We start from the raw sequence: 72,089 nt of genomic DNA on the forward strand, positions 1-72,089 counted from the left end.
TCTCCACTTCCATATTCTTGACTAGGAGGCACCTCTCGCTTAGGCTGGAATAATTTTCCAGTTCCAAGACGCCCCTTTGGGTAGATGTTCCTGCTCTAGAAATTGCCATTCATTTGCTCATTCATCTACAAGCGGTCGAGTAAAGATTTAGGACCTGATTTAGGGTTTGAAGGATTGTTTTACTCCATCGCAAATATGACGGCTATTTCATCCCCCTTATTAAGAGTGCATTCTGTCCTATGCAAATTGCAATGAGACGGACAGGATATCCATTACGTTGTGGCGGAGCAGCCATCCGCTAAACTATAAATCTGGCCCTTACTCCTTGCGCATATTCCGGGACCTAGGGGCGACTGAAGCAACTGTGGCCTAGTTTCGATTTTCACATGGCTTACCCCATTCCATTCAACATGTTGTCATGCGTAACCTTGACCTACGAGCAGGCGTCCGGACGGGGTAGGCTATTCACGCACTGTCCCTCACACCCAACCTGTTACCCACACACCCACATGCATACATCAGCAGCTCTCTGAAAGATCTCCGTCAAAGAGACCCTTCGAGGGACCCGTAGGGTATTGCACCGCCGGCCCGACGAGGAGCAACTGCCCGATGATGAAGCATGACATCCCTTGGGATGTGTGAGGGCTACAAGAGACAATTTGTGTCTCTCCCCACCCCATGACCTGGCATCTCTCTTTCTTCCTCTCCCTGTTCCTCTCTTTCTTTTGTCCCCCTAAGTGTGAGGACTATGTGTTGACAAACTGCATACACAAACCCTGAAACAGTGCCCCCTATTTGATTTACATATAACCATGAACACAACCATATTGATGAAGCGAGCCGTCCGCCCAGCAAAGATAAAGGATGAGACAGTGGAAGCCATTGTTACAACCCAGTGACTTTTATAATCTCTGATATAGATTTACTAACAGTGATCACTGGAGCTAGTATGGTGCAGAGTTGTTTAAAATGGTGCAAACAGCAGCAACCATCAACTTTTATGCACGAAAGTATTTTGTGTCAGAAGAGGACAACAGAAGACTCCACAATTGCTTTGCATTACAGTCTACCAACCCCTCAGTTATCTATGCAGAGGGAATGTAGCAGAGTGGGAACAGCACAAAGCACTCATAGGTTTTCATAAAAAGCAGAATCTGCTGAGGTAGCAAAAATTGACTTTGCATGAAATCCCATTGCCGACTGAAACCAGACGCAAACAAGGTACAAGCAAAATATTTAATGATATTCCTCTACGTTACATATGTAATTTCGCATTTAAAAGGCTTTTTGAACCGACGACGACAAAAGTCAGAGCACAACTTTTTTATAAATTTGCAGCTGTGCAGATGTTATTGTTCACACTACGCGTTACAGATGTTCATACAGCAGAACTGCACGCAGTACAGGAGGTTTGGTACAGCATTTTGAAAAGTGAAGGGAATCTTCTTCAGGAGAGCTGAATCCTCTTTATCCTCATTCTGACTGCCTTGTGACTCTACACATGCTTCTCTACTGTGAGATCCTTCTACATAGGGTGCCTAGCTAAGGGAAGTGAAGGAATTCATCAATGGAGCTTGCTTCCACCTCCTTACCCGCCTGAGCCTTCGAGCAGATGCTGGTAGGTCGCAATCTCCTGCTCCAGCCGGCTCTTGATGTCCAGGAGTTGGTTGTACTCGTCACTCTGGTGCTCCGTCTCTTCCCTGAGCTCGACCAGCTGCTCCTCTACGATGCTGATCTTGGCTTGCAGCTCTCCTAGCTGAGAACAATAGTTTCCCTCTGTCTCGGCCAAGTCCATCTCCAGGGAACTTTTCTGGTCGATCAACAAAATGGGCACAGTTAGAAAGTAGAGAACAAACCTATTGACGAACCACGTCTACAAATATTGCTTTTTTTTGGTTCCTGCATCACATTGCTGGTGATTTCATGGTCAAAGGATCTCATTCTTACTCTTCCTTTTGCATAAGCTGTTCATAGTGTAGTGAAATGTCTATCAGTTGTTCAGCTATGCCTGTTCAGTGGATCTGAGTTGGGTTCTTGTGTTTCTTGACCCTTTATGGACATTTAATGTGCAGTTTTGGTGGCTGTCGAATGGTAGTGCTCCAACACTCACCCGACCCTAGAGAAAGGGGAGTGGAAACTAACCTAGGCATAGGTAAAGAGTAATGGGAATGGAAACTAACCTAGGCATAGGTAAAGAGTAATGGGAATGGAAACTAACCTAGGCATAGGTAAAGATACAAGGAGAAGCTGGAATACTGGGAAGGATAGAGACCACAATGATCCAAAAGTGCTAACGAGTGGAGGACAAGGGTTTGAATTCATATGGGCCGGCTGTTCTTACAATCACTATGTTTATAAACACACTGAGCACAATTCACAAAGTTGGGTGTGTGTGCAAATAGCAAAATGTATGATTTAAGGGAATTCACAAAAAGTGGACTGGCACTCGAAAATCAATTCCCCCAGGTATATTAATACCCTATTGCGATGCTATATTCCACATGGGTAAAATGTATACCTAGGCTGGGAAGGAATTCAAGGACAAGGATTCCCTGGAAAATTGCAGAACACCCAGAAGCTTGAGAGTTTGTGAATATTTGCAGAATTTTCCCCAACCCAGTCCCATCCTGTAAATGACTGTATTATTATTATTATTATTAATATTTATTAAGCGCGCAGCTACTTCCAACGGAAGTGTCCCGGCGCTGGCATCCATCCAGGAAGAAGAGAGAAGGGAAAGGTAGAGCGGCATAGGTAGAGCGGCATGTACTTGTAGATGTACTTTTGTCAAAGGCAGGAGTTAGTCATTGTACTGAGTAGGAAATGAGTAGTGAACCCTCCAAGATTGATGGAAAAACATTTTCTCTTTAGAGGAAAAAAAGTGCAGTTGCATAAATCATTGATATGATTACATAACTGGCAATAGACTTATGTTATTACACAACACTTTCAGGGTTCGTAATAGTGGGGATGCCTTCTGAGGGCTACATGTTCTCTCACCATTGCCAGTTGTGCCTGCAGCTCTATCTCCAGCGATTGCAAGGACCGTCGCAGTTCTGACACCTCAGTCTTGCTTGATTGCACCTGCTCCACCCCTGTTGAGATCTGTTGTTTCAGCTCAGCACTCAGGAAGACAAATGAGGGTTATTTGATGGGGTCTTCTCTGTTTTGTTTCAACAATGAACATAGTGGAAAGAGGAGTCCATACCCTTAGGTTGAAATCCTCTTCGGCCCGCCTGCGGTTCTCCTCTGCCGTTCTTTCATATTGCTCCCTTGTCTTGGCTAGGAGGCCGAGGAGGTTTATGCCTGGAACAGCATGCATCTCCACACTGACTTCTCCTTGACTATCACTTTGGAGAGCCTTCATCTCCTACAAAGAGAAAATAAGACAAGTACCCTTAAATTTTAACATAATTTGCATACTAGAGATGTACAAAATAGAAGATCAACAATAGAAATTGGGTTATGTAAAAAAATGTTTTGCTTGTAGTACTGTAATTTAAAAATAACTTACTATTTGTCACTTGACCACTAAGTAATGTTCAGCATGCTAGCGTAATCAACACATTTTACAACAGGAGTATCTAATGTTGATCTAACATCCATCGCAAATATCGGTAGGGGGAGAGAGCAGCAAAGAGAAGAAGGTATCCCACTCAGCTTCCCAACAGAGTATCAACAGCCACCAAAAGGAGTGAGAAAACACCGTGCTACATCAAGGAGTCTGCAGGACGTGAGGGACTGTTATCCGCATGAAGAGCCAACGCCAACTGAGCGTAACTTTTCCACCTTCACCCCTCTCCCCCCCCCCGCACCTATGGGGACACAACTATGAGTCATGAATTCTCCTGTATCTCCATAGAAAGAACATAACTGCGACTCCTATGACCAGGTGACCGTGTCCCTTCTGTCCTACTAAAGGCATCCAAGAAACAAACCTTATGGTCCTTACGGATCTTGACAGGCACAAGTAGGCTGAAACATGTTGACCATATGTTTATATAGATGTGCAGAATATCTGGCTCTTTCCTACCCACATCTCTTTTTCTTTTAACCTTACCCGTGCCTTATCATTAATAAATTCATTTTTCGCTGCAACAGGAGGTAATTATAGAACACGGTATCTATGTCATGGATTCCACACTCTCTCTGGTGTTCGAGACACATCCTCCTGGTGGATGACAGACTAGATGATGATGCCACCACTTACTAGTACGCCACTGACCGAGCGCTGCTGTTGAGGGTCCCATAAAAATGTTTAAGAGACTCTATGATCCATGCCAGATTTGCAGCATATACTCATAACACAAATGAGCATATTCTGAATTTAAATAGTCATCAGCTGTCCGGTAAATCTGGCATGGGCTCAGCCCTACTGCACCACCATGCCCTATAGTATATGTAGACATTTGGAGTATATGTAGACATTTGGTGCCTTTCATAGGCCTCTAAAAGATTGTTACGGAAAATGATGGGTATTTTGGGTTTATCCCATATTCATCACCTCCAAGACCATTCTGAAACACATTGCTATCTCTTACTTCCTCGTGGTTCTTCTTGAGTGCCGCCAGCTCCTCAGTCAGGCTCTCCTCCTCTGACTCCAGGTCAGATTTGGCCAGGGTCAGCTCGTCCAGGACCCGACGCAGCCCATTGATGTCGGTCTCCACACTCTGGCGAAGCTTCAGCTCATTCTCATACCTAGGAACGTGTTAATGTTAATGAAAGCCTCAGGCCTTTTGATAAAGCATGTTCTATCCATTCTTTTGGCTCTGTCTGATCACAGTCACACTAGTGGTGAAGATACGTGGGGTGCAACAAGTCTTACTCATCCCAGCCAAACACGGGGTCAGCTACGATAGAATACAGATAGAGCGAGCCTTAGTGGACGTTATCGGAACAATCCTTGAGTGTCTTTTGGGGCAGAAAATCCCAAGGCTTTCTCAAGGAACACTTTATAAACCTTCATTCTGAGTGGTCCCTTGGTCTCTAACCGGCCAGTGGCAGGCGTTACCAACTGAATAGTGAATTACGATGGACGTTGACATTTCATGTACAGAATTACCTATGGAGTTTCCAGGGATACATTTGACAGGTGTCGCCATGAGCACATTTTCCTGGAACTTCTCTCAGCATTTGAGAATGACACAGGGAAATTATAATTTTGGGTGATATTCACTATTCCAGAGGAAATCACTCATAATACGGGGGTTATTTTGAATCCACGAATTACTGGTAAGCATGGCAACATATATGACATAAGTGGCAGTACCGTTTTTCATCGGCAGTTTTTTTCCAAGTTTCTTTTTTATCACCTTGATTTTACTTCTGGAGTTGAAAATTTGTCCTGGCGTCTGTACCAACATTTGCACGAACCAATGGTTGTTTTTACACTGGTCATTCATTTAAAATCTTTTTTTTGTACTTGTGAGGTACTGGAAACATTGGTGCCACATCGCATCAGTACCAATCCAATCTATTTAATCTGGAAATCTAGGTGCAGTGGACCCGGTGCAAACAGCACTGTGTCTGCTTCCTCCCTGCCAGAGTTATCTCCATTTCTCATTTTCTTTGAAGTGTAGTCATGTCAAACTGCTCCTTCCTTTGCTATGTTGCAGCAATTAATCCATTAAACATGCGGCACTGTAAGGAAGTATGTTCATCTCATATGACATAGATGCCTTGAGTAAGGTGTGGACATTGGAAGGAGCTCCAAAGAGTTCCTGCCCTGGTGGTGTCACCGGCTGCTAATACTGTGCTGAAGATATAGGCCCATTGCTGGGGCAAGTTCTCTGCATGAACCTGCCCTTTCTATATGTCAGACCTTTATCATTCAACAGCGAGCAGCTAAAAGTGACAATGCTCCCTTTATTAGGAACAGTGCCAGCAAAATGGATGACTTACCCGCGTCATGCGTCTATGCCTTCAATGCACAAGAGAAGCTACAAGCACAAACCCCTGTACAACCCCCTTGTAACATGGCTGCCAGTGGGTGAGTTCTCTGCCATAGGGGGACAAGGGTCTTAGGTCTGCTAGGAGGCATCAGTGTTTCTTGCACTTCCATGCTGCCTGAATTTGAATTGTACGTGTGTTGATATGAGCCATATGCGAAACATTACTACTGTGTTTTACTCACTTGAGTTTGAAGTCCTCGGCCGCCAGCCTGGCGTTATCGATCTGCAGGACAACGCTGGCTTTGGCCACTTGGGCCTGCTAGTCTCTGCAAACACAAGATGGCATAAGGGAGAGTTAAGGCCTACTTGTTCATAAAATATTACATTTAACGTGGGCTGCAAGTTGGGCCAGTTATTGTTAATGGCAATTACAACGTTCCATATTATGCTCACTAAGTGGTGCCCTTATGAGTGAGTGCTGAGCTACTGGGTGAGTCTACTGCCTAAAGTGCTGAATGTCACTCTCAAATACAAACATGAAAAACTGCATCTCGGCACTTTATTTGCTTGGCACGTCGTGGTCTTAGTGCCGGTGATAATTGCCACAAGACAGAATATCGCTTCATTTGGCTGCAGTCTCTCCCACTTGAATTCCACATTCCAGTTCACATTTGTTGCCCTCTGCAGTGAGTACTGTGTTGAATTCTGTAACCGTAGACTTCTGACTGCTTCTTCTGCTGCTCATCACCTGTAAACGATTCACTAATTTAGCATATTAAAATCAGCTCAAAAGTTGGGTAGAGATTGGAACTTCCTTGGGAAGTTGGGAAATAAAAACAACTGCCACATTAAGAATTTTGCTCGAAGATTTCCTTAAAAAATGCAAACATGATTTTTCAAGTTGCTTTTCAATCCCAGCTGTTGCGATTTGTTTACATTAATGTTGTCCTGCAAAGTAATTACAATATGTATTTAGTTTGCAATTTCATACGTGTAAACAAGTTTAATTTCCTTCGTAAGGGCTACTGCAAACTAAAGCAGTCTTACTGCTCAAGGCAAGTAAATGTTGCGAGCTGCTTAACAAGGTCTGCTGACCAAACTCGCTCTCTCTTTTCGGGGTCACTTGATCAGTTTCGGTGCCACATTCCATATTCGAGTGTACGAAGCTGCTGCACGAGCAGTTCTCCCAAAGACTATCTATGACGTAAGGAGCCTGGGGTTGGGTACAAAGGGGGTTGTGAAACCTTAGGTTATAATTTCACAGAAGCTGCAAGGACCTGCCAGAAACAGCTTCCTCTCTTGATGGTTTGTTCTTGGTCTGAATAATTGTTTAGAGTCATGGGGAGATGTTTTTAGGTTCACTGTTACTCTCTAAAACCTTAGCTCGTAAGGCAAATGGGACGTTTCTACAAGGAAAACATTTTATTTGCGGCTTTGTGTATCAGTGAGTGAGGCTGTTGAAAGAAGCTGCACTCCAGTGTGATGTGGCCTCTGGGTAAACTGGGGGCTTCAAGATCAGAGGAGAAAACACACTGAACTGGGTAAGACTTTCAACTGGTCATTCTCAGAAAAAGGTTAGACAATGGCTAGGATTCTGAATTGGAAAACGTTTATTTTGTCTGTTTTGTTGCTTTTTATCAGCCACTGCTGGGATAGAGCAGGGATGGGAAGCACACTCTAGCATCTCCGGCTGTGGTTTGTTGTTGCTTTTTATCAGCCAGTGCTGGGTTAGAGCAGGGATGGGAAGCCCACTCTAGCATCTCCGGCTGTGGTTTGTTGTTGCTTTTTATCAGCCAGTGCTGAGTTAGAGCAGGGATGGGAAGCACACTCTAGCATCTCCGGCTGTGGTTTGTTGTTGCTTTTTATCAGCCAGTGCTGGGTTAGAGCAGGGATGGGAAGCACACTCTAGCATCTCCGGCTGTGGTTTGTTGTTGCTTTTTATCAGCCAGTGCTGGGTTAGAGCAGGGATGGGAAGCACACTCTAGCATCTCCGGCTGTGGTTTGTTGTTGCTTTTTATCAGCCAGTGCTGGGTTAGAGCAGGGATGGGAAGCACACTCTAGCATCTCCGGCTGTGGTTTGCTGTTGCTTTTTATCAGCCAGTGCTTTTTCCAGTTACCCATGCCAGAAAAGAAATTGATGTTTTCTCCCTTAACTTATCTTTATTATCATACTTTTCTATCATGCTATGAGTGCCTACCTCTTTAACTGCAAGACACCTGCTCTACAACTTCTGTTCTGGCTGTATGCTGTTTGCTGCACAAGAGTGTGTATTCATTGATTGCAATGTATGCTTTGTTAGATCAATTAGTACCAATTTATTTAGTGATATGTGCTTCAGATAGTAAAAAACATAACAATGCTTAACCATCACGGACAACTTTATCTCTAAACATTTGCTTTCAAACTTTGTTATTTTCATTTTACAGGTTTTTCTAGAACCCAGATTTAAATTCCTAGATTTTTATCCTGCAATCAAGAGAAGAAGGTCAGTGAGTAAAAGGTTTACTGTACCGTTCCAGAACAGGTACTTGATGCCATACAGAGGAACTCGGGTGTATTTGGGAGCTTGCCAAGAAGATGGGGCACATCAATTGCAGTGAACATTGGTCTAATTACACGTGCTATAGAAAGTTGTTTATGTTTAAACCTCTTTTTGCATTCTCGCGAAAATGGTTATGGTAAGTTGTTCAGTTTTTTAAAATTAGATTAGGATTGAAATAGATAAAAATGAGAGAAAGAGAAGTATATAGAGAGACATATGGTCGATCTAGGATTAGGCAAACTCTTAAAGAGGAAGGGGAAGAGAAAGAAGTACCGTCACATTTTGCAGAGAACATTGAGGAATTAGTTTTGACCGGTGAGAACATTGTCTAAAATAAGGAATTAATTGAGCCAAACATGATACTTCACCTTAGCTTGAAGTTCTTCAACTTGTGTGAAATATTTGCTGTAGTCCTTTTCTCCAGGAGCTGGTCGGTGCTTTGCGTACCACTCTTTGATTTTACGCTCAAGCTCGGCGTTGGCATTCTCCAGTTCCTTGACCTTGTCTAGGTAGGCAGCCAGGCGGTCGTTGAGGTTCTGCATGGTTGTTTTCTCACCGGCAGAGAGAAGGCCCTCACTTAGTGGTTGGCTAGCATGGCTCCATTGGTCCTCATGGCTAGCCTGGCCCCACTGGTTCCACTGGCCCAATGGCCCCCATGTTCCCTGCCAACAACACCACCACCAACAAAGCTCCCTACTGCAGCACCAGCCAAGCGACTTCCGGCACCACCAACAAAGCTGCCACCCGCATAGCCCCCGAAAGAACCTCCAGTATGGCTACCCTGGCTAGCACCCTGTCTACCCCCAGTTTTCTGAGAAGACACCCTGCGAGCGTGCATGCCCCAGAACTGTGTAAGCTTGCCATGCTGTACTATCGCAGGTGCACCAGCTCAAGAAAGGCAGCAGAGGTGGTGACTGGCTGCTGGCTAAATGGTTATTCCTTATATACAAATTGGAGAGGGTGTGTCAGCTCACTGAGTGCTGTATCCCATTTCAGTATGCAGAGTTTGCCAGCTTATCTCTCGCTCATTATAAGATCAATTACAGCCATTATTATTCATACGTGTCTCTTCCCCATGTGCGCCGATGCCCTTGCTCCAGGGCTTTTTCTGTTATGTCAGTACCTGAGAAGGGTGAGGCGCAGAATACCTTTCAGGACACTGCACTCCTGCGCTGCTTTCTTCAGACATTCAACCTTCTCCACGTCCAGGCAGGTCTAAAATGTATGTAGGCAATTGAGATCACGTATCCAGGAACACCGTAGGGCGTGCATTAAACAAGATTTGACTTACTCACTGGTATCACATGATTATGAAATGGGGCAAACAGAGCCAACTTTCACTTCCATGGTATTGAATTGGTCTGTCTTAACCCAAGAGGAGGTGATAGGGAACTATAGCTGCGACAATGTGAAGCCAAATGGATCTGGAGATTTAGAGCGGTACAAAGAGGTCTGAACTCGGACAATGAATTACACTATTTTCTGCAAACCCCTATTTTGTTTGTAAAGTGAATCAACAATTGAAGGATGATGGCTAAGATTGAAACGCCAATGACATTTATCTGTCAACATGCCCTGGAACAATGATGTCAGCTGTCATAACAGTTCTTTGCCATGAAGCACATTGCAGCTACGAACATCTTGCAGAGACTTTTCTATCACCACCACTCACTCTATCTGCAACTGTCTGTCCTTTATGGCCCGTGTAGGACATCATTTTGTTTCCTTGAGTACCTCGTATTAGTTGGGGTGGACATGAAGACAAGAAAGGAGAGGACATGTTTTGTGCAGCTTTTATGATTACACTGGTACTTACAAATACCACAGCCATACTCCCATTTCCTTCACAACTACCTTCTCTCCATCATCCGTTTGAATTTTATTTCACAAGATTTTAGAAAGTCCTCTTTTAACTTGGAATGACATGTTGATTTACCCCACTGCACGTATCAATGAGAATACGGCGCATGATTAAACCAACACATAGTGCCAATATCAGCAACACTCCCCATGCCACATACAGCAATATTATTAGGAAATAAACCACACAACACCTTGTTTGTGGAGAAAATTACTGTAGGTTTATTTGCATACCAAATATGCCAACATGGTGGGTTATCTTACGGACGATCCAAGGGCAGGCAGCCCATCCGCCGCCTGCCCGCCTGATGAGCCAAATTTCACCGTGGCCGTTGCCAATCAGTGCTCACCAATTTTGGGGGAGGGGATAACCCCTCCCTCCGGTGGACAGCCAGTCCACCCCTTACTCACGCCCGCAGGGGCAGAGCGTTCCAGGCAACCCCCGGTTGCTCAGACTTACAACCCCTCGTAGGACTAACAGGGCGCCATCGCTCCTCCATGGTCCAGCATGAAGACTTGCTGGGGAATTTGGCCTTTGCACCCTTTGTGCTCCTTAAGAGGGTACCCCGGAGTACCTTCCTGCCTCTGGATCACCCTGTAACTCCGCCTGCAACACAAAATAACAAGTTAGAACACCTCTCCCACCCCACCCTTGCACTTACGCTGGGTAAGCGGTAGGGAGGTAAACGCATCAAGGGCAGCGACAAAGAGGCCGCCAGGTGGGCGGGGAGTGGCACTTATACTGCATCCCCCACCCACTCCCTACCGGAAGTGATGCTGCGTGTGGACTCCTAGGGGGTCCCACAACGCTGGACTGTCTTGTGTGCCCTCATGTGGCACTAAGGCTGCCGCCCTCTTATGAGGGTCCCCTTCGTGGACCACGGGCAGTCAACATAGTGCCAATTTCAGCAACACTCCCCATCCCACATACAGCATTAATATTAGGAAATAAACCATACGACACCTTGTTTGTGGAGAAAATTGATGCAGGTTTATTTGCATACCAAATATGCCAACATGGTGGGTTATTTTACGGCCGATCCAAGGGCAGGCAGCCCCTCCGCCACCTGCCCGCCTGATGAGCCAAATTACACCGTGGCCGTCGCCAATCGGTGCTTAACAATTTTGGGGGAGGGGATAACCCCTCCCACCGGTGGACCACCAGTCCACCCCCTTAATCACGCCCGAAGGGGCAGAGCGTTCCAGGCAACCCCCGGTTGCTCAGGCTTACAACCGCCCGTAGGACTAACAGGCGCCGTCGCTCCTCCAGGGTCCAGTGCGAGGACTTGCTGGGGAATTTGGCCTTTGCACCCTTTGTGCTCCTGAAGAGGGTACCCCTGAGTACCTTTCCACCTCTGGATCGCCCTGTAACTACACCACAGTTCTGGGTGTGGCCACCATCACGACCAGGCCCCCCACCAAGGCCAGCCTTCTTACCGACATTCTGCTGATTTCAGGGCCTCCTCCAGGTCCAGCAAGAATAAGTCCATGCCCACTCAGACAGATGAACCCCATCTTCTTCAAAACACCCTGTGGACTTGGCATGCAGCACAATACCTGATCCAAGCCCCCTCTGTTCAGTGAATTTACGCATGGCTCTGTTCACTTTCCTGCGCGAGGTTTCCACGGCCTCCCCTGACCGGGCTCCTCGCCACACTAAACAAGGGATTATCTCAGACCACCAATAACTCACATGCCCCCAATAGGTTGCTTAACCTACGCATGGAGGACCTCAATTCTTGCAACAGATCCCTCCTCCCCATGAGAGTCAGATCATTGCCCCCCAGGTGGACTACCGGGATGTTGGGAGGGGAGACACCGCCCCCGTAGTCTGTGCTGCAGCTCCATCAGCAAGCTGTTCCAGCGCATGCCTGGCACTCCCAACCAAATAAACTTGGTGGAGGAAAAAACACATCCTCCATTTCCTAAATTTGGCCCCTTGTGCCACTCACACGACGCATGGAAGGCCCTTCACCCAGACCCTTGATCCTGGCAAAAGGAAGAGCTAGGTTGCCACAGCTCTTATTGAGCACTGCACACCATCCTATACCACTACTCAAGCTTGTACACAGTTACAACAATAACACTACACTCCATTACCTCTGGTGCATCATCGGGGTGCCAGTGGTATACTCCAAATTCTCCTGTACATGATACACTTAACCTGTCTTCAGGCCACTCCCCTGGGTGGCTATGGACGGGTATACCTTTTAAACATTGGGATTCCCATCGTCCCGCCTGCATGATGCGTTCCTCCTGTCCCTTTAATGCCACCCCCGAAGAATCTGTTTTGGACCTTGCCCTTAACTTGCTGATTCTCACGGCCCGAAGGAAGCCAGGCTGAAGGTAGCTGAAAACAGGGCATCGTCCCCACCTGCATGATGCGCTCCACTTGCATGCCCACCCTGAAAGCTGCAGTCGCTGCCCCTCCTGAAAAAGTGACTGCCAAAGCGCTTGCCCTGACCCGCATTGTCTGGCATTGTAAGGCATGCCTGCATTACCTGCTCAACCTGAACCTTGGTAATGGGCGAGCTGTCAGCCTGACACAGTAAATAAACCTCTCCTGAAGGGCGAAGGGCCAGTCCTCCTAGGAGTTGCAGCACACCGCTATAAGGAATGACAACCCATGATATCCCATAGCTAGCTTCAGGAATCACGCTGCTCCTGGTACTGTACCCACTGACCGATATGGCCAATGTAGTACCCTGGCATCGCACCAGATCCCCCGTGTTCTGCTTCATAACATGGCCATATTGCATGCTGGCCCCCCACCTTCTGCCTGCGATGTCTAACTGCTGCGCTTCCAGGTGGATGTCCCCTCCTAGCGCAAGTCATGCACTTTCCCTCCTTCGCCAATGCGAGCAGGTGGATGGGGACAGGGGGGCACAAAGTACAGCTACCTGCCTTCGCTTGAATAATGAACATGCCCACTTTTCTTAATACATTGTACCCTCTTAGTGCTTTCATACCTTGTCTTCCCCCAACTGAGGGACAGCAGCACCCTTGTACCTGTCAGCTTCCTCAACCAGTCTAGCATGACTGGCTGTCCGGGCAGAGAATGTTTACAACTGAAGCTCCCTGAACAGGCCCCGGATCCAGAGTGCGACTTGCTGAGTTGGCCCAGACATTTGCCCCGCCCTTTTGGTTGCTAAACCAATGGCGACACCCGGCTGGTGACAAATCCGGTTTGAGGGACTTTTTGTATTATGGGCACAATTGCAGCCCTGCACCCTTTTTGGAGTTACAATTTACACCGCCCGCCAGGCTTATTTGCTGTAATCGGATCCCAGGTACGCCCTACATTCTGACCAACTGTGACCCTTGGTGCTTAAACCAGTAATAGCCCTAGTTTATCCCCGGAGTTGTAGCCCTATTGACCAATGTTGTGTCATAGTCCAGTACCCTTGGGGAATGGCCTTTTGTGCCTCACCAAGTCCGTCAGTCCCCGCACTTTAATCCGTTGTTCGACTTAGTAATAAAATTGGGTACATATAAAACCCTACTAGGGGCGAATGGTGGAGTGTTGCGGGCCTACTGGCAACATCTCCCATGCTCCATCAGGGGTCCCTACGCCCCCAGTTTCATACCCTCGTAATGTCCCCAAGGCTTTAACAGAATTGACACCCCAACCGGGGTTGTGATGTTCCGCTAGACCATGGGTACTCACAAACATTTTCCCAGGGGCCATAAGTTTGGTCTGGGATGTGACCGAGGGCCGCATTGATGCCAGCGTAGTGGAGGATGGGCAGGGGGTTGGCATTAAGGTGGGTGTAGGTGAAGTGAAGCATAACTGCATAATGTGAAACCTGAGATTAATCCCAGCTCCCCCACTTTATTGAAATGTGTGACGTTAGGCAATTGTTTTTATTTCACTTTCCCACCTTTTTCTCCCTTATCACAAATAAGAGGACCTCAAAATAAATGACATTGTACACAACCTTTTCCTGTGTTCAATTTAATAAACTATAATGTTGTTCATTTATAATAGGAATCCAAGTTACCGAAAGAGTGCACATATCAACTGATTTACCTCTTTAGCTCACCATTGGCATTATTGTCAGGGAGGAGGGAAGAATTAATGTTTGTAAAGTAACATTGAAACCCTCACTTTAAATAATACTTGTCAATGCACTGATATACTAAGATGAAAAGGTTCTGCAGGTTAATTAAATACTTTTTGAATTTTGAAGACTATCATATTTTTACACTTTTGCTGCATGATGTCTTTAAAATTAAAGATGTTCTTAAAGTTGAGCAGTGCAGGGCTCGCTAGTTTCTTCCTTTCTTTAACACAAATTAACATTTAAATAAATGTTTGCCCGTTTATTTAGCATCTTTTTATTGCTAGTGCTGAGACAGTAAACATCAGCCAGAGCTTTTTAACGGACATAGTTGGGCTTTGCCGGAGGAACACAGGGGGACTTTGGTGTCCTTAGTTACTCTTCTGAAATTGCAAAAGGTCAACACCACCCCTTGACCACCTAAAACACTTGCATTGAATCTACACACCTCCTTTCCCTATTAGTCCTACACCAACTGACACTAACGCATCTCCATGCTCCTAACACAAACAGTGTTTGGAACTAAACTGCTTAGCGACACAATTGCTGCTGAGTAATCAGTCTGCTATAATTGAAATTAGAGGTGTGTCCATCTATGGTTGCCGAACATCTTTGCATGAAAGGTGTAAGAATGGTTTGTTTCTGAACGTGTCGTACACTTTGTGGACATCTCTGTTGCCGGCAACGTGGAGATTGTTGCAAGATTGTCTCGAAGTTTGATCATTACCCTGCTTCGATCAGTGAAGCGGAAAAGTGTGGTTTTCCCTGACTGTGACGATTATTGGGGAATATCTGAGCCCTTGAAGTGCTGACCGCATTCCTCTTTGTAAAAAGAACAATTGATGGACAGAATGCAGAACAATGTCATACAGTCACCCCAGTACAAAGATCTGGGCCTAAATCCATCGTTTTTTGCTCACCATGCCATTCCAATTTGGAACCAGCCATATGCAAATCATTCTTGACCCTGCGCCCAATGGGAACAGTCCAGGCCGAACTGCCAGGCCAGGTCCTCCCTGGACTGGAAATAAGCATCCTAGGACTGTTTTCGGGCGTTCAGCCCTCATCAGCCAGGATAGCTTGACTCCAGTGGCATGGAGAGCACGGGACTCACGTCTGAGCATACCCGTCCCACTCGGGGGTGACAAATGCAAAAAGAACAATTGATGGACAGGATGCAGAACAATGTCCTACATTCACCACAGTACAGAGATCTGGGCCTAAATCCATCGTTTTTTTGCACACCATGCTACTCCAGTTTGGACCAAGCCATATGCAAATCAGTCTTGACCCTGCGCCCAATGGGAATAGTCCAGTCCGAACTGCCAGGCCAGGTCCTCTCTGGACTGGAAACAAACATCCTAGGACCGGTTTCGGGCTTTCAGCCTTCATCAGCCAGGATCGCTTGATTCCAGTGGCTTGGAGAGCACGGGACCCATTCCTCTTTGAGCTGATAACCTGCACGGGGCGAACCTGCTACCATGGCGGCACCGACAATAGCCCAATAGCGCGATTGACAGCCCGGCCAGAAAATTAACAGTAATTGTTATTGTCAAGCAAGGCTCTGCAGACACCCTGCGACGCAGGTTTCCTGATTCAGAAATTCAAAGGCTAGAACATGCAAATGCCATTCTTCCACCCCAGATGTGCCGCGATCTCATAACCCCTAGCCACAGGAGGCTAGTGTCTTACCCATTAGGCCTCTGGGATCACATATGAAACTCCTCTAAAATTAGCATACAATTGGCACGGAGAACCCACGCTAACACATGCAATGCACCTTTTAGAAATTATATACATTTATAATCCACTTTTCAACAAAGAAACTAATCAAGGGACATCCCTTCACAAACAAAGTCAGGTAGTCCGTTGTGTTTTAAAACTGGGGCACAGTTTGCAAGCAGGCGGCTAAACATACAACACCACTGCTGCTGTAAACCTAAGCAGTGTAACCCGAACGCCCCCCACAAATGCACCTCAAACCGTTCTGTGGCCATGTCAGTTTTCAGCCCTGTGTGGGCTCAGATTTTTCCAGGCTTTGAGGCCTGCATGGCTCAATCTCGCAACCGTATCGATACCAGCTTTACACCTAACAAAAGAGTGGGGACAGGGGCCCCCTTATGAAGAAGAGGCTGCAGACAAATCAGCCAGCGCAAGAATCAGCTTTAAATGTAAATGTATGTGTCTTGTAAAGCGCACTGCTGCCCTGAGGCATCCTGGCACTGTAGACCGCTGGGGAACCCGTCCTGGCTATCCCTGTGAGATGGTCCCTCCAGGGTATCTCCAAGGTGAAACCAGGCATCCCCGGCGAATGTGGGGGGCCGTTGTGGAGATGAGGCAAGCTAATGCCCAGAGTTGCTGAGTGTGTTCCTGGTTAGAGTAGGTACCGAGGCGAGAATTATCGAGTCCGTTTTGACCCTGGTCCACGACCCTGCCACGTCAGGAATTGAACCCTGGTCCCTGGCCGATTCTCTGCTTACGGATCTGCCGCCTCTAACCAGTGAGCCACACCTCTCCACGCTTAGGAGAAACGTATTCCCCAGTGATAGGAGCGTTGCACGAGTAAGTGTAAGACCCCTCGAGTCAACAAAGCACGGGATGCGCAGTGCCACCTAGTGGCCTTGATACCTCATGGCACCCCCTAAATGCAAGACTGCAAGGTGCTCATGTTTTCAGTCTCCAAATGCAGATGGCACCGTGGCTGCAAGAAGGCACTCCAATGAAGATCAATCAGAAGCCTCTGCTCTGACATAGTATGGCGTGGTGATATGTTGAAGTGGGTGAAGTTGGCAGGCTTTGCTCTATGGAAAGTTTGTGCCATTTTGTTCGTCAGGCTGCGGTCACACTCCCACCGGGACACTTGTTTGCTTGTACACAGCGAAGCCCTTTCCTCTGCCCTGCAGCCTGAAATAATGCCATAAACTATCCCGCGGATCGTACCGCCGTCACAGTGAGGCAAAACCTTTGCTGTGACTGGCCTAAAGAAACCTGCCTCTGAGCAGAGCTAGTGGCAGGAAAATTGTTCCACCGCATGAACACCGACGCTGCCGGCAGGTACAAGAATGCCCTGTGACATGAGGACAGCGTGTCCAAGAGACGGTGTGACCAGAGGCATGTGTAACAGCCGCCAAAGGTCCAGACCCTCCGCCGCAAACTACCGCCTGGAGACTCAAGTCCCCCCTCCTCTGCCGTTTGGACCGCACTGACAGCATGGCAGGAAGCCTGAAGATGCTGAGGATTGAACCCAGGGCCCAACACATGCAAAGGATGCGCCCTACCACTGAGCTACATCCCCACACCCTTCAAGATTTGCCGATGCCTAACTGCTGCCGTGACCATATAGCCACCATTTGAACAGAAATAATTAACAAATGTAAATCACATAGAAAATACGATCAAATTAAAATCGTATTTTCCCATATTACTAAGCAGGTTGAGGACAAGCACTGCTCTACCAGTCATATCAACCCCTGATGCAAGTAGCAGAATAACTGTGCCCAAGATGTTTAGCTCAGCCACACAGTATAAAATATCCGCACCCGTCACATGACACCTTCCCGAATCGCATACCAAGCCACCCTCGCACAGTTGCACAGATCCAGAACACACTTCCAAAGAACCCGCTTGCGGCCCCTGCGTGAATACCCATGTCGGGTGCGACATAGTGTGACAATGAATCATTTGCGCTGCCGCCGTCTTATCGGGCTGCTGAGGCGGTGCCCCGACATGACCAAAGCGAGAGGGCCTGGCCCCTCCTTTGGCCCCCTCACGCCTGACCTGCAGTTTGGGTCCAACGCCACGCACCCAGTCGCTTCTTCCGGGCTGCCCCAGCATGGTCACCAGTATCTAGGGCAAGTTCAGCCATGACCAGGACCCGGGAGAGGCTCCAACCGGTCCTGCAACTCTTGAAGTCCCCCTCTTCAATCCGGCCAATGCCCTAAGTCACGCCTCCCCTCGGGTTGGTACAACGCGATATTGGGCCAACACTTAGTTCACCCCCCCTCAGCCTGGCTGGCAAAGGACGAGCTCCCCCGCTCCACCCCGCCCAAAGAGAGCCTACGCATGCCAGAAACATCACCGTGGCGCCTTAAGGCTCATTGCGCTAAGGACCGCGCAGCTCCTGAAACGCTGCCGGAGGGCCCTGGGCAGACGCAGCGGTACCCCCGCTTAACAACGCTTGCGACAAACACTTTGCACTCTGTAGATAATAAATGCCCTACGTGAGATCGAGCTCAGGACCCTCACACGGTGACTCCAACCACAGTGCCCTCCTAACAGCTCAGAGCCGCGCCACATTACCGACAACCGGCCCCATTAGCCAGAGCCAATCCTTGAAACGCGTCGCTGTGCTGCCCCCGCCACCCAGAATCCACCGCCAGGAGCTGAAGGCTGCGCCACCCCCTGGGTAAGTGCAGCACGTCCGTGCTCCCTCAGGACCAAGCGCGCGGCCGCCCTAGGGCAGACCAGGCAATCATTGTGCCCCACAGCACTGCCCAGAGCCACGCATGCGTTGCAGCACCTGGTTCTAGCCAACAACTGGGGTAGCAACATTAGGGTGTTGGATATGCGGTAGACCACCCCACCCCGTTGTCCCTACCCCGAGCCACAGTGCAGCCCATTCACGGCCTTGTACAACAGCTGCATCTGTGGCTGGGCTGCGGGTGACTCGCATGAGGCAGAGGACAACAACAAAAGGGGGAGCACGGCCACTCACCACCAACTCCTGCCCATCCTGCGAACGAGACGCAACCAAACAACGGCGAGACGACAGCGTGCAGGAAGGCCAGCAGAGAAGCGGCCTGAAAACGGCGTCAAGGGCAACGACAAAGAGGTCGCCAGGTGGGCGACAGAAGCACTTATACCTCATCCCCCCAAACCCATTCCGGAAGTGACGCTGCGCACGGACCCCTAGGGGGTCCCACAATTCTGGACTGTCTTGTGTGCCCTCTTGTGGCACTAAGGCGGCCGACCTCTTATGAGGGTCCTCTTCGTGGACCACGGGCAGCCAACAGTACCGCGAGAACACACAGGATTTGTACAATGAAGTGGTCTTGTTTAGGGTAGATATATTGATATAATAGAAAGAAATACGAGCTGCATGGTCCCCATGTATACGTAGATTATTCTACACAATACGCTTGTGTTAAGTTACGCCGCAGGACAAAACCGTCACTTAACCGCACTTCGGGTAGTCATCAGCCTAGTGTTTGATTAAGGTGAGGTAGAAAGCTCAATGCTTTCGTGAGCACGTCATACATCGTGTTCAGTCTCAAAGGGCAGAAAAAACACTGAATTTCCGGGGAGTACCGGCATTGTAGTTATAATAGGCAGGTCTTTTCATACTTAAGACGCGTAATCACGCAGGTCTTTTCGACCGATTAGCATTGCGATAGACAGGACGTGAAGTTGTGGTGCCGTACTAGGGTAAGGGTTGAGAGCTTTGTGGAGTGCGATTAACTTAATAGGACCCTTTGTGCTGGTTTCAGTTTACTTTTCAGACCATCACTATCTGGGGGTTAGACCCTTACGGCGGAGGTTTTTTATATCATACAAATAAATGTTGGTATAGATAAAGCTTGCACTGCGATACACGCAGTGGAACCAATCCATGATTCGAGGAACGGGGTTAGTACCATTATTGGCAAAACACCCCACCCACACAACAACAGAGCATGCATGAATAAATAAATGTACAACACAACTTTTGTTTGAGAAATATATTGCTGCAGGTTTATTCCATACAAAAGTATGCAATATGGTGGGTTATCTTACGGGCGATCCAAGGGCAGGCAGCTGTAAACAACCTATGCTGCTCTGCCCACCTGATGAGCCAAGCACTGTGGAGAAACCAATCGGTGCAACACCTTATGTGGTGATCCCCTTTCCGGATCACGTGGCACATTGGTCCCTTATTACTCATGTCCCTTTCAGGGCAGTGTGTAGCAAGGCAAGCCCCTGGTTGTTCAGGCCCACAACCGCCCGCAGGACTAACGGGGCGCCGACGTAATTCTTCCAGGACCCTCCCTTGAGGCTCCTGGGCTTTGGCTCTGTCACCCCTATTGTGCTCTTGCAGAGTTACCCTTCTGTACCCATATGCTTCCAGATCGCCCTGTAACTCCACCTGCAATGGCAAAAGAAAACATTACAATGGTCTATGTACTTCGCCTGCCAGCCCCAATGCCGGGTAAGCGGTAGGGTGGGAGACAGCATGTCCGGCGCAAAGAGGACGCCAGGATGGCTGGGGGAGGCATAAATACCCTCCCCACCTCCACGGCGCACCGGAAGTGACGCGCCTAGCACGCCTAAGGCAAGGGGGACTCCTCCCTGAGTCCCGGCATTAGAGGGGGTGGGTTAGTGCCCAAATGGCACAAAAGGGCCGCCATTTTAGGGTGGCCCCCTGCGTGGGCTGCGGGCAGCCGCATAGTGCCATTATTGGCAACACACCCCACCCACACAACAACAGAGCATGCATGAATAAATAAATACACAACTTAACTTTTGTTTGGGAAAAATATTGCTGCAGGTTTATTCCGTACAAAAGTATGCAATATGGTGGGTCATCTTACAAGCGATCAAAGGGCAGGCAGCTGTAACCAACCTTTGCTGCCCGCCTGATGAGCCAAGCACTGTGGAGAACCCAATCAGTGCTACACCTTATGGGGTGATCCTCTTTCCGGATCACGTGACACATTGGTCCTTTATTACTCACGCCCCTTTCAGGGCGGAGCGTAGCAAGGCAAACCCCCAGTTGTTGAGGCCCACAACCACCCAATGGACTAACGGGTCGCCAACATAATTCTTCCAGGACCCTCCCATGAGGTTCCTGGGCTTTGGCACCCCTATTGTGCTCTTGCAGAGGTACCCTTCTGTACCCATGTGCTTCCAGATTGCCCTGTACCTCTGCCACAGCTCCGGAGGCGGCCCCTGTTACCTAGAGAGCCCCCCCACCAATACAGCTCCTTTCTCACCTGCAACCTGCCATTTCAAGGCCTCCTGCAAATCCAAGGGGAGCAGAACCATTCCCACAGGTGACAAGTGGACCACATTTTTACCCAAGTAGCCTTTAAAATTGGCCTGAATCAGGTCGTGTCTGATGAATCCCAGACCATTCTGATCTACGAACTTAGGCCTTGAACTGTCCATCCAGACAAACTGCGTCTGGGAAACTGCATGACGCTATTTATCCTTCTCTGGGCAGTACAACTGCCTCACATTATCTGTAGGAATATGATGGCCTCCTATGAGGGAGCTCAACTCTTAGCATAGCTATATTATGGGACAGCAGCACCCTTGTTAGATTACCACTTCCAAAACCAGCCTATCTACTGGGGCTATTAGGGCAAGGAATATTGTGCTTAACTGAAGCAGCCTGACACCTGCCCATAGAGCAGGCACATACTCCGTTGCAGTTGACCAGACATTTGCACCAGACCTTTTTGATTGTTAAACCATGGTGACCAGGAATGCTCGTATTGCGCACCCCAATGCAGTCACAGCATCCTGTTCGAAGTGACAACTTCCTCCGTCTGTCGGGCTTGCTTAACTTAAGCTCGATCATGTGACCCTTGGAGCTCAATCCAGCTAGAGAACTAGTTCACTCTGTTATCCCTAGAATGATTGCCCTCCACAAATTCAACTCCACATTCAGCTTACCTTCTAGTCACCTTAAATTTCCGGGTGGGACATACATACCCACATGACCAGGGAGTCGTGTGTATATTACCAATGATACTATTAGAATCTAAGGTTCCCAGTGACAATTGGTGATTATCCCGCCATGGAATATGTGACATTATGCAAGGGAGTCTTCCTGTGCTTGCCATTTATCCCTCCTTTCGTACAGTAATTTTGCCTTTGCAGTTTAATCTGTGGTATTCGCCCCCAGACTCCCAGGCTGCGTAGTGCTGGCCATGTGCGCAGCTGCTGACGTAATGTGGGCATCTCACGGTTGCAACTTGCAATAGAACAACGCCCGCCTGAATGTGCTAAGTTGTAAGCGATTTAGGGGCATATCAACAAGGGCTTTATCTCTGCTTTTTTGGCTTTAAAAGCCAAAAAAGGAGAGATAAAACTAGCGCCCTATCAACAACAGGGTGCTAACATGCAAATTTGCATTTTAGCACCCTTTTACTCTACGCTTCCCCTTGCATCTCTAATGAGATGCAAAGGGGGCGTTCCAGAGTAAAATAATAGGAGAAATGTCGCTAAGCGACATTTCTCCTATTATCAAGAATGTCGCTAACCCTGTTAGAGACAAAAAAAGCAGCGCTAACCGCGGTTAACGCTGCTTTTTTACGTCTGGTATTTTTCTGACTTAGCCATGATATCCTATGGAAGGAGGATATCATGGCTAAGTTTGCCTGTCCCTATCAACAAGGTAACGTGAGATTATCGCTGGGTTTCCAGCGATAATCTCACGTTAGCCTGTTAGCGTGAGGATTTTTATCGCTATTGAGATAAGCGTTGCTAATAGCACGCTATCTCAGCGATAAAAATTCACGCTAGCCGGCGATAATTATCCTAGCGCTAAGTGCGCTTAGAGATAATTATCACCGGTTGTTGTTGATATGCCCCAAAGTGTCTAACTTGTATCTCTTCCCCTTGAAAAGATACCACAAACCGCATTGGTCATGAGAACCTTAAGAAGCACACTATTTTCATCTGGGCGTATCTCTAAATGAGAATGGCTCTAAACCGCCGTAAGGCGAGAGACACACATATCTTAAACATATTTACTAGTTTTGCCACTTGGCACCTTACTGGTTGGTGATACAGAATCTCCTACCCAGCATAAGCTGACAGTCTTGCATTGCCGTCACACCACCTGTGTCCCTTGAATCACCCTCCATCCTGCCGTGCAATAGTCATACTGCTAAGTGGGTGATTAATTCAACATCCCTCCTTTCCTGCCAGACTCTTGCCTGTTCAGTTTAATCTGTGGTGAGTGCACCCAGACTTCCCAGGCAGCTTAATTGCTGACAATGTGAGCAGTTGCTGACATTGAGGGAATATCACACTTGCAACTTACTGCGATTATTTAAATTAACATGAAACTGTGTGTCTGAATGTACTATGCACAGGTAATTGACACTCTCCCACGTGCAGTTGCGGTGAAATGTTTTGGACTAGTCCATCAAATTCAGCCAGCCACCCCTCTAGGTGGAGTCTTGCTCTCCCAAACGTCTGCTAGTGTAAACCATGGTTACGCCTCCTGTTCAGTTGAATTTAGTAAACCACGACACTGACAACCATAGGGGCCTAATACTGGGCTGTGTAAATGCGGCCCAAGAGGACCTTAAACAATCGGATTGGTGTGGATGGGTGTTAACATTGCCTGGCTGAAGTGCAATACCCTTGACAATCACTCCTGACAAGATGTGCCAATGCAGGTAGAAGTACGAGTTATCAGGCCCGCCTTACTTCCTTTCCCAGTTATCTGTGTATAGCGCTTGTTGGAGCATGACGCTTGTGTATTTGTGCAGTGCAAGTGTTCCCGTAGGCATGTTGCTGTTGGATCAGAGAATATTTCTTACCCCGCTTACTGATATTCATTTTAACCGCCACAGAAGGAAGAAAGGTTGATTGAACACCACGAGGGTTAGATCCTAATACCATGAGGTCAAGCCGCCACCAGACCCAAATGCTGCATCGGTCCTGGTTTTCTTTGCCATGCCCCTTCCTGCGCCCTTTGAAATCACCTTTAAATCCGTAAGTGGCCAATTGGCTGAGACACCAGCGGGACCTGGCAGTCCTATTTAACCTTTATATCCTTACAGCATAGCAACACTCACCGCTGCCAAATGCCTTGGTGCGAGAACGTCCGCTGGTCGTACTAGTCAATACATCTATTATATAAATTAATAATGCTGTGCATATGAATAAAACTATGCACCGGCAGCTGACAATTTCACGTGTTAGTAAATGTGAAACCTTTGGATTTGCCCATCGAATTAAGCCAGTCACCACCCTAGGTGAATTCTTGCCCTCCCAAACTTCTGCTAGTATACCAGGGAGCAGACAAGACAGTGGGAACAGGAGGGAAACAATATGTATCAATACCTGCCCTTTCTTGAATACTGGGAATGCCAAATGTTCCTTAATACATTGTAGCCTATTTGTGCTTTAACTTTAACTTACTGCTCCAAACCAGTTTGACCCCAAAACTTTGGGACAACTTTAGTAGTAACCTGCCCTTTTGTAGTAACATGCCCTTAATGGTACATGACATTCTACAAGTACTGCGCAGAAATCCCCTCTGACCTGCTCGAACCTGTGACCATTCTGCTGAAAGCCTTGTGGGCCTGGGGGAGGGAAGTGCTACTAACCCTCAAGTCCTAGGCCCTCTGGAAGCTCCCTCACTGCTGCAAGTGCCCCAAAGCATTTATTAGAAAATATTTAATGGGCAACAACCTGATTTGTGCCCACCTTAATGTGCCATGCTGTGAGCAATTTGGTACTCCACATATCTCTTCCGTATGAAAATATGCCCCTTCTGAATTAAAATGCCAACTGTACTGGTAATTGTCGGCATTTGTGGCCCAACCACATATTCCAAGACTGTTGAAAGACAGCACACCTTTCATGAAGCTCCTGGGATGGTGAGACTGAAAGTACCTCCCCATAACATGTGTTTATTGATACTCAACTTAATGGTGATCGCCCTCAGAAAGATGAAAAGCTAGGTGAGCCTGCCAGGAATGACCTGTGACCATGGGTAAAGCATGGACCAACCGGTAAAGTAGCCCTGGTTAGTCCTTCTCATATCCTAACCCCGTTTCACAACCGACAGTGACAAAGATTATCCATATTCACGAGCCAATGCCAAACCCGATGAACAGTCCCCTCTTTCAGAAGGCGCACAATTCCAATCCTTCAATCTGTAAATGGAAGACAAGACAAAAACCCACCAATGCTTGCCAAGGCCCTTGCTGGGCCCCAGCAATGTCTCTGATCAATGCCATTAATTTCCTAATGCCTGACATTCACCTTCGCCTTTCCCCTACAGCACAGTTGTCCCTCACAAGCCTTGCGTTCTGGCGCCAGATTGGGAAAGATCCTAGCCATCACTTGCTACCCCCTGGGGCAAATACAGTGCCCTTACACTGTTCACAACGACTGTAATGCCCCAGTGTAGCATCTGGCGCTTGGTCAAAATCACTTGCCAACTACTTAAACCTTAAGAGCAGATGAAAAGTGCACTGTGATGTCCTAGACAGCTATGTACGTCGCACCAACCATGGCCTAAGGCCTACATAACATGTGGCTTAACTGCACCGCCCTAATTGGCACTTCCATATGCCCACTAGCAAAAGCAATGGCCTGCTCATGAGAAGCACCCCCTTTTCCGGCGCCCCCTGCTGCACCATACCTACAGCACCTAGAAGGGCTGGGCCCAACCCACTTGGGAGAGACATCTCACAACCAGTGAAATAGTATGTGGCAGAGCCACAGAACTTAGTTGCATCAACCAGACATTTGCGGGGGGAACTGTGCTAAATCTCACGCTTACTACAATGCAGAGTGAGCCCAATACATTTAACAAAATTACTTTACCCTTTCCGTTTCTGACTGCAATTGGGATGAGATTGCCAGATTGTCTGATACAGGGGACTAATGCTTTAGGATCCTTAAAGCAGGTAGTGACCACGCAGTAGGGCTCCTTCGCTACCGATTAATAAGTATGTACACTTGAAAGCTCAGACGGAGGTGCAGGCGGTATTTCCTGATGATATGAGCTGTGTGCTGCCCCTTGCCGCTGGGTCGTCCCACCCTATTGAAGCAACTTCTAAAAAAGACCAGGGAAGAATTTATCCCCCCTAATCTATCCTAGGTGGTTTCTATGTGGCTCGTGATAACACATTAAATCGGTGTTCTATGGTAGACTTATAGGTTTAAACTTCTACGCTGCCATAAAGGGCCACCCAGACCAGCAGAGTAACCCGGGTCCTGCGATCTGCATTGTACACTTATTTATTTAGCAGGCATGTAGGTCCACAGCGATATCTTCTTTGAGTCAGAGTTTCTCCAAGTTTGTTTGTTACTATTACCTGTCTCCAAAGGCAATCTTATAGCTTAGGGAGACTGAAATCACTAGTGTGAGCATTAAAGTTAGTAGTTGTGTTGTTAGTATCAGGGAAGTATAGCAGGGGCACTGCCGACATAAGATGGCCAAGGGCGTGGGCAAACCTCAATTATTTGAACGTACCAGCAGTGCTTAGCTGCGGGCCTTGGTAGCCAAGCCCGGTGCTCCACCTGGTCTACCAGCCCTTTCCTCCCCTGGGGCCCAACTTGGCAAGCCGGGAGAGGTGGCACTGGAACTCTTGCAAAAGGAGGGGGGCCTACCGCCAGATTGTCACTTACTCTGCCCGCCAACCATTGCCCATTTGAAAATCTTGGCATCCTTGTGCCTCTTACCACAAGATTGGCGCTCAATCGCCCATCACCTCAAACCACTCCAAACAAATTACCATTCCCTCTGCCACTCTGGGACAACCTCACCAACCTGTGAGTTGGGGAATCCCACAACCCAACTCAAATCCAAGAGAGAGCAATGACCTCCCATCACACAGATGAGGCGCGGCCATCGGACAAACCTGCTAATTAACGCTGACCTATCCAGTGTAAACCTATGGCGGTGTAACCAGGCTGCCCTGCCCCCCGCACAAAACAGCAGTCCGTGGCCAGGAAAAACACAAATGGGGGGGGCCGTGACTGCGCACAGGAGCACTCACTACAACACCCCCAACTCTCACTCCCACCAGGCCGACCGTTAAGCAGCTCATTCTCTCCGCCCCTCGACCTCTATTCACCTGTGGCTGCCTCGTGCCCAAAACACAGGTGGGCGTCACGAACCAGACGAGCTGGAGACCACCGGCCCCCTGCTCCCCCCCAACACCAGACTGGGGGTGGGGGGAAAGCACCGGCCCCAAAGACGAGGAGCGACTAGGACGAGAAGCACTACAACAAAACAAGTTACCATAGCGCCACTGAACCCCAAGCAGAGGAAACAAGGCATGATCCACGTGCCTTCCCCAATCGCCAGCCGTGTCACCACCCATACAGGCATTCCTCCAAATTATTAAAGCAGCTGATGCAAAGAAAGACACAGAAGATAGCATCTCCATTTGAGGCGATCAATGCACCTATAAAATGGCCTTAGGACCGCACCAGGCGAATGAATTGTCCAATACAGGCAGGAAGAATGTGTGATTTCTCCCGTCAGCCAATAGTCACTTGAACTCCCCCGGGATGCCTGTGTTCCTCGGCAACGCACCACTGGGACAGATCGTTCACAGGGCCCGTCCAATGAGCTGTGCAAACAACTACCTCTAATACCTTCCCCCTGGCTCCCTCCATAGTGGGCCCGCCAGCAGGAGCTGAGCGGAGAAAACAGGCGGGTTGTATATGGGGGAGCTGGGGCCTCCTAAACTCTAAACTGCGCTCAATCCAGATGTCTGAGGTGCCAACATGGGGACGCGCAGCCTGCATCTCATTAAGCCTGGAGAGCACTATCGCATCTGCTGGCCCCAGATAATTGTAACCGTTTCCCGTGCTAAGCCTCACAATGTAACAACAAATCCTGCCTCCCGAACGTGATCTGACAGGAGAGGCTGCCGGCACTTGGCCACAGCAGCCCTAATGTTCCTCTCCCACAACTTTAAGTCGAGGGCTGTGCTCCGTTGTGCCCCGCAGTCAAGGGGCCCACTTTGTCAGCCAAGGCAGCAGCCTTATGTCCTCGTAGTGCTTCGGTGACCTACTTAACCCCTCTCCCCTCCCTTCTTCAGGTACCTTGTAGGTTGGGGAGTGAGCACCCGATACAATAGCAATTCACGGGGTTGGAAGGGGAGGGCCTGCTTCCTACCTTGCACTCCCGCAAAACTCACCACCGGACCCCCGGAGATGCGACGCACCCAGGGTGTCCAGTGGGCAATAGTTCACAAGCGAATAGGATGACCGACTACGTCGCTTTAGTCTAAACACAATTACTTTCATACATCATGATAGTATGCCCGTGAACTCGCCCTAAAAACATGCCCCTCATCTCAACACAGTCGGGACCAAGGCCACAAAACATTACAACCCACATCCGTGGAAAACGCACCCCCGGGCCTCCATAACACAAACCCCACGGTCACCGCTACGCTCAGGGTAAATGACAACCCAGCTGAAACAATGGCTGACAGCAGATGCACGAGCATTGCAGTACAGCATTTTCAGTATTGTATTGTTTCCGGTTATCAGCGCTTCAAAGCCTGCTCCTGCGTCTCTGACACAATAAGTTTCACGGGGCACCAGCAAAGCGAAATATTTATGGAATGCCTCTCCATCCCTGTCCCCCCTCCACGCCGGGGAACAAGCCACGCACACCGCCTGAATGGTTCCCGGACACACCATACCATCGGGGTCTCTCGCGCCACGCCACCACGGCTAATACATGGTACAGCCTAAAGCCACAACAGCCGGAGATACACCGAGCAAGAGGCAGGGACGACACACTCAACCCTGACTCACCTTAATAACCCCAACGACATCGTGTCCAGCGCAAAGAGGACGCCAGGATGGCCGGGAAAGGCATAAATATCCTTCCCACCTCCACGGTGTAATCTGGTAACCCGATACACTGGGGTCCTTTGGTTGGATAGGTGCTAGCTGGGCTATAGGGACCAATTAGGGGCCAGGGGCCTCAAACACTATAGCACGTTGCATCTCTGTGCCGCCAGTCACGTGCCCTGATGTCACGTTTATTTATACTCCCTGGTCCGTGCCCAGCCCAGGGAGTTGTCTGCAACAGAGAAGAGTAGGGGCCGGGTGGCTCACTACATCCCATCTAACCAATGGGCGGAAAAAACAACAAACTAAAACAACTAACTAATGCAATAAACTAACATAACAAAACAGTGCTATGTCCGCAGTGTCCAGATGGCGGCTCACAGTTGGCAAACAAAGTCTTTCCGTCTGGTGCTGGGTTGAGGGTTACTCCGTAGCTGGTAACGGTGTCCTCCTCGCTGCTTAGGTCTCGCTTCCAGTCCACTTCGGGTCCCCTTGGCCACACCCTGCATCGGGGTTTCTTGGTCTTCGCCACACTCCTCGCTATATTTGGGGTCAGAACGCTACGAGCGTATCTCCAGACTCCACACTGCACCACCAGGTGCGCACACATTGACATCCTGATGAAGCGAGCAGTCAGAGATGTGATTCCCACCAGTGAAAAATGGTCAAGCGACAAGACAACGCACCAACGACAAAGCCAGCCAGAGAAGGAGAGCCAGGCCAACAGTAATCAGCAGGGGAGATTACGTTGTTGTCAAGGACAGACACCAGGGGTCCAGGTTTCGCACACCATTTGAACAAGAGCTGTGGGAGGTGGTGCAAGTGAAAGGGTCAATGATCACAGTGAAAAGAGGCTCTCACCAGTTGGTGCGAAACACATCATGGTTCAAAAAGGCTACCGTACCAGCAACTGCTCAGACATCGGAAGAGAGCGGAAACCTGCATGTTTCCGGAAAAAAACAACTTACAATCGGGCTTTCTCCAGGGCCACACCAAGAATATAGAACTCCCTCCCACCCGCCATTAGAAGGATCCCTTCTCTGGCACGCTTAAAAAATGATGCTAAAACCGTCCTTATGGGTAAATTCCTTGTTTAAACTCTGCCTCTATCCACCACAGAGCCCCTGATTACCTGCCTACTACTGCCTCCCTTTGGGTCACCTATTCGACCCACCAAGAAACCTGGGACATTGTTCTTGAGAAATTGTAAATGTAAATTGTACATGTGTGTCCGTACTCCTTATGTATCCAGCACTCCCGCCCCCTCCCATTCGCTATATACACTCGGTAACTCGTAACCTTTGTTCAACTTTATGATTCCTGTAAAGCGCTCTGATACCCTAACGGGTCAAGTTCGCGCTCTATAAAACACAAAAATAAAAATAATAAACTACCCTATTTCTCACCCTATACCTCTCTCAATATATCCTCTAACCTCAACTTTATGACTCATCTCAAACCTTGTTTCTATTACTCTTTCCAATGCGCTACCCAATTTCTCACCCTATGCCTCTAGCAATATATCCTCTGCCTCCAATCGCTCATTCACCCCAAACCACATATAACTACTACGATCATCAAAATAAACCTTTCTAGACTGTTCCTTACTCTAACCCTCCTTGCATCATCTCATACCTCTATTACTATTCCGATCCCCCAAAACAAGCCTTTCTAAACCCTTCCCTCTGACTCTTCTCCCGCCACCTCCCTTTTACTCATCTTTACTAATCCTTTATGGGTTCCGAAGAAGCATGCTACTCGCCGAAAAAGCGCTTTAACACCTCATCAGGGGTAGCAAACTCTATATGAATGCAAACCTTTAACCCTCTTCTATCCCTCCGCTATCCTTCTTAATCCAAATATCTGACTAACATATCCACCACTCAAATTACTTTCCCATGTCACTTCTTATTCACACTAATACTTTATGGGTTCCGGAGTAGCGTGCTACTTGCTGGAAAAACGCTTAAACACCCCATCAGGGGTAGCATGCGCGATTTAAATGCTAACTTTTTTCCCTCTATCGCTCCACTATCCTTCTAAATCGAAATAACTGACTAACATATCCACCACTCAAATTACTTTCATATTTCACCATACTAATTCACCACTAATACTTTATGGGTTCTGGAGTAGTGTGCTACTTGCCGAAAAAGCACTTTAACAGGAGTAGCTAGCGCTATATATAAACAAACCTTTTTCCCTCTTCTATCCCGCCACTATTCTTCTTAATCCAAATAACTGACCAACATATCCACCACTCAAATTACTTTCATATTTCACTATGCTAATTCACCACTAATCCTTTATAGGTTCCGGGATAGCATGCTACTTGCCTAAAAAGAGCTTCAATGCCTCGTCAGGGGTAGTATGCACTATATAAATGCATTTTTTAATTTTATTATTTTACGGAGTTTTATAGAGCACGAACTTGACCTGAAGGTATCGGGTATCAGAGAGCTTTACATAGCACCAGTTGCGTTACACGAGGAAACATTCATTTTTGTTACGCACGGCGAGATTAAGTGATTTGAATCACAGGATGTTCAGCGTCATTGCCGAGACTCAAATCCAGTTCCCCAGATTCGAGGTCGACAGCCCTAGCCGTTAGGCCAACTCCTCTCCCCGAGACAATACCATACAATGCTGGCGACTCATAACGAGCACCTCCGCAGAGATCTGTGTGCAAGACTCAAAATCTGGTGGTAAATGTAATCCTTGCAATCCAAGGTGTCAGGAAATTTGATCAAAATTTAAAAAAAGCAGAGGACAGTCCTGAGTTCAAAATCCTATTTCTGAGACAAAAAATATGAGAAAAGAAGGGGCCAAGATATATAATTCACAAATTTCACCCTGTGATCCATACCGGACAACTGCACTCATGAAGAAAAATTGTACTATTCACAATTAAGTGCCAGGGATAGAGAAAGGGAAGAAGGACTTCCTCCAAGATAAGCCCCGGATACTTGAATATCTTGCTAGGGGGTATTAGGCAGAAGACCAACTATCTCACACCCCACTCTATCATCAAATCCCTCCTTAGCAGAATGAACAATTACACTTTCTGCTTTCTGGCTGGTATACAATAATGCCCATCAGCACAGAGAGACACAATATTTATTGTGTGCTGTATCAATGTATCCCAATCACCCATCCATGTATTCATCCCTCAACATGATCTCCTTATAACCCCTTCTGCCTCTGAAGCGAGATGTGGTCTCAATGTCCGACTTTGTTCATTGGTAAAGACCTTTAAAGCAAGAGTTCTCCGAAACCTGAAAAGAAGCTGGTGGGAGCAACACAAATACATGAAAAGACATTTTGCATGTTGCATCAGAGAGAAAGTTTATTGGAATGAACAAACGAGAAACAGGCTTAAAAAGGAACACTGTCCCCACACCCTGGAAAAGAAGTGTTCAGTAGTGGATAGAAAAGCAGCCACACAGCAAATATGTCAAGATTGAAGGCCCTTGAACCCTCTTTCACAATATCTCCCAGTGGCGTGTGCGGATGAAGGGCCAAGGAGTCCCGGAAAGTGTAGTGATTCTGACGCCTCTCTTAGCTGAAGTCCTTTTCTCGCGTGTTCCATTGGCTGGGCTCGCGCCTCTAGCTCCTCCTCCAATGCATCACTTTTCATGTACCTGCCGTTTCGAACTGACCGATTTGCCATCAACTAAGTCCTCTGTAATCGTTATGTTTTCTTGGTAGGGTCTGAAAGACAAAATATGGAACACATAAGAGCTGTTCAATCTGAGATGCAGCGACCTTTGTGCTTGCGTCACAGCGGGTTCAAATCTGACGTCTATGAGGGTTTGCTCCCTGTAAGTTAAAGGGCCCAGCCCTGCTGCCAGTGAGCTGGCTTTGCCTATTGTATTAACATGGACTAGGGTAACAGTAAATGATGCCAGTGAAATGTCCCAATTTTAAGTTATGAAATTTGCATTATGACATTAGGTTTAGTGTTTTTCTTGCAGAAAACCGATTCCTGTAGAAAATGTCTGGTGTCAGCACCTCGACTTGCTTTGATTTATGTGAAAATAGTCCAGCAACACGTCTCGCACTAATAGCATATATATATATATTTAATTTACATGAACTGGAATGTTGTGACAAAGTTATGCAAATTCTCACTCTGCTAGAATGAATGTCCCCAGGTCACAACTTTGTGGCACTCCTTGAAAAGTGAATTGACTCTGGTACCTCCATGGGATGCGATCTGCCCTCTCGCAAAGTGAATTGACTCTTGTACCTCCATGAGATGGGATCTGCCCTCTCGCCTGTCAGAGAATCTTCCCCTCCCCCGGTCTTTGAAACAAAGAGTTAAAGCAAAGTGAAAGCTAGCAAGACTTACTTTGAGATAGGCCCCATTTCTACGGCATTGTCTATCCCTATCCAGTTCACTCTGCACAGAGCGGTCTCTTTAGGGGACGCCAACTGAAGCGTCACAAGGGGCAGTGGCCCTACACGCCCTCCTGGCGATCAGTCCCGGAGCATGAGGAGAATGGCTCAAATAAACCATAACAAGGCCTGCAGTGAAAGTGTGTTTCCAACTAATCACCTTGACGTTTCCATGTAAGAACAGATCATGACTGAGGCGTCTCGTGCGAACCGTGTGTCTGTTCCATGTGTGCAGGGTCGGCTTTAGGGCAGTGCGACTGGTGGGCGCTGACGTGTGGAGGGGGCGCTGACCTCAAGGGGGGCACTGTGTTTAGCAATAGCTTATGATTTGAGAGATGAGGGACACTTTTGCCCGTTGGTAGTGAGAGAATCCAAGGAGGCGGTCATGAGATGTGGGGGCACCAAAAATGATTGTCGCACCGGGCGCCAACAGTGCTAAAGCCGGCCCTGCATGTGTGACAGAGTAGGGCTGCTGTAGGTAGCAGCAGCCTGTGCAGGTAAGAGCGGTGGGGCCGGGCTGGGGGAGGAGGGGTGATTTCTACAGACGACGACAAGGAAAAATAAATTATGTTTTGAATTTTCCCTCGGGTCGTCTGTCGAATAGCCCCCACCCGGCCCACTGCTCTTACCTGCACGGGCCGCACCTGGCTGCAGGTCAGTTCTTGGGGTGCCTTTGCAGAGTTCAGATTTGGAATAGCAGGGCTGCTGCAGGGCAAGATTGATCTCCATTGGTGGAGTCAAGTGGGGGTCACACTACAGAGAGTGCAGCCCTCGAGAGCCGAGCTTCACTTGTACAGCTCTTCAGTGCTTTAGAAATACAAGAGATGTAGCTAAGAGTTCAGGTGCACTGACAGAGCTGTTTGCAGATTTCAGCATCGGATACTATAAGGTAATAACTGCAGTGCTGAACCTAACCCAGCCATGTGACTGGTATGCCATAGCCGGTGTGGGATGCGAGTGATGGTGTCAGAGCCTGTGTATTGTGACTCTGGGGTTCAAATGTATAGGCACTGGGCATCACAGGAGAGCATTTACCTTTGGAAGAGGAACCGGTGCCAGAGCCGTAGCCTGTAGCCGCGGTGGACGCGCTGGTCCCGCCGGAACCGCTGCGTCCTCCTGAGCCAGAGTCTTGCTGAGGTTTACTTTGTGGGACCTGTGAGGACCTGAATCCAGAAACACAATGAACTCTATTATCCTGAGTAAAGTGCCTTATGAATGAATGAATGAGTTTTTACTGCTTGATTAACAAAAATCATTGCAATCAAAACATCTTAGTAATAGGACAGTACACAAAAACATTGTCACATTCCTGAAGTTAATAAATACCTGTGTAGGAGTAAAGAGCCTTATAACAATGTCTTTCTTGAGGATAGAAGGAATGGCACATTTCATCACAGTGAGTAATGCAAAAGATTCAAAAGTAGGTTGCGTGGTATAAAACTACTCCTGCAATGTAACTGACATAGCACAAAACACTTAGGGACCTATTACAAGTACGGCGGTCATTAACCACTGTACTCGCGGTGGCGCAGCGGTGGCGGTCCTGGATCCATCTCATTATGAGGCGGCTTTTAGGACTGATCACTGCTACCCCAGGGAACCACCGTTCTCTGGCTGTGGTGCAGCGCAGAGGGTATATATAATATGGAAGGCTGGACGGCCGCAGTCCAGCGAGCATATTATGAGTTTACCCTCCGCTGCCCTGTTCATGGCAGGCTCACCGCCATGAAAAGACTGGCGGAGGGGAAATAAAGGAGGCCCTACAGGGCCCCCAGGCACCCGCCATCATGGGGATGCATTCAGGGGGGCACTACATGTGCTTCCCTGTTTGCATGCACCCCAAGTTCCAGGGCGGGCTGGACCTCACAGTCCATACTGTTCTGGAACTTCTTTTGTGTTCCCTTTGCGGCGCCCGTTTTCAGGGCACTGCCGTGGGAACGGCAAATGAAAAGACAGGGAAAGCCTTCCAGACATGAGTTTTATTCGTAATCTGGCAGGCAGTCCCTACACGGCTTTGGCGGTGCTGAGCGGCACAGAGCCGGCGCAGCACCACCAAAGTTGTAATCAGTCCCTTGAACACTTCCATGACTTTAAAATCCCTGCATACAAAACCACAAGATACTTATCTTCTATTATGTGTGCATGTATACTAGTATAAAAAAAATGAAATGCAATACGTCCTTAGCAAACATTTAACTCCTTAGCCATATATCGCACTTAACAAACTCACTAATGGGACAGCAGGCACTGCATTAGGGATAATTTAAAAGATCACTTAAAAAGTGCTTAATTTCATCGATTATCATTGTACCTGAGATGCTGTGTTGTCCTCAATTAAGACAGTGATTCATGCACTAATTGTCTCCCACCTAGACAATGCGAACGCCTTATATTTTCGGCACGCCCCCAATACCTTGTACAGCGGTTTCAGGCATGAAATAGCAGCTAAGCTACTGCTCTGAATCCTAAAAACAATATCCATCAGCAACCACTTAAAAAATGTACATTTGTTGCCAGTGCCTAAGAACATCATATTTAAAGCAATCTGACTAACTCACAAATGTCTGACAAATGTAGGGCCCAGCTATATAGGGAAAAAATGACCCTCTACGCTCCTCACTCTTCATCTTCTTGGAATATCCAGAATCAAATGATGTAGACACGGTGGAAGGGCTTTCTCGTGCACGTCAGCTAAGATGTGGAATTCCCTCCCTCTGCAGATTAGGCAAAACCTCAATCACAATCTTTTGAAGAAACAACTTAAAGCCTAGCTCTTTCACCTTCCTTAATTCTTGGCAAGTAGCCACCCCTCCCTTATGCTATAATTATTTTTCAGCGCCAGGACACACTTTGGGAAGTTGTTCACGCTCTAGAAATTGTCATTCATTCACCTAGGAGCCTTTTTTTCAGAGACATAGGGCCTAATTTAGAGTTTGGCAGATGAGTTACTCCATCACAAATGTGACAGATATAACACCCTCCTTAATAAAAGTGCATTATATCCTATGGGAATTGTAATAATGCACATGGACTATCCGTTACTTTTGTGCTTAGCTAAGGGCACACAAATTCTTTGGTAGCGCTTGCTGCCACCTCCTTACCCGCCTGAGCCTTCGAGCAGATGCTGGTAGGTCGCAATTTCCTGCTCCAGCCGGCTCTTGATGTCCAGGAGTTGGTTGTACTCATCACTCTGGTGCTCTGTCTGTGCCCTGAGTTCGACCAGCTGCTCCTGTATGATGCTGATCTTGGCTTGCAGCTCTCCTAGCTGAGAACAGTAGCGCCCCTCTGTCTCGGCCAAGTCCATCTCCAGGGAACTTTTCTGTCAAATCAACAAAACACTGCACAGTTAGTAAGTAGAAAGCAACTCTCTGAACTAAGTCTACAAACATTGTTTCTTTTTGTTAATGCATATAATTGCTGGTAAGCCTCCCCCTGACTCTGCCTTTTGTACCAGCTTTTTCTGGTGAATTGTCACTGAAGCTGATAAAATTCAGTGAATTTGAGTTGGGTTAATCCATTTCTTGGCTCCGTATTAACAATTTTGGAGAGTTTCCAATGATAGTGATCCAACAGCCATCCACCCATAGAATAAGGTCAATGGAAATTAACCAGGCCTGGGAGAGATCCAACAAGAAGAAGGAGGAATAGAGGGAAAGGTGGAGACCACAATGACACAAAAGTGCCTAAAATGGAGGACATGAGTTTGGGTTAATATTGGCTGTTGTTCTTACGTTCTCTATTCTTCTAAACGCACTGGGCACAATAATTAAAGCCAAGTGTGTGTACAAATGGCAACATTTATTATTTAAAGAAATTCACAAAAGTAAGCTGGCACTCGAAAATCAATTTACCCAGGTATATGATTACACCATTATGATGCAATAGTCTTTGAGTGAGGAGGGAATTCAGATCATCGATACCATGGAAAATTTGAGAACACTGACTAGCTTGCGAGTTTATGGATATTTACACACTTTCCCCCAACCCATTCACACCCTGAAAATGCTTGTAGAATTATTTCTGTCAAGGGCAGGAGTTAATCCTTCTACAGAGTAGGAAAGGGGTTGTGAAGAACAATTGATGGAGAGAAAAATGTGGATCAATCAATTTTGATTGCATAACTGGAAATAGATTTCTATTGAGTTATCACACAACAATATTAGGTTTCCTAAGAGTGGGGATGCTTTTTGAGAGGTGAATCTTTTCTTACCATTGTCATTTGTGACTGCAGCTCTATCTCTAGCGATTGCAAGGACCGTCGCAGTTCTGACACCTCGCTTTTGCTTGATTGCACTTGCTCGACCCCAGTTGAGATCTGTTGTTTCAACTCAGAACTCTGAAAGACAAATGAGGGAGAGTTGATGGGGTCTTCTTGGTTTTGTTTTTTGCAATCATCATAGTGGATAGATGAGTCCTCACCCTTTGGTTGAATCCTTCTTCTGCCCGCTTGCGGTTCTCCTCTGCCAATTTTTCATATTGCTCCCTTGTCTTGGTCAGGAGGTCAAGGAGGTTAATGCCTGGCGCAGCTTTCATCTCAACATTGACATCTCCTTGAGTATCACTTTGGTGACCCTTCAACTCCTGCAAGAGTAAATAAGACACCCCCTCAATTTTCATGCAAGAGATGTAAACCAATGGAAGATCAACATTACAAATTGAGTTATTTTGAAAAATATTTTGTTACTGAAATTTTAAAATGTGCTACTGATTGTCAACAAAAGTAGTGTAAGTCACTCAACAACTAAGTAATGTTCAACATTTTAGCATAAAACAGACTGTTTACAACTGGTTTATCCAACATTGATCTATGATCCATGCCAGATTCATAACGCAAATTACAGTACAATGAATCTAAATAGTCATTGGATAGCCTGTAAACCTGGCACGGACTCAGCCGTCGTGCACCACAATTTAGACAATGTTGGCCTATAGTATAGGTAAACATTTGGTGCCTTTCACTGGCCTCTAAAAGATTGGTACTGAAAATATTGGTGTTATGGGTTTATTCCATATTCATCACTTCCAGGACCATCTGAAACATATTGCTATCTCTTACTTCCTCGTGGTTCTTCTTGAGTGCCGCCAGCTCCTCAGTCAGGCTCTCCACTTGCGACTCAAGGTCAGATTTGGACAGGGTCAGCTCGTCCATAACCCGACGCAGCCCATTGGTGTCAGTCTCCACACTCTGGCGAAACATCAGCTCATTCTCATACCTAGGAACATATTAAGCTTCAGGTCATTTGTTCAAACATGTTCGATCTATTCTCTTAGCTATTGCCTGATCATATTCACGCTAGTGGTGGCGATACATGTAGTGCAACAAGCCTTACCCCTCTCAGCCAAACATGGTGTCAGCTACGATAGAATATAGATGGAACGAGCCTTAGTGGAAGTGAGCTGAACATCTATTGAGTGTCTTTTGGGGCAGAAAATCCCAAGACTTTCTCAAGGAACACTTTGTAAACCTTCATTCTGAGTGGCCCCTAAATCTCTAATTGGCCACAAGCAGGAGTTACCCACCTATTAGTGAATTATGACAGTGTAATAAAAAAAGTATTTTTTATTAAATTGATTTTACTGGTACTGGTGAAAATTTGCCATGACATCTGCACCAATATTTGGACTGCGAATGTCTGTTTTGCCACTGCTCAGTCATTTAAAATGTTGTTTTTGCACTTAACATGTACTGCAAACATTGGTGCCAAATTGCACCAGCACGATTGTAAACTATTCATTCTGGAAATATAGCTGCAGTGGGACCAGTGCAAACACCTCACTCCGCTACTAGAGTTACCTCTTTTTTTCCCAAATGTAGGACATATACATCTGTCCCACTTCCTTTCCCACACTGCAGTGATTAAACTCCTTGAAAAACCTCCTAAACATGCTTCACTTTAAGGAAGCATGTTCCTCTTATAGGCTATTAAAGGCTTTGTGTAAGCAGTGGGCATGTTGGAAGGGCGTTTTCATGGATCCATGCTCTGCTGATGTCCTCAGCAGCTTATACTGTGTTAACGTAATAGGCACATTGTGGGGGCATTTTCTCTACATTAAAGTTATCTTTCTAAATGTAAGGCATTTAGCAAGAAGCTAAAATTGCCAAAGCTTACTTTCTTAAGAATGGTGTCAGTAAATTGAAGATAGTCGTTCACCTGTGCCTTCCAAGCTGCCTGTATAGGTCCCTAGTAACAGTGAGTTATTCGCCATAGTGGACCACGGCCTTGAGTGTGCTAGGAGGCATCACTGTTTCTTTTCTGTCCACGTTGCCCGAGTTGGAAGTGTGCTGAGGTGAGCCATATGTTTTACTCACTTGAGTTTGAAGTCATCAGCAGCCAGCCTTGCATTATCGACTTGCAGGACGATGGTGGCATTGGCCACTTGGGCAGTTAAGATCTGCAAGCACAGAATGGCAGAAGAAAGAGTTAAGGCCTACGTGTTTATAGAATATTGCGCTTAACGTGGACTGCAGGCTGGGCCATGTTACTCACAATGGGAATTACAATATTACATTTTCCTGTAGACTATGTGGTGTCCTCCAAATCTGTAAGCCCTGAGCTACTGAGAAAGCCTACTGCTTAAAGTGCTGAAAGTCACACTGAACTAGAAACACGAGAACAACAGCATCTGAATACGCTATCAATATACCCTATTAATATAGTGAAAATTGCCAGAAAACAAAAGATCACTTCAGTTTTCTCAAGTCTAGTCCACATGTAGCCCCCATTCTGGTTCTCTTTTAGAAAAATCATATTTCATGTTTCTCCAGTGGGTACTTAGATCTCTGTATTACATTTTGTACAGTAAAATCAGCTGCAAAGTTCGGTACACAGAGGGACTTCCTTGGTCTATTGGAAAAGAAAAATAGCTGCCTCATAAGGAATTTTGGGTTAGAAGTTTAAAGCCTTTTTGCTGTCAAACCGAGCCATTTGCGAACACAAAAAGGCTTTTCTAATGTATCAAATGCAACTTGCGATCCTGTAACACATTACCAAATCACAATTTGGGTTTGCAACGTAATAACAATTCGGTATTTTGAAGGGGCAGTTTCCCTTCCAAATACCAAATCGTACTGGAATATACTAATGTTTTGGGATTGAAATGTGCTCGCAAAACATTCATACTGTGCCACCATCTCAAAATTGGTGGTAACTCATTTGCAAATGGGAAGGGGTCCCCTGGTGACCCCTTTCAGAATGTTTAAAACAATATTTTTTAAGAACAGGTAGTGGTCCCACAGATCACTGCCTACTCTTACAAAATAAAAATGAAACAATTAATTTTTTATTTTTAAATGCATTTTATTTTCCTTTAAGAAAAATGGGCTACATTTGAAAAACAATATTATTTTATTTAAAACCAATCACAGATTTGGTGGTTTGCTGACCCCAGCAGGTGACCCCCCCTGTGATGGCAGCAAATTCTAGTGGTTCTCAGATTGTGACCTTCCTCATTTATATTCATGAGGTATGTCGAATCGCGATCCACTACAAATCGGTAATTTGCAAAAGGACCCATTAGTATGTAGGCTCAACAAATTACCACACATGGTCGCAAACAAACTGGTAGGAAATTGCAACCAGTTGTACGTACATCTAGCCCTGACATTTGTTTAAACTGATTTTGAATGAAAGCTGCTGAGATTAATTGACATTCATTTTGTATCGCAAAGTATTCACATAATATATTTAGATTGCAATTTCATACATGTAAACAAGTTTAATTTCCTTCTAAATGCTCCAACAAGCTAGAGCAGTCTGATTGCAGACGGCATGTAACGGTTACGAGTTGCTTAACGAGGTCTGCGGACCAGACTCTCTCTCTCTCTTTTCTGGGCCACCTTCTGTTTCCGGTGCCACAATGAACGTTCGAGTGTGCGAAGCTGCCGCAAGAGCAGTCCCCCCAAAGTCTATGACGTAGGAGCGCGGGGCTGGAAACAAAGGATGTTGCGAATCCTGGGATTACAATTCCATAGAAACTGCAAGGACCCCGGGAAACAGCTTTCTGTCTTATGGGTTGTTCTTGGGCTCACTAATTAGTCATGTTTGGAGTCATGGGGAGATGTTATTAGGTTTTGTGTTACTCTTTATATCTCTAACTTCATAATGCAAATGGGAAATTTCCACAAGGAAAACGTGTTATTTGAGGCTGTGTGCGTCAGTGAGTGAAGCTGTTGTAAAAAGTTGCGTTCCAGTATGATTTGGCCTCTGGGTAAACCGGGGGCTTCAAGATCAGAGGAGAAAACATACTGTACAGGATATGATTTACATCTAGTCATTCTCAGAAAATGGTTCCTGTGCTTCAAAGCTGCCTTTTCGTATTTCCATGCCAGGAAATAAATTGATGTTTTCTGCCTTAACTTATCTCTAGTATCATACTTTTCTATCATAATATGAATGTCTATATGTTTAACTGCATGACATGTTCTACAGCTTCTATACTGTTTTTATGCTAGTTTCTGCACAAAGTAAATCTGTAAATTGATTGTAGTGTATGACCAAATGTTTAGAGCAATTTGCAACAATTTATGGACCTATGCTTAAGTAATGAATAACATAAAAATACCACGACCATCGCTTTATCTCTAAAAATTTGCTTTCAAACTTTGTGGGTTTTTTAGAGCCCAGACATAATTACTAGATTTTATCCTGCAGTTCAAAGGAGCAAAAAGTTTAGGCACACTTGTAGGAGAGGTACTGGGGGCCACACATAGGAACTCGGGTATAGTTTGGGTTATCGCCTCTAAGATAGGGTACACACATGGTAGCGAACATTGGCCTAATTACTTGTGATATCGACAGTTGTTTATGCTTAAACCTCTTTATACACGTCGGTGTGTCTGTCAAGAATGATGATGATACATTATTTTCAATTTTTATAAAGTGGTTAGGTTATAAATAGAAAAAACGTCTGTGAGAAAAAGAAGTAAATAGAGCAACTGATCGAAGAACTTGGAGAAGGCACACTCCGAAGGATGGAGAAGGAGAGCAAGAAGTTATTGTTAATTGGCGAGATCATTGTCTAAAACAAGGAATTCAACGTGGTATGATACTTTACCTTAGTTTGCAGATCTGCGATTTGTGTGAAATATTTACTGTAGTCCTTTTCTCCCACAGCTGGTCTTTGCACTGCGTACCACTCTTTGATTTTACGCTCAAATTCGGCGTTGGCAGCCTCTAGTTGCCTGACCTTGTCCAAGTAGGTACCCAAGCGATCGTTGAGGTTCTGCATGGTCTCCTTCTCCCCGGCAGAGAGAAGGCCCTCACTATGTCCTTGGCTAGCATGGCTCCATTGGTCCCCATGGCCAGCCTGGCCCCATTGGCCCCACTGGCCCTCCTGGTCACTGCCAACAAACCCACCACCAACACCACCACCAAAGTTACCTCCGACACCACCAGCCAAGCCCCTTCCAGCACCACCAGCAAAGCTGCCACCAGCATAGCCCCCGAAAGAACTCCCAGCATGGCTACCCTGACTAGCACCCAGTCTACCACCAGTATTCTGAGAAGAAACACTATGAGAGGATATGCCCCCAATACCCTGACTAGCACCCTGTCTACCACCAGTATTCTGAGAAGTAACACTACGAGAGGATATGCTCCCAATACCCTGACTAGCACCCTGACTACCACTAGTATTCTGAGAAGAGACACTATGAGAGGATATGCCCACAATACCCTGACTAGCACCCTGACTACCACTAGTATTCTGAGAAGTGACACTACGAGAGGATATGCCCCCAATACTACTGCGTAAGCTTGCCATGCTGTACTATTGTAGGTGCACCAACTCAAGAAAGGCAGCGGAGCTGGTGACTGGCTGCTGGGAAAATGGTTACTCCTTATATACAAATAGGAGAGGGTGTGCCCGCTCACTAAGTACTATTTCCCATGTCAATGTGCAGTGTTTAACACCTTATTCTCTCTCACTCTTTAAAAGATCAATTACACTCATTATTAATCATCCTTGTTCCTTTTCCATGTACACCGCTGCCCTAGGGCTGTTTGTCCTGTCAGGGTGGGAGAAGGGCGGAGCATGGAATCCTTTTCAGAGAAATTTACTTTTCAGGTTTTGCTAAAAGAGCTGCAAAAGTGTTGATTGCTCTTCTGGCTCTCGAGCTGTTGGGCACCCCTGTGCTCCTTTCTGCAGCCACCCAACCTTCCACACATCCAGGCACGTCAGGGTGACCAGATTTTGATAACTAAATATATGTACACGCCAAAGACATAGCAGAAGGACTTCTCACAAACATAGAATTCAACCATTAAATGCAACTTTGACCATGGGCGTTGAATCACCAAAATGGTAGGAGTAGCAGATGTGACATCATATAACCACCACTCGATCCTGTAACATCATAGGAAGTGATGTTATATAAACTTTAGTATAGTAAGAACTGCAAGAGTAACCCATATAACAATGTGGGACCAGAGTATACTTGATAACAATTGACAATGTCCCATAGAGATTACCTAACAGAACAACTGCATCCAATACATCAAATTCGAATCACACCAAAACAATATGACTATATGAATAGAAATCAAACGATATTGATTCATTCTGAATATACAAAATAAGACAGCATCAAATATACATTATGAAAGTGCTCAATGAAGTGAGAACATGGTGCTTAGGATATATAGGAAAAGGGCGCAAAGTGAAACACAAACAGGAAAAAAATAAGGGTGAAAAGGAATACATTCAAAACTGTTGTGCATGAATTAAGTCAATCCATTGTTAAAATATCACAGTAAAATAGTTATCTATTTCTCTGTTGGTATATGTCGATGGCGTTTCGACCATTCTTAATTTAAGGTAATAAATCAGGAAGGGCAACGCACTACAGATGTGATTGCTGGCTGAGAAACAAACAGTGGCGGCTGGTGGAATTTGAAACTGGTAAGACGTAAGCAGAACGAATGAACACATGCGAGCGAGTGAAGCGAGCGACCCGATGGAAACAAGGGGAATTTGGGGGGGGGGTCTCCCCCGTGAAGACATTTTTAAAAAATTGGCATCTTTTTGGTGCTATTTTCAGCACTATTTCTGTGATAAATGGACTAAAAATGTAGTTCTTCTAGGCATTCATAAAAGAAAACTCATACATTATTTCAGATATTTTCTGGGTTGCCAAGCAGGTCTGACTTCTGAAGAGGGCTAGGGTACTAAGCAAGACTGCTTTGGCGCTACCCTTTCCAATAGAAAACACTAGTTAGCGATGTCAACAAGTTCAATGGACAAATCTGGGGTCTAGGGAGAGTCCCTCTCCTGAGAAAGAAATTCAAAAAAGATTGGCAAATGGTGCATTTTAAAGCAAATGAATGCAGCGATAAAGCAAGGCTTATTCAGCAGTGGGAACGTATAGTCTTGAATATTAAACACATTAAAAACTGCCCCGTATCTTCTTGCATTAATTTGTTCAACAGTTACTGTAATATGTAAATTGTTCTGCTTGACAACTTTAGCCTTTTAAAATGTATGCTTGCCCAGTGTCTTGCACTGCATGCAGCATTAACTTTGGAAAATGATGCTCTAGCCAGACTTTGGGAAGCACCCACAGCTGCTGGCTGTAACCAGTCATATAGAAATATGTGCAGACAGGTCTTAAAGTGAGATGAAAAAAAATGGGTGCTCCCTATAAAGGAACATCCCAAATACATTTCTGTGATTCCCATAGTGTGCCATCAGACCGGTATTTTGGTTTCTCTCTGAGATGTAATTTTATCCAGATAAATGGCACAGCAACTGACATATGCCTAAAGCCTGTCAGTATGATTGGCTTTGTCACTGGGTGTTAGCTGTTTAAGATAAATGCGTAACAACAATGATTTCTTATAAATAATTAACATTGAAAATGTTTAAATTCTGAAATAGTGAGTCTGTGAATTAAATAGCACTCTGAGGCCTGTGGAAGGAGTTTTGGCCTTCAGTTAAGTGTGCTTTATGTTAGATATGTATCCTCTTTTTCTCTGCATATCTTGTCCCTCTGCACATCTTCAACCCCCTCTCTTTCCTCTTCAGCATCCTCTTTTCACTCTTCCCCGAATGCCCTTCCTCACATCTCTGTCACTTCACCGCCGGAAAACATGCAACTAAACTAGAAACATAAGGAGCTCACAATTGCTACCATCAGAATCAATGCATAAATATGTTCTCCATCATGACACATGCTTACAGCGGAATTGCTTGCAGGTGATTCTAAAGCCTGATGCAGTCAGCAAAGCCCATGCAGTGCCTCATTCCCTTGGTCATTAAGTGACGCACATTAATTCCAGAAAACTCCTTCTTATAGTGTCAGTTTTATTTAACATATGACGCCTGTATTTTTCAAGCCAGCATTATTGAACTCAGAATCCTAGTTAACTTTAGGGAGACAACCATACGTTTTTTAGTGCATCACATTGTACTTGACTGTCCAATTTAGGTGCACCATGAATTAATTCAGTTTAGAATTTGATTTAAAAACATCTTATTTGGATCAGACTATAATGCTGTTCCTTATTTAATAACAATTTTGATCAAATATAAAGTGCACATGGCTCACTTGTCTCTTGGTTGACTCATGGCATCATTGATAGGGTGCGGAACAGAGGTTCTAGAATGTTTCTAATTTCATGTCTAGAAACTATTACTTTTAATTACATCTCACTCAAAAATTATGATACAATGTAATGTACGAAAATGAAACTCTTAAAAAATTCAAAATTACATTTCTTTAAAGTCATAGTTGTATTTTATTTTTGGGTGATTCATGCAGCAAATGTTTTTATCTCATTTACATTTTTCGCCAGATGAATAGTTGTACTGTCTAATGCTAAAGCCGGTGGCTCTGACTACACTGGGCAACGCTTCTGGAGGCCGGAGGTGATGAAACAGTACAGGACGGGGGCCCTGGAGGCCCATCACGGGTCCTTGCTGAGTGCCCCCTAATGATTTTGATATGCCCCTGCAGGAACCCCTTATCCTCTGGGACGTTGGTCCAGACAGAGCACTCCATGATTCTGATGTCCTAGAGTTGCTTCAGCAAAGTGCTATTCAAAATGGCAAGTGTGGGTCAGAGGAGGCGTGCCGAAGCTCCCACACCTGAACCCGCCAGGAAAGCATCACTTCCGGCAGTAGTGGAGCTCAGTAGAAAGCGACACATGTTGTGAGGGATTACCAGCCGTGTAGCTCTAGGTTTAGATAGTGTGAACCTCCATGTGGCACTCGAGCCACCCTCTGTGTGCTGGGGCTTTGGCACCCAGAAGCTGAGGCCAATCAGGCTGAGCCATAGCAAGTGGCCAGCCTCACTGCCAGCCTCACTGCTTTCCTCACTGCTTGCCTTACTGCCTGCCTCACCGCCAGCCTCACCGCCAGCCTCACTGCCAGCCTCACTGCCTGCCTCACTGCCTGCCTCACTGCTTGCCCCACTGCCAGCCTCACTGCCCGCCTCACTTCTTGCCTCATTGCCCGCCTCACTACCTGCCTCACTGCTGCATCACTACCAGCCTCACTGCCAGTCTCACTGCTTGCCTCACTGCCAGCCTTACCTGCCTCATTGCCCGCCTCACTGCTGCATCACTACCAGTCTCACAGCCAGTCTCACTGCCTGCCTCTCTGCTAGCCTCGCTGCATGCCTCGCTGCCTGCCTCACTGCCAGCCTCACTGCCAGCCTCACCTCCAGCCTCGCTGCCAGCCTCACTGCCAGCCTCACTGCCAGCCTCACTGCTTGCCTCACTGCTTGCCTTACTGCCTGCCTCACCGCCAGCCTCACCGCCAGCCTCACTGCCAGCATCACTGCCAGCCTCACTGCCAGCCTCACTGCCTGCCTCACTGCCTGCCTCACTGCTTGCCCCACTGCCAGCCTCACTGCCCGCCTCACTTCTTGCCTCATTGCCCGCCTCACTACCTGCCTCACTGCTGCATCACTACCAGCCTCACTGCCAGTCTCACTGCTTGCCTCACTGCCAGCCTTACCTGCCTCATTGCCCGCCTCACTGCTGCATCACTACCAGTCTCACTGCCAGTCTCACTGCCTGCCTCTCTGCTAGCCTCGCTGCATGCCTCGCTGCCTGCCTCACTGCCAGCCTCACTGCCAGCCTCACCTCCAGCCTCGCTGCCAGCCTCACTGCCAGCCTCACTGCCAGCCTCACTGCTTGCCTCACTGCTTGCCTTACTGCCTGCCTCACCGCCAGCCTCACCGCCAGCCTCACTGCCAGCATCACTGCCAGCCTCACTGCCAGCCTCACTGCCTGCCTCACTGCTTGCCCCACTGCCAGCCTCACTGCCCGCCTCACTGCCCGCCTCACTTCTTGCCTCATTGCCCGCCTCACTACCTGCCTCACTGCTGCATCACTACCAGCCTCACTGCCAGTCTCACTGCTTGCCTCACTGCCAGCCTTACCTGCCTCATTGCCCGCCTCACTGCTGCATCACTACCAGTCTCACTGCAAGTCTCACTGCCTGCCTCTCTGCTAGCCTCGCTGCATGCCTCGCTGCCTGCCTCACTGCCAGCCTCACTGCCAGCCTCACCTCCAGCCTCGCTGCCAGCCTCACTGCCTGTGCGGACCTCACTAAGCTGCTCCATGTAAAGCAGACGGTGAGGCAAGAGACAGACTGCTTTGGTTGTAGTCCCTTTCCAGTTCTTAGCTCATGTAATGGGGCAAAGGGCCATCAATCAAGATGACGAGCAGCCCTCTTATTGAATGGCTGTCATGTGGGCGGATTCAAAAAGGACCTGACAATGGCGACAAGTTCAAAGGCAGAGGATCCGTTTCCGACCTGCATGGATGCTGTTTAGAGGGCTGAACCAATAACTGATCATGAATGATGATGAAGAAGATGAAGCAGAATGTCATGAGGATGATAGCAAAAGCGCGTGCAGGCGCGTGGGAATACAAGTAGGAGTCATTGTAATTAAACGAGGCGTCATTGTAATTCACCCCCTTTGCAAGACTGTTTCTTCGGTAGCATGAAGAGGAAGGCATGTGGCACACGTGGAAAACTGCGTTTGTACAGAAAGACCCTCGAGCTTCTTCATCTCGTGCAAAGGAAGACCTTTTCCTGTGTGGCGCTTAGAGGCGAGGGCTCTCTCCCCCGATCGTCAGGCCGCTGCATTGCGCCCTGGAGGTCCAGCCCTTTTCCCTTCACACTGCACCGGAATGCTAATGCATCGGGGGCTCGCCATTACAGCTGATTGCTAACCTTCGCGCCACTTACTCAATCAAAACGCAAATTACTGTTTGATAAATTTCGCGCTACAAATCCCATGCAGGCTAAATCCCGCCCACACGTGCACGGAGCACGCGCCATTCGGCTATCATTATTCCTAATCATGTTGTGTTCTCATTTTACAGCAGATGCATTTGTGACAGCAAGATGTCTATTTTTGTACAGTCTGTGAATCACATTTCTATGTTGGCATCCTTACGGGGTACTTTAGACGGGGGTCTAAATGAGGTGCAAAAAATGCTCAGCGAAAATCACATTTCCTCTGGCTGTCCCCTGAGTTCTGAACCTGCACTCGATTTACACTTGCGAAAAATGGAAACGGCATTGGCACCTGTTTTGCGACCATTTGTGCTGGCACCTGGCACAAAGTGACTTTTTTTTCTAGTCCTTGGTGGTGTTTATAACAACCCAAGTGAACCAATTTTGTATGTCTTAAAAGACTAAAATATAGAGTAAAACTCTGCATGATCCAATATCATTGTAACCTTTGACCCACAGTTTATAAAAGCATCTCTATAAATGAAGCAGCAACCCGCTGAACTATAAAGTGCATTGCATGCATTAGTGCGGTGCATGCACAGTAACCCTCTAAGCTGGTTTATGAAGGTTGAAACTGTGACCAGAGATGGACCTGGCCAGTATTTCAATGCCACGTCAGCAGCAACTGCAAGATGAAAACACGTGAAACCTATTTTTAGGATGCCGATTTTAAATTACTTTGATGCAAATAAAGGTGGGATTTCCATGTTCAAAAAGAAAAATGAGAATGTTACACAACATGACAATTAAGTACCATCTCCTGGTCCTTCCAGAACCCTAAAACACAGAGAAATGTCTGATATTAGTTCTCGCTGAGAAAGGAAGCAACCCTTATTGCAGATCTTCAGAAAAGCCAGGGTCGCCTGCTGGATGCTCATAGTCGAGTGCATTATATTCATATCAGAGGCGGCCCATGGGCACCAAAGGGCAGCTGGACAGTAATGTGTGTTGTTAACATTCCTGAGACAATCGAAAAGTTGCTTCAATGCACGTTTCCCTCACTCACAGTTATATAGGTAGAGAACTCTATCAGCAGTGCACGCGTGTCCTAGGGAGAAAGTACAGCTGGGCATTAACAGTTCACGATTCCCTCCCCCACAGAACAGATAAACCATGTGCATCCGCATCACATCTTTAAAGAACGAAGTTCACCACAGCAACGTCCAATCCACTTGCGCCATTGTGCACGTGCGGGGTGGCCAAGCATCCTACTGGAAAGCGTAACTCCCCCTCCCTCGCACCCATCCAGCCAACCGGCTGTAACTGCCCCTGGAGTTCTATCAGAGACCACTTGTCCCTCCCCCTTGGGCGACCCCATTCAAGAATGGCGCCGCTCTCTAAGGACCTTAAATTTACTGCTCACCAATCATGACCTTACCGCCACAGGCCTGCATAGTTGCCCGACTATCAGGCCCCCCCAAAAGCTCACTGAAAGGTCATGGCCTTGTCCCTATACTCCACTAACTAGGCCTGAAGGTTCTTCTTGCAGATTTAATTTCCTAATTTGCACAAATGGACGCCGTCTTTTTAAGAAGCACAACTCCCCATGGGCCATAGTCTGTAAGTGTAGAGCCCTAACTAACCTCACCAATTTGTTAATAAGTCTTTTACCGAGTGGCTCAATGCGCTCACAGACTCACTTCCCATTGGAATCTCTGCAGTCTCTGTGCCAGGGTGTACCCCGTGCATATACGTGTCGACCAACCCACTTCAGTGATTAATGTTTCGACCAGCCCCCCTTCTACCCAGGCGAACCCAGTCATCCCCCCCCAAGTGCAGGATAAAATCCTAGGGCTGGCTGACTCAGAGGAAATTGACATACCGTCTTGGAGCCACTAAATGTCCTCAATTGATAGGTGCGCCCGATAGTCCCTTTGCCCCAGACAATTATACTCATTGCTGGTGCAACTGCACCATTGGAAGGGTACCCAGGGAGTTTCCCACACAGGCCCCGAGATCTCCCCTAAGCATATCATGGAATCCGTGACCAACTACATCTGACCACTGTGTTCTGGGATAGGCTCTGTGTAAGTGTAAGCTTCCCCCCCTACTATGGAGCATCCCAACACCGCACAGTGTCCGCTACGATGGCACCTGCGAGCACAGGCGCCGTAATGGCAGAATACCGTTTCATGACAAGGGGTGATGAGGTGTTGCATCCGCCCGCTACCCCTCGGTTTGGTCAAGCTGGCAAGGCATACACCTGTAAAGTAGCGTACTGCTAAAATAACCTGGCTGGTAACCACAAATGGTTGACACACTTATACTCAACCAATACAGTGCGTGGGCCACACTATCTCACCCCTGCATGCTGGCACCTCTTGAGCTTTTCCATCGATTGCCCATCACACTTGATGCCGTTGCTTACCACTCACATTCCGGATCTTCCGGTCCCATTGCCTGTCCAAATCTTGCAGTCATCGTGGTGTGGAGCGCCTCCCATGTATCACAGTCATGGATCCAGCCATACATAAATGAAAATCAAACACAGATGATTAGTACTTTTAGTCTTTGTTTAAAGGATACAGTTTACATGCAGCCCTATTGACTACATCATGAGACTGTATCCCCCCTTGTCACCCGCACCCCCAGCCCAGGATGCATAGGTAATGTGTGACACAACACGGATGTATGACAACATAGACATCCTAATGCACTAAATGTGCATGAGCCCACAGGGAATAGGTACAGTGTGACAACACAGGGATAGCATGCATAATTACACAGACCCAAGAGCGCGTAGGTAGTGTGTGGCCCAACATGGGCATCTTCTGCATAAGTCTCCAGGGTGCACAGATACCGCGTGACAAAACACAGGCATATAATGCTTGATTGCACAAGGGTTCACCGGTACCGTGTGACACCTTTGGCCAACATAAATAAATAAACGCAATCATAGACAATTAGTGCTCTTTGCATTTGGAAAACAGATAGCATTCACCTGCCAAACAACCCAGCGGTGGTAAGTCTGTGATACATTTTACCGGCCGACCTATGTGGGCGGCAAGACCAGCTGTGATTCCACTACTAGCATTTGTTTTTCCGGACCTGGAACACACCCTGCACTTTTCTAGTGTTCTGCCAGTAGATCCCAATGCCACTCATGGTACCACCAATCACTGTCACCATTCATACAAATGACATATGCCCTACCGACACTAATCAGTAATGCCTTTGAATCTAAAATGCGTCTTGCCTCTGCCCATGCTGGGCAGAAGGCTAAGACCGACGTAACTGAGCCCGACAGGTGTCCCTCACCATCTGATCCTAAACTGCAGATGGTTTGTGCCCGAAGGTAGACGAAGGGGATTCTGCCGCTACTCAAGTGACCCTCTCGTCATTATTTTTTGCAACAACCTGGCTGACACTTCCACTTTCATGTTCATTTTATTGGTGTCTGCTGCTCAGCATAGCATTGCTACGCCCCTGCTTTGAACAACTGCAATTCCAATTGGTCTTTGTTTTTCTTAAACACACCCAGCATCCTGAAACTGACCCTGGTTAATGAGGCAACACACATTACCATGACGCTTGGGTTATCTGGTTAAAATGATAACAACAGTGTTTACGAGAGTCAGCGGCGCATGTGCCCAAAAATGCCGAGATTGGAATTCTGGCAGGGGGCGTGCGGCATTCAACGGTGCCATCAACGCGACAATGAACGAGGGCAGTAAAAAGAGGACAGCTGCGTTGTTCAAAATAACACAGGGAGACCAGGTTTCAGAACAACAAAACGGTCAGGGACACAAAGGACGTACATCGACAACGCCAAAAACTGCACCAAAACATTGCAACACAGACAGTGAGGCACCGTCGTGTAGAAAAGTACCTTTTACGCACAATATTGACGTGTTAAAATAGGTTGCTTTCTGTAGAGTTTCTGAGTATTCCTGCATTGAAACATGTGAACATATGACTTCGACTGGTTTAAGTTGACCCCTTCCGGGAGTTGGTTGGCATTGTTGACGATCTTAGTGAGTCTGCCACTAGTATGCACTCTGATGCAGAAATGTTACTTAAGCCCTCAACTAAACCCCTGAATAACCAACTTTGGGATTTTTTACTACCATATAATCTAAAATGTATTTGCCCAGATCACCTTCACCAGTGGGCATCTTGGTGCTGAATAACAGGTCATTATTGTTACCCAACTCAATGGTACTCATTTTATCCATCTCAGAAGGATAAAAAGGATAAAAGGACTCACCGGGATCTGAAACTGCGACCATGAGGTCAAACACAGCCCCTATAGTGGACACATTAGTCCCCTAAGCCACCAGGCCCAACTCAATATTGAAGACAGCTGCAGCTCATTAATATTGCTGCAAAATACTCTCTGCGACCCCTCCCGTTTCTTTATAGGACATTCTGATTTTGATCGAAAAGAAACTTTATAAATGTTGCAAGAATAACATATTTTTTTGTTTTTTATTTTTTGCAGCATGTTTATACTGGGCTCTCACGAAGCACCCCCAGGGGATAAAAGGTACATAGCGTTTAAACCATCTGGTTGAGATATCGGTGGCCAAACTCACGCCAAAACCGAGCTTGCTCTGTGAGGGAGCTTCCTGTCGGTTTGTGGCCCTGCTCCCGAGCCCACAAACACTAATTCTTGCAGCCCTTTAAATACCGGTTCAATAACTTACACAGTTCTCCCGGCCTAGCGCTTTATTCTGTGTTGTGCATTGCCGTATCTGCAACAATTAAACAACCCAAAAACAATGCATGTCCCAAAAAACAGGGTGGTGTAGACCAAACTGTGAACATGCCTCTGAAACAAAGGTGCTCGGCGTTTGTCCCGAAAAATTGCCTGGAATTTGTACAGTTTACGTTGATACTACAAAAACAATTGACGCCCCTGCCATCTTGGCTCGACCCAGCATTGAATGTTAATTACTGACCAAGAGTTCATATATTAGGCCAGAATCGACTGCGAGTTTGATGGGAGGTGCCATTCAAATTAGACATGGCGCACGTCATCAGCAATTTTATTGACATTCAAACATTGCGTGTCGAGTAGGGACCAGTAATAGAACCATCCCCATAGTGTCCTCCAGGCTGCATATATTTATCCCCAGCCGGTGCCTCAACCCACCCCACTAATGCTGTGGCTCATGGTGTGCAGGCAAAATTTCCCCGATTCAAATAGCGCATCGCATTTATTACCCTGCCCTACATGCTTTCTATGTGTACATGAAATCAACAATATGGGAACGGACCAGACTGCAATTGGAACATAATGTTCACCGGGGATCATCGCACGTCTATAACATGCGCTTATTATCGATGCATCTAAGCCATATTTATCCGCATATCAAACTGCGGTTCGAGGGTTGCCTGACTTACATCTACAGTATATCCTACTTTAAACCCGAGGGGTGTGTGTCCACACAGTTAATCAAACCTTGGCCACAGTGCCTTCCCAGATAAAAACATTTTCAACAAATAAAGCACAAGTATCCCAATACGGAATCTTTCCAATTTCCTGCAGGAGGCTTAAGGTGACCAAGGTCCCACGTGCTTTTGGCGGCTAAACATAGGAGGAGCAATTTGATCAAGCGCCTGGGAAAGGATTCTTGGAAAGCTGTGTCACCTCCAGACTTGCTCCCACCCTGTATGTGTCCTGTGCTCACCTCCCGCAATTAATATTGAATTCGATATTTCCAGTCTTTATAAATGGTATGGTTTGTTTTTCAAACAAACCGCTTTCACTCTGGTAACACAACAATTATAAAATAAGGAAGTTTAAAACGCTTATAACGGCCTAATCTACTCTCACAAGGTCTCAGAACTGAAACAAACTCTTAGTCACATGATTATTTGTTGTAACCAAGGGAGCAGATCCCGGGGTCTCCAGGAGAAGAAAAGCCTCTTTAGCCATGCTAAGTACACCTTGTGCCTAAAGTACCAGCCAAGCGTGAATGCCTCCCCAGCACCTTCCAAGCCTTTGTAAGCCACAGCCAGTACCGGAGATAAAACAAAACAAGCCTTGAAGTCTGGCTTAATCACGCCCTGGCAAACAACATGCAAACATGCCCATTACTGCGCTTTTACAGATGCGCTGATCAGACTTAATGTGTGTCCTTTTCACGTCATCCGGTTTTCTGGTTCTTGATGCTGTTTATCAACGAAGCACATTTTGCGCAGATGGGCTGTTTTTGAGCCTATTTTAGGACTCCTCCGGGAGTTCCGCAGACTTGAGAAATGCATTTCTGGCTGGGTAGGCTCGGCAGAGGGTCCTGTAAAGAGCATTGTTGGTGTGTTGTCTTCGTCGCCGGCATTCCGAGAGTGGAATTCTCTCTTTTTGCAGTTGCAAATAGTGTTCTGTTTGTAGCACGTTATGTCTATTGGGGGGGATAACGTGCTACAAGGTCATCTGAAAACAAATGCACTGAAGAATGACCCCAGAGAAGGCATATGTTTTGCATCCCGTCATTGCTAGAGTTCTCATGAAAGTGGAGAAATTACCTGTTTTTAACGGAGTGGTGACTTGTGTGTGGCTGTGCGTGTATGTATGTGAATGTGTGTGTGTGTGTGTGTGTGTGTGTATGCATTGTGTCTGTTCTTTGAGCTTGGTGGTTTGTGGCCATTAATCTATAGTGCCGTGTGTGGTCATTGTTTTGTCAGGTGCTAATAGGTCGTTTAATTATGGTTCTGTGAGAAAGTCACTAGCACACCGGAGGTGGATAGAAAACTGAGCCTGTGTGAGCTTTCACAGCGCCTGAATCGCAATCAGAACATTAGCAGTGTGGATGGGTAATGCACTTGGGGTTATTTATTTCTTCTGTTAAGTAGCTGCAATCAACTCATGGTAGCTGTGAATTCTCTCAAGAACTGTCGTCACAAACTAGGATCCTTAAAATCCAGGCAGAGGAGGAAGAAAGAAGAACATCATTGGGATCACCATCATGTAAAGGGTAAAAAAGACAGGTCCAGGACAGAACCTTGGGGTTCACCAACAGGTAGGAGGGCAGGTGGCAAGTGGAGGAGTACCAGAAGGCCAAGAAAGATCATTCGGTGAGATAGGAGATGCGCTCTTTGGCTTTACCATCAAACAAGGCTCAGGTGAGATCTGCAAGTAAGGTTGGGTGGCCAGTCTAGCAGTGTCTAAGATGTGCTGGGATGAGGAACTTGTAGATAAGCCTGTGAGGGCAGTTTAGGCCCAGCACTAATTGCTTTCTTAACCTTCCTGCTTCCTCAAATTTGCTTAAAAATGCACTGTTTGTCCACTCTTTTTTCAAAATTTTCTTGGGGGAAGAACCGCTCCAAACCCCCGTAGGTTGTTCGAGCTCGCTCGCTACGCTCGCTCGCCACGCTCGCTCGCCACGCTCGCTCGCCACAGTGTAGTATGACAATAATGTTACGCCCCACGACTTTCAAATGTCACGAGCCACCACTGTGCCACAGCCACATCGCCGTCCATCTGACAGACCTGCACTGACTTCCAGTCAACAAGAGGATCACCTTCAAGCTCCTCACCCACGCACACAAAGCACTCCACAACGCCGGACCAGCATATCTCAACGAATGACTCACCTTCTACACCCCGAATCGCCAGCTTCGCTCCAACAACCTCGCCCTAGCCACCGTCCCACGCATCCGCCGAACGACCACTGGCGGCAGATCGTCCTCACACCTCACCGCCAAGACATTGAACACCCTCCCCACCAACCTGCGACAGACCCAGGACCTGCGGACCTTCAGGAGACTTCTCAAGACCTGGCTGTTCGACCAGTAGCCGCACCCTACCCCCCTCTAGCGCCTTGAGACCCTCACGGTGAGTAGCACGCTTTACAAATGATTGATTGATTGATTGGAGGCAGTTGTGAACTTGCCTGGTATTCTTATTTTCTTCCAGGATTTTGATGTGTGTTTGAATGTTATCTGCATACATAAAATAGCTAACAATGTTTTCTTTGTTTAGATTCGTCATGATGGGTGTGTTGAAATGAGTGAGAGGGATAATTATTTGGTCACATCACAGGGGCAATTGTAGGTATAAATGGGCTGAGCCTTAACTGATGGGTCCTACTGGTAAGGAAATGTTTGAACCAATTTAAGTACAGCCCCTTTTAGCCCAACTAGTGGTGCCTCATTTTCTCAATACACATTAATTAAAGTTAATGAGGCAGTATTCTATTTGTCAAATCATACTGAATGTCTGATTGCAGGAATGGTGGACTGCGAGGGACAGAAGCCCTCCATCCCTCCTGCATTCAAAATCATGAAATGCATTTTTTTTCTAAAAATATATTTTTTTAAACTGCCCAGAGGCTTCACTCAGGAAGAAGAAATGGAATGTTACAAGATTACATTGGGGGTAGTATGTAGTAACCACCTGGGACACTCAAAGTTGGAGCTGTCCATCTTTCTTGGACAGCTTGTTATCTCACCAATGGCTTGCCTTCGCAACTGCACTTAAAACAATTGCTACATCCCTATAAAGCCCCTCACTATTGAAATAACAATAAGTCACACAATGCACTTGTGAGTTTTACATTTCAAACTCACAAAGTACTTTTTGTATCAGTGGCGGCTGCTGCCGATACCAAGTGGGCCGGCAGTGAGCGTGGAAACAAAAGAAAAAGCACACTTGCCTTCCTGTTGCCGGCCACCACCTCTACAATCCTCTTCTCCTATGCTTCAGCACTCTTCTGCTCCAGGAACTACAGTCCCCATGAGCACAGGCTCCCAGACTCCCCTCCTCGAGAAGCGCTGGGATTGGCCTAAGCGGGCTTGTTTCCTGCTCCAAAGGGGACTGGAAGCCTGCGCCTGCTGTCCTCTCCACTCGGCAAATACAGCTCGGGTTAGGGAGATGTCTGTGCGCATGTCGGTTTGGCCGTCCTGAGACGGCCAGCCAAACCAACATGTGCACTGACAGCAGTGCCCAGTGCCCATCACTCCTGCTGCTTATGGCCCCACCCCCAAGAGTCGCATGACGGCTCCTACAGGTCAAACAAAATGATAATAAAGCAGTTTTAATAATTGCTTTTTTACCATTTTATTTTATGTTTTGAGTGGGGCGACGCTCCTCCGTCATAACGGAGGTGCCGCCCCATTAGTATATTGCTTTGTTGAATTTGGAGGTTCCAAAATCTGTAGTTTTGTGAACTGCAGGCCTCGCTTTTTACTTTTCTAGCCTGCTTTTCGATCATTCTTTGCTTTTTCACTGCTCTCCTTCTTTCCCTCTCCACTTCCCTTCTGCTGTCATAGTTGTGCTGTGCACCGGTGCCTGTGAAGTAATAAGTGCAGTAGAATGTACTTCAGGAGCATAGCAAGTGAGGATGATCTAGTAATAATCGCTGCCCTGCAACAGCAGAAGCATAGGAAGCCGTCCTCTAATCATACTTTTCACCGCGCATTTCTTTTTTTCAAAAACTTTGCAATAATTTTCAAAGCAATACAGGCATGTTTCAGCACAAAGTTTCAGAACACAGTTATCGTTTTCTTTGGCACTTTGCCCTCTTATTCTAGTTGACAGTTTCATTATGTAAGTTTCGCCAGGGCGTTCCCCTTCTCCTCTCCTGTGCCTCTGTTATGTTATGTTATGTTATGTTATGTTAGTAGTGTTTTATAGAGCGCTCGTTCACCGGTTGTTTTCTTGGCGCTGGATCTAGGCAGTGCCTGAAGGTTTGATAGTTCAATTGTAAGCCTGAATATATAGCCAAGTTTTAAGCACTTTTCTGAATTTCAGTAGATCAGTAGGGGACCTGATTTCCAGAGGGATCGAATCCCATAACTTAGGGGCCAGGGTTGCAAACCTGGCTCCTCCTTGTCGCTTTAACTTAAAGGTAGGGCTTGACAATAGCTGGAGATGGGCCGAGCGAAGGTTCCGTGAGGGGGTGTATCTGGAAATGAGGCTATCTATGAATCCTGGACCCTGACCGTGCAATGACTTAAATACCAGGCAACCAATCTTGAATACACAGCGTTGGGGCATAGGGAGCCAGTAAAATTCCCTCAACAGGGGGGAAACATGATGCCACCTAGGTTGCCGGTAGATCAATCTAGCCGCCTGGTTTTGGACTATCTGCAGCCGTTTCATAAGACCAGCGGGTAATCCAAGGTAGATTGCATTGCAATAATCTAGACGCAATAAAACCATAGCCATTACAACCTGTTTGGGTCAACAATCTTTCTGATTTTTGGCAGCTGGTCGGCACAAGAAGATATAACAGATCCCACATGCATTTTTAGGGACAGGTCATTGGATATTATAACTCCAAGGCTCTTGGCAGATGAAGAGCGGGTGGCAGGGGGTCCCAGTTCTCCTGGCCAATAGTGGGAACCCCAGCATTTCTGGCTGCCACCTGTCAAGATGAGTTCAGTCTTTCCAGGGTTAAGTTTTAGGTGATTTCTGTCCGTCCAGTGACTGATGAACCGCATGGTTGACTGAAAAACCGAGACTGAAGGGGGTGAATTATCAACGGTGAAGAGCAGCTGCAGATCATCAGCATAATTGAAAGTAACCATTTTTCTTTCCTTCAATCAATGACCTGATCAGTGGAAGGAGATATAGGGTAAATAAAAGTGGAGAGAGGGAAGAACCCTGTGGCACCCCGCACGTGGTGCTTTGCTTGGGAGCCATAAACTGAGCCAGGCGAACAGCCTGGGAGAGATCCTCGAAAAAGGAACATGTGCCAGCTTAAGGCTGGCCCCTGGATGCCTGCTTCCTTGACACGGTCCACCAGGATACCATGGTCGGCCGTGTCAAAACCTGCAGATAAATCTAGCAGCACCAGGGCCTGAGGAATACTCTTATCAGCTTTCTCCCGTAGGGCGTCCATTACTGCAGTAATGACTGTCTCCGTAGAATGGGCAGGGCGGAAGCCTGCGTGGTGTGGATCAAGGAAGTGAGTTTGTTCCAGAAAATTGGACAGACACTTTGCCACATGGGCCTCCAACATCTTAGCCAGATATGAAAGCAAGGAGATAGGTCGATAGTTGGACTGTATCTGACGGTCAGCTCCCGGTTGCTTCAAAAGAGAGATCACAGTAGCTTCTTTAAAAGATTTAAGTACACAGCCCTGAGATAAATAATCATTTAGCAGGGCCAGGGCAGGGCCTGGTAGGGCAGTGAAAACCTCCTTTAAAACATGTGGAGGACAACAATCCGTAGGAGAACCAGAGCTGACTTTAAGCAAAAGGCTGTGAAAGATCTTAGCATCAATAGAGGAAAAAGTAGCCACGGAACATGAATTTTTATAAATGGAGAGGGAGACTTCCTGGGCCATATGAATAGGGATGCTAGCCTTGATAAGGGAAATTTTCTCAATAAACAAATTGTTCAATTTGTCACATAAAATTTGTGAGGGAGTGGGCTTGCTTATTACTCTGTCTGGATTAGACAATTCCTCTACGATGTTAAATATTTCTTTAGATTGGTTGTTGGAAGTAAGAATTCTAGATGAAAAGTGAACAGCTTTAGATTTTAAATGCATTTTTTATATTCCCTCATGGCCGTTTGGTAGGTTTCTTTATCTTGAAATGAGTAGCTCAACCTCCACTTCCTCTCCAATTGGCGAAGAGTGAGTTTTTGAGTTTTTAGTTCAGGAGAGAACCACCTCTGAGCCTCAAAACGGCTAGTCCCTTTTTTCAATGGTGCATGTTTGTTACAAGCCTACAGTAGCCAAGCTGAAATATTTTCTCTTGGGTGTTAACATCAAGAGTATATTTAGGCATTGTTTTTGCCAGAGTGCTACTGAAGTCATTCGTATCAAGAGCATTCCATTTACGTACCCAACCCCCCTCCCCCCCCCCCTTTGATTTGAGTTTTATTCCTGATGGGGACCTCTAAAGGAAATTTTATCAGAACATTATCTGACCATATGCATGGTATTATAGATAAGGCAGATGCTACCAAGTTAATGGACCAAATTTGGTCCAAAGTATGTCCCTTAACATGAGTAGCTGGAGATACCTGTTGAGCTAAATTCAGATTATTTAGTAATTCGGTCAGCTCAGCAGATTGCGGCCCTCCTTGAGTATCATTTGCCCAGTAATTGAAGTCGCCTATCAGTAGAATTCTCGCATGATCTACTGCCAAGTTGGTGACTTGTTCACCCAAGGAGTGAGGAAATGAGGGCATATGCTGTGGGGGTCTATAAAGAAGAATACATACTAACGGGGCAAAATCTGATTCCAATTTGATTACTGTATTATCAACTGCTGGGAGACAGAGTGGAGTAAGAGCACTAAATGTAAACTCTTGGTGGATAATGGCCGCGACTCCCCCACCTGTTTTACCTTGAAGGCGGTTAGTGTGGAGAATATAGTACTCATTTGGCAACGCCGCCAGTATATCAGGTGAGGAGTCAAGGGTAAGCCAGGTCTCCGTAAGTAAGAGAATATCAGGTTTTTCTAGATCCCGAAGGGTAAAAATATCGAGTTGGTGTTTGACCAGGCACCGAGTATTTAGATAATTAATTGAGAGCTTCGAGCACTGATGTTTTTGTTGGTGCTCAGCACTGTGATGTAAGGGCTTGTTAACCTCCGAAAAAGAATTCCGTGGAAGCCAGATTGAGTGGTGGATCAGATTCATGCTAATATCTAAGTTTAATGTTAGTGAGGTGGAGTGGAGCTTTCTAAGTTCTAAGGAGGAATAAGTACATATTGGAGCATAATAACTGGGCCCTGAGCATGGTTGGGCGCGGACGGGCACAGATGGGCTTGCCTTTGGCGCGCCGCCGGAGCGCCACCAGAGCGGCCGCTGCGTGCGTCCGCTGCGCTCCCGTGCTTTCACCTGCATTTGTGCTGTATGAGTGGCTAAGACTCCTCCCCCTGCCCTTCGCTATTGGTCGCCCCAGTTGGGAAGGACCGGCATGCCGGAGCCAACTAATCGCCAGAGCCGGCAATCGCCAAACTACGTAGCGCGAACAAATTCAATTTCACACAGTTAAAATAATTTCAATAGTTAAAATGAGGTTTCATCAATTTAAAAATAGTTCAGCTATTTCATCAGTTTAAAACAAAGCAGAGTAACGGACTTCAGTTCTATCAGGGTAACGGCATTTCCTACATCTGTCCTGCCATATGTCAGCCCTTTAGAGATAGCTCTGTTTAGCCGTCTCCTCCTCCCCACTCCCTTATGCCCTTCAAAGAAGGCCATGGAATTCTGTCCATGGCCTCCTCTGAAGGGCATTGTAGACTCCAAAATCATTTCAGATTTTTGGGGCAGCCGGTAGTTGTTTACATCCCTTTTTTGGTCGCCATGCACCAGTCGATATCTCTGCCCCTAGTCTCTACAGTGGGTGCTATGTCCCTTCTGGCCATCGATAGGGCCATGTTACTAAATATTCATTGTATTTTGGCATAGTCAAGTCTCTCCAGACCTCCAGTACTGCCGCAAATCACGTTTCTTCCTAACCACTCTGGCAATCTTATCCCTAACCTTGTTCCATTAGATCTGAATTTGATGCGTTTTCAAGTGATATGTACGCACACTCCAACCTGGTGGTTTCCCTGACGAACCATTCTAGCCATTTCCTTCTATTGAAAGATTGGTATAAGCTTTTTCATTGGACCAGCCTGAGCCCTATCCTGATGGCTACCTAGCTCAGTGAGAATAACTGGGGTGTTGTTTAGGAGTGAACTATACACTAAGGATATGAGGTGTTTGTGTGACCTGTTGATAGCTATAGTGCTGGGAATCTGCAAGTTTGTATTCCTGTGGGAGGTCTACAAATGGCGTCAGTCCGTCCGGTACTCAGATCCCCCCAGTTTTGAAATGCCAATGGTGACCTTCTGGTGCTCCCGTATCTGGCAGGACGCTACGCTGAACTCTGGGGGCAGGCTGCTGACATCGACGCCCACGGGACTGCGAGGACCACGGAGCATTGCGCTCCCTGAACTCAGCTCACCTGGTCACTCTTCCCGTTTGGCACCTCCCTCTACCACAGCGCCTCGCGGCCCCCGCTGCGCGGGAGCCGCTCGCCGGCCACAAATCCTTTAAAAGCTGGGCTGGTGTGCTCGGCCTGTGTGACCTTCTGGTGCTCCCGTATCTGGCAGGACGCTACGCTGAACTCTGGGGGCAGGCTGCTGACATCGACGCCCACGGGACTGCGAGGACCACGGAGCATTGCGCTCCCTGAACTCAGCTCACCTGGTCACTCTTCCCGTTTGGCACCTCCCTCTACCACAGCGCCTCGCGGCCCCCGCTGCGCGGGAGCCGCTCGCCGGCCACAAATCCTTTAAAAGCTGGGCTGGTGTGCTCGGCCTGTGTGACCTTCTGGTGCTCCCGTATCTGGCAGGACGCTACGCTGAACTCTGGGGGCAGGCTGCTGACATCGACGCCCACGGGACTGCGAGGACCACGGAGCATTGCGCTCCCTGAACTCAGCTCACCTGGTCACTCTTCCCGTTTGGCACCTCCCTCTACCACAGCGCCTCGCGGCCCCCGCTGCGCGGGAGCCGCTCGCCGGCCACAAATCCTTTAAAAGCTGGGCTGGGCTGGTGTGCTCGGCCTGTGTGACCTTCTGGTGCTCCCGTATCTGGCAGGACGCTACGCTGAACTCTGGGGGCAGGCTGCTGACATCGACGCCCACGGGACTGCGAGGACCACGGAGCATTGCGCTCCCTGAACTCAGCTCACCTGGTCACTCTCCCCGGTCACGCCCCTGCTGTTGCCTTGTGCATAAGATAGCCCACTTGTGAGCGCGCTAGCGGTACGCGCGCGGGACGACGCTCGGGGAGAAGACCGGGCTAAGAGCGGGCCGTTTGTGGCCGTTCGTGGACGGCCGGGGACGGGACAGGCCATCCCCTATGGTATTGCTGTGAATATATTGTTTTCCGTCTATCATTGTAGTTGTTCTGATTGGTTGTAAACTTCATATCCTGGGCTTTTGATTTAATATTTTGGTAATTCTCTGTTGTTTGAGCTCCTATTTTTAGTATGACTTCCCTAAGGTCTGGTAGGAAAGTTGTCCAGGCAAACCAAGGGGGTGGTATCACAGGGACCCTTGATAATTTCATCACAAGAGCGACTCGCGTTCTTGAACATGAAATTATCCTGACTGAAAAGAGACTGTCCTTAGATAGTCTAGCCAAAAGATCCTCTTTGGGCAACCTTATGACAGCCAAGTCTCCTGAAAGTAGACCACCACAAACCATTTTTGATTCACCATCTAGTTCTACCACAGTCTCGTTGATTTTAGCTGCTCAGGATTCATTGGATATGGCTCAAGAGCCAACACATACGCTTCGACCTAGTACCCCACTCCCAACTTTTAGCCCTTCTCACCCACAGCCCCCCTCTGAGATATTGTGCACTGCTGCCCCTACTGTGAGCAACAATCTTACGCCTATTCCTGGTAATAGAAAGCGTAAGGGAGTTCTTCCTTTAGGCAAACGTGTAAAAAGGTCTAGAATGCCAAAATTGCATGACATCCCTGTGCATCGTGAAGCTGCTGATCCCAAATTACCCTGTTGCACTACTTCTACTACAGGAAGCCATAGGCCACCGTCGGTTATTGTAGAATCAAGCACCGAACCTTTGCCTCTCGACTTTCTGCCTCATATAGAGAAACTTTTTAAATCTCTCCTCCTACCTTTATATGAGAGAGTCAATCGACTATCCACTTTGTTGGAAAAAATTGAAGGCACGGTGCTCGGGAACTCTTCTATGTTGGAGAAAATTACACAGACATCTATTGGGCCTAAGACGCCCACTATTCCTGCAATTGCTGACAGTATTAGGTCTGTTTCTAATGGACACAATCATAGTGGTAGAGTTCCAGAGAACTCTCACGTTTGTAATCCCCCTATTATTGAAGAATCCGGACCCCCTGCCTGTGCAGATACACTGACTGTTCCAGGAAGCAATATCAATAATGGTACAACCATTACTAAGAACGTCCCCCCTGCTGGGAAGTCTAGTATAGAGAGGGTAGATCTAACTAATGAATTACCATGTATAAATCTTCCTCCTGAGTCGAGGCCGTATACTGTTATAATGGTAGGTGTGCCTCGGCTCACTCAGGCCAAACCCGAGACCCATATTGAGTTGAAGAATAAAGTCATACATTGGCTAAATAGCAACAGGCCACTACCTCCAAGACTTAGTGCAGAGGTTATGACTGTTCGCAGGGTATGTTGGCTGGGCAATAGAGCTAAGAAAGTGGAGGGAGACTGTGTGATTATTAATTTCCGGGACCCCAGGGTAGTGAGTCATATTTGTTCCTATCCCAACGACCTGAGAGCTACTGGAATATCTACCTTGGATATGTCCCATTTTTATTCATCAGACTCTCAAGTTTTTTCCCGCGATGTGTTTGCCCCATGGGAAAGGGTCAACAAGACCTCCTATTGTCACGCAGGATTTGACTTCCATCTTCCACTGTTTAATTCTTTCGCCCCGCTGCATACCCTAGATGGTGTTGATTGACTACCCCCAACCCCAATGATTGGGAACAGAGTGTGTAAGGCAAGTTCAGGACTCGATAATACGGGACTAGTGGGGAGGGTTGAATCAAGGAGGGTGCCCCTGGTCCTGGCCATGTTATCCCCCAATCCCTCCCGGGTATCATCTATTGGGCCACATTTAACAACTAGCGACCCTGGTACACCTGAGAGCAAGATTAATGGTTGTGATCATACCAGCACACATCCAGTTACATCAGGTGCTCCCCCCACTTCTTTGATTTCCGTCGCTACCGGTTCTCCTCCCTTGTCTTTGGTTTCATGGAACGTTGCTGGCCTCTGTAGTAAAATAACTCTCGAAGACTGGTCTACCTGGGTAAACATGCACGATATCCTGGTATTCCAGGAAACTTGGGCTGTGGATCCAATTTACCTCCCTGGATATCTAAACTTTTTCAAAGGGGCAGTACGTGGACCAAAAGGTCGCCCTTCTGGCGGCCTTTGCATCTGGGTTAAGCAAACCCTTGGGTATAACCCCAGGGAATTGGCCATAGATAGTCTTGACCTATTGATTATTGCACTAGCCCGCAAAGATCTTCCTGAAATCCTGATTATAAATATTTACAACAGGGGCCTTCCGGGAGGCCGTGGTACAAATACATTTCTTCAACTAGATGGGTTTTTGGATAAAGTCAACACGAGCACTAACGCTGTAATATTGGGCGATTTGAACTGTTGTTTCGAGCCACTACCAATTGCTCCCGACTCTCTCACAGTGGAGGTGGACGCGGCTTTTAATATCCCACTCCTGGATCTTCCTCCAATCAAGAGGTGGTCCGAATCCGCAACCCAGTGGATGAGCCTATGCATGGAGCGGGGCTATAGAGCTGCCAACGGACGAACTCCATCAGATAAAGCTGGTAGGCCGACATTCTCCGATGGTAGACGCAGCAAGAGTCGAATCGACTATGCCCTAATTAAGGTGGAGCACTGGCCCATGGTATTTGACATGGTGGTCCTAGACCGACCCGAGAGTGACCATAACCCTCTGGTCTTGAGTTTATTACTATGTCCAGCATTCAGAAATAAACCTTCTGTAATAGCGACTGCCGAAACTTTATTAACTAATAATCAACGGCGAGTTCGTTGGGATAAGGTAGCCATAGATAGTGCACTACTGTCAGAGATTAGCCAGAAGGTTTCTCGTGCTCGTGTGGATTTACAGCATCTACTGAGCACAGAAGCCACACACTCTGAGGCCACCCTAGTTCACGACCAATTATTTTTAGATCTCAAGTCTATTTTTTCTAAACCATGTAAGGGTAATACAACCGTTACTCAAAAATCTAAGTCCTGGTATAATAAAGCATGCCGAATCTCATACAATAAATTGAAACATGCTATCATCACTAAAGATCGGGCGGTTATTAAACAAACTAGGAAAGACTACTCCAAGGCTAAAATAATAGCCAAACGAGAGTGGGATAATGACCACTGGAACGATCTTTTGGCTGCTAGCAAAAATAGGAATTTATACCAGTTTTGGCATATCGTTAAGTGGGGCAATTGTTCCGATACTCAGATTCCCAGCAACCATGTTTCCCCGGACAACTGGGTCTCGCATTTTGAGTCCCAGTTTTCGGATGGAGGCTTGGTTGAGGGGTCTGCCCACACAGTAAGCAGGGACTTGACAATCACTTCTACATTTAATTTTGACTGAGCTGAGGTTGCAGCGGCCCTGAGAAAGGTGCCTAGTGGCAAGGCCCCGGGAATCGATTGTGTCCCCGCGGACCTTTTCAAGTTTGACCCTGATAACTGGATACCATATATTGCACATCTCGCTAACGCTATAGCTAGAGGCGCTGCTATCCCTGATTCCTGGAGGGGTGCAGAGATCCTTCCCATTTTTAAGAAGGGCGATCGTTCCTGTCCGGGGAACTACCGCCCGATCAGCCTTATTGACTCTGTTCAGAAGATCATTGCTAGGATGACCCTGGCTAGAATCCAGACTTGGATAGAACAGGAGGATATCATCTCTCCACTCCAGGCCGGTTTTAGATCCTGCACCAGCACCATCGACCAGGCATTCAAATTCCAACTGATTGTCTGGAAAACGGTTTATTTATGTGGTGGTACCTTATATGCTGCCTTTATCGATCTTAGGTCAGCATTTGACTTGGTCAATAGGACCAAGTTATGGGATGCTCTGGAGGAGCTAGGGATTCCGGGGGACCTGTTGAGCATTATCATTAGGCTGTACGATAACAACTTCGCCCAAGTTCGTTGGGGGAAACAGGGCCAGATCACTAAAAGATTCAGGGTTAACCGGGGTGTCAGGCAAGGGTGCGTCCTTGCGCCCACATTGTTTCTATTGTTTATCAATAGAGTGGTCCAGTACCTTTCATCTACTTCCACTGACGCTCCCACGCTGGGGGGTAGCAAACTTCCACTCCTCATGTTTGCCGATGACACCCTACTCCTTTCTCAGACACTCTCAGGGTTACAGTCGGCATTGAATGTTTTTTCTAAATTTTGCAGTGATTTTGATTTGTCTGTGAACGTGTCTAAAACAAAATACATGGTATTCAACAAAGGGAAATGTGTGAAAGGTCAAGTTTTTATGAATAATGATTTGCTTGAGAGAACTAACGTTATGACCTATTTGGGGGTAGTATTTGAAAACAAGTTGGACTGGAGGCCGCAGATTGACGTCCTCACTCTTAAATTTGCCCAGCTTTCTGGATGTCTCGCCAAAGAACCAAAGAAATCCCAGTCGAAAATAATCGGTCCCCCAATGAAAATTCTTAACGTTAGGATTAACTCAGCGATCCTTTATGGAGCTGAACTTTGGGGTTTTCCAATCTCTCTCCCCTGGTCAAAGCACAAAATAAATTCTTTAGAATGCTCACGGGTCTTCCAAGCTCCACCCCATTGAAACCGTTACTGCTGGATCTTGGCTCCCATTCTTTTGATGACATCGCTAGGTTTAAGCCATTGGCCTTTTGGAGGCGACTTTGGACTGTGCCCGAACTTGGTCCCTATGCGAAAGCCTTTCTTGATGTCCGTTCTATTATGGGAGCCGGTAACATCCCCTGGTTCAGACAGGTTAGACAACTTTTGGATTCCATGGGTTTAAGTACTTTGTGGTCTGACCCGGCCAATAACTCATTTCCCTCAAAAAAAGACTTCAAAGATTTATATTGGTCAATGGTACTGCAAAAACAAATGCCCTCCGTTTCAACCGACTCTTTGACTGGTAGGTTTCTCGAACAAAAGAATATTCCATTTCTTGAAGCCTACTGGGATACTATCACTAGGCCGAGAGATAGAAAACTTTACCACCAATTTAGAGTCGGTACATTACCAACAAATTTATTCACCAAAAAATGGAAGGGTGTTACGTCTGATTCTTGCAACTGGTGTTCTGGCTGTGTCGACTCCGTGGGCCATATCTTTTTTGTCTGCCCTGCTTACGCAGCCCCTCGGGCTATATGGCTCAAACCCCTCTGTCGTACCCTGGGAACAAGGCAAGGGTCAGTAGCACTAGATTTCCTGCGCTTCGATACTAGTGAATACATTGTAGTTGCAGTCGCCAAGTTTTTAGCTTGGGTGTGGCTTATTAGATTGAGGAGGCTATAAAATTATGGTTCTCTGGTTCTTTGAGATTTTAACATTTTGTAATATGTTGCAATAATTTTTAAAGATATAACATTCTGTTTATATTTTTTTATTCTGTAAACTGTCTTTTTATGATGAATTATCGATAAATAAAGACTTTTTGAATTGAATTGAAATGCCAATATTATCCCAAATTACAAAACCCATCATGCTTTCTCAGATCTATCAGTATCTCCCAGTCCAATTTGGGCGTTTCCAGGGTAAGCGCACCCTTAAATCCCATTCTTTTGTGGGAAGCCTGCCAGGACTTTGTGTTGGCAAGGTCTGGAGATTTTATTGGGTATCCTCTAGGCCCCACTGTCCTATCTGTCGTCACTGATGGCTCCTTTTGAGGACTAAATACCCACCTGTTTATAATGACTATTTGAGATGCCCTGTAGTAGTTCTTGAGATCCAATGTGGCAATCCCTCCCTCATACACCCACCAGCATAAGGTGGACAATGCGATTCCAGGCTTTCCAGCATCCCACAATTGGGTGCGTGTTAGTCTCTCAACCTTTTGAAAGTATATATCAGGCACCTGGTATGAGGTATTCTAGAACACATATAGAAATCTTGGTGGGGGTGTATCAATTTGTAAAGTGCAGCCATACCCATCAGGGAAAGTGATACTATGGGCTTCTGGTGTTGTTGTGAATTAGTCAAATGGGTGGGCTGCTAGGAGAAGGCTACAAGGAATACTGTCCCCTATCCAGTGTATTTCTGTCTGTCTAGCTTCGGTAGTTTCAATTAAGTGTTTTGGGGTATGTTATAATGTTTTACGGACACATGGTAGCTTCTGCTCACAATTTATGTATGCTTTTCATCCCTTGTTTGATTGTATAAGATCTTCCTCTTCTTTTTGAGCCTCTTGTGACTATGGCAAGATTTGACAACCAACTTCAAGTACCCCACATTCAGGTCTATGGGAAATTCATTATTGTTTACGCTTCTGTGCTCATTATGCTCGTTGATGCTCGCATAACACAGTTTGGCACGATAACCCTTTATAGAAAGCCCGGTTGAGTAGTAGGCTATCTGTACATGCTTATGAATGCTTCATGCGCCTGGTCGTTTGCACATTGAACTTCTTTGTATGATGCCTTGCACCTAGCATGCTTTATGTTCCCAATGCTCGCACATTGCACTTTTGTATGATCTCACTGGGGTTAGTCAGGTTGATACAGACTCGGTTTATTGATCTTAAATTGTTTAACTGTTGTTTTTAGTTGTAGATGAAAGTATGATTTTCTGATTGCTCGAATTGTGCACATTTATGGTTTTATGAACTAATAAACTAATAACTGAATTGAAACTCATTTTGTAAAGTACTGCAATTCCCAGCAGGGAGAGTGAGATCCCTCGCCATCCTGACCCATTTGCTTCCTACTCAACAAGAAAGATGGTCAAATTCTTGTCCATAAAGGTCCATTAAAGGTCCCAGTCTCTTTGGTGACATATATCCCCAGATATCGGGAACCCGTCCCGGAAATCAGCTTCCCACAACATAAAGTGAAACAGTATTGCTTTTGACCAGCTAATATGTAGGCCACAGTGGTCCTGTAAATGTTTATTATCTCCCGTACCGGTGGATCGAATCTATGTGGTGTGCCAGGTAGAGTAGCAGAACATCTGAGTTAGACCTGGCATCCTTGGCGTGGTTTACCCCTAACATTTTGCCTTCAAACCTCCTGTTTTTGCTGACTTTGTTTTGGCTGACCTTATGACTGCACACTTTACCACTGTTAACCAATGCTAAAGTGCTTGCACTCTCTCCTTAATACATGATAACATTTTCTTATACCCAGTTGGCATTTTTATTTACTTGTAAGCCCAAGGGTGTGTAATTTAATAAAATATCTAATTGTCCATGGGGCAGGTTACTTCATATATCTACTTGTCGTGTAACAAAATCCACTTGTCCCTTAGATGCCATGTAGTGCAGCGCCAAATTATGGCAGCAATCTCATTATATAAGAGATCTGATATAGCCTCTCTGATTATGCAGGGCTCATACCATAGTAGTGTTTGAATACTTGCAATCCCCTTTTGTTGCTACATTTCCGCAGATCTACATACTGGGGCTGAAGGTAGCGGTAAGCAATAGTTCCTGGGTTAGAATGCCCTTTTTAGTTTGTGCAAACCTACTAACTTGCATCTAATAACGGTTTTCAAAAACTCTTCTCTAATCTTTTCCCATACTGAGAAGCGTTGGAAATTTACTCCTGACAATGGCAGACGTAAACCTTCTTCCAGAGTTGGGAAAAAAGTGGTTGGAGGGAAAGTGAACTTGGAAACACTCAGATTTTTGCATGAGTAAATCTACACATGCATATTTGTTCATGCTAAAATGCAGTTCACAAATATTTTCTAGGAGTGCTATTTCTTGTCCTACTTCTGTAAATTCTTGGGAATTCACGAAAGCCATATAGCTGCACTTAATGCAATGACATATATCATGGGTGCACTTTTGAGACTTTTAATAATTGGGCCCCTAATTTGGCCTGGCGTTGACCATGACCTTTTGCGTTTCTTAAAATTCTGTCTCTCTGTATTGGCTGGCTTCACTGTGAGTGAAAGCATTCTGCTATTTCACAAGGAGCGTATCGGCACACAAAGTAGTTTTGTTCAGTGCCAGTAACCGCTGCGGCAGTGTTTCCTTTTTTTAGACCCAAGACAATTTTTGCTTTTGTCAGTGTTTTTTAGAATAGCAAGGACCTGGCAGCTCCCACACCAATAAGGTTTTACGATAACCATGCCAAAACAAGTCTTAAAAAAACAATAATAGTCAGTAGTGCTGAAGCGCCTTGTAAATACCGCAGCATAAAATTTAGGACTAGTAGGAGGAAAAAACAGAGCAGAGCCAGCACCCAATTCTAAAAATGGACATTAATTTAGTATCGGACTTTCATTCAATCTTTATCAATAAAACTGAAGATAACAGTTCACGGTTGCAGCTGCTCCTTTCCTAAAGAGAACAACAATCAACCTGTTTCCTTGATCGCGGAGCATATTTCAGTTCATCTATTGCTTTAAGGAATAGAAAAATAAGGGCTGCTACCTTACCTGATCACGTCTGGTAATATCTAAGGTGTGAGAAAGTCATCCCTTTTGCACTTATCGCCCCCATTTTTTTTCTTGGTACGGGTGGTAACTGACTCTGCCTGATCCTGGGTTCTGCTTACCAGGCCCAGGGCCAGTGCTTTGATTATAAGGATATGCAAATTAGGTGTAATTATAATTGGTACAGACAGCCTCGCTATAAGTCCATAGCATATAATAGGGCACGTAGGTTTAGAGGCCAAGTAGAGTTAATGCACTTAAGTGTGCACTACAGTGGTGCTGTCATTTTAAAGGCGGCGCTGCTTTTCAGGCTGCCTTTACCTTAATTTTACATGCAAATTTGACTTTGGATGTAAAGGTACTTCCAAAGTCTCACACTACATTATTTGTACATATAAGACACCCCTAAGGTCTCTGCTAGGTGCCCCAGAGGTAGGGTGCCTAGTAACTGTAAGCAGGGA

General features: G+C 46.6%; 2 protein-coding genes across 3 annotated transcripts in view; both read right to left on the bottom strand.

Moving 5' to 3' along the window:
• Nucleotides 1-8,976, bottom strand: part of LOC146869249 (keratin, type I cytoskeletal 13-like) — a 12,170-nt gene extending 3,194 nt beyond the window's left edge. Inside the window, exons 1-6 of the mRNA XM_085632867.1 lie at nt 8,803-8,976; nt 6,134-6,210; nt 4,542-4,698; nt 3,210-3,370; nt 3,001-3,127; nt 1,593-1,810 (exon numbers count right to left, since the gene is read on the bottom strand). Coding sequence (XP_085488993.1) covers nt 1,593-1,810; nt 3,001-3,127; nt 3,210-3,370; nt 4,542-4,698; nt 6,134-6,210; nt 8,803-8,976 — 914 coding nt within the window. The remainder of the gene's footprint in view (nt 1-1,592; nt 1,811-3,000; nt 3,128-3,209; nt 3,371-4,541; nt 4,699-6,133; nt 6,211-8,802) is intronic.
• A 23,252-nt stretch (nt 8,977-32,228) lies between these two features.
• Nucleotides 32,229-43,123, bottom strand: LOC146869250 (keratin, type I cytoskeletal 12-like). 2 transcript variants are annotated; one of them, XM_085646170.1, is made up of 8 exons: nt 42,358-43,123; nt 39,614-39,696; nt 38,360-38,516; nt 37,723-37,884; nt 37,514-37,639; nt 36,405-36,622; nt 34,339-34,466; nt 32,229-32,616 (listed from the first exon to the last, which is right to left on the bottom strand). In XM_085646170.1, exons 1-8 carry the CDS (start codon nt 43,063-43,065, stop codon nt 32,597-32,599), a joined length of 1,602 nt encoding a protein of 533 aa, XP_085502296.1. In that variant the 5' UTR covers nt 43,066-43,123; the 3' UTR covers nt 32,229-32,596. The 2 variants fall into 2 exon arrangements, with proteins under 2 accessions (XP_085502296.1, XP_085502305.1); XM_085646179.1 differs by having other exon boundaries at nt 32,256-32,605.
• Between the last annotated feature and the right edge of the window lie 28,966 nt (nt 43,124-72,089).

The sequence above is a fragment of the Triturus cristatus genome, chromosome 1_1, assembly GCF_964204655.1.
Source record: "Triturus cristatus chromosome 1_1, aTriCri1.1, whole genome shotgun sequence".
NCBI classification, from domain to species: domain Eukaryota; kingdom Metazoa; phylum Chordata; class Amphibia; order Caudata; family Salamandridae; genus Triturus; species Triturus cristatus.

What these genes read in the sequence shown, in the direction of transcription:
- LOC146869250 (XM_085646179.1), bottom strand. Translation starts at nt 43,065, where the DNA reads ATGGCAAGCTTACGCAGTAGTATTGGGGGCATATCCTCTCGTAGTGTC. An exon ending in TCGCAGATCTGCAAACTAAG is followed by an intron (nt 39,697 to 42,357) that starts GTAAAGTATCAT and finishes CTGTGCTTGCAG; the next exon opens with ATCTTAACTGCCCAAGTGGC. An exon ending in GCTGATGACTTCAAACTCAA is followed by an intron (nt 38,517 to 39,613) that starts GTGAGTAAAACA and finishes ATATGTTCCTAG; the next exon opens with GTATGAGAATGAGCTGATGT.